The sequence below is a fragment of the Quercus robur genome, chromosome 12 (assembly GCF_932294415.1).
Source record: "Quercus robur chromosome 12, dhQueRobu3.1, whole genome shotgun sequence".
In the NCBI taxonomy this organism is placed as follows: domain Eukaryota; kingdom Viridiplantae; phylum Streptophyta; class Magnoliopsida; order Fagales; family Fagaceae; genus Quercus; species Quercus robur.
Genome location: NC_065545.1, coordinates 26,354,648 through 26,426,736, shown reverse-complemented (window position 1 = coordinate 26,426,736; position 72,089 = coordinate 26,354,648). Strand labels below are relative to the sequence as shown.

The 72,089-nt window shown below is 37.3% G+C and overlaps 3 protein-coding genes and 1 long non-coding RNA gene across 4 annotated transcripts; 2 read left to right on the top strand and 2 right to left on the bottom strand.

Moving 5' to 3' along the window:
- Positions 1-33,803: 33,803 nt before the first annotated feature.
- On the bottom strand, positions 33,804-34,610 carry LOC126708970 (transcription factor UPBEAT1). The gene has a single exon (XM_050409016.1). It carries the CDS (start codon positions 34,502-34,504, stop codon positions 34,082-34,084), a length of 423 nt encoding a protein of 140 aa, XP_050264973.1. The 5' UTR covers positions 34,505-34,610; the 3' UTR covers positions 33,804-34,081.
- A 3,382-nt stretch (positions 34,611-37,992) lies between these two features.
- On the top strand, positions 37,993-41,153 carry LOC126709909 (uncharacterized). Its single transcript, XR_007649515.1, has 2 exons — positions 37,993-38,267; positions 40,751-41,153. It is a non-coding gene; the product is annotated as an uncharacterized LOC126709909 (long non-coding RNA).
- A 10,229-nt stretch (positions 41,154-51,382) lies between these two features.
- On the top strand, positions 51,383-60,911 carry LOC126708318 (uncharacterized). The gene is made up of 3 exons (XM_050408115.1): positions 51,383-51,501; positions 51,603-52,125; positions 60,845-60,911. Exons 2-3 carry the CDS (start codon positions 51,713-51,715, stop codon positions 60,909-60,911), a joined length of 480 nt encoding a protein of 159 aa, XP_050264072.1. The 5' UTR covers positions 51,383-51,501; positions 51,603-51,712.
- Positions 60,912-60,963: 52 nt separating this feature from the next.
- On the bottom strand, positions 60,964-62,182 carry LOC126708317 (uncharacterized mitochondrial protein AtMg00860-like). Its single transcript, XM_050408114.1, has 2 exons — positions 62,071-62,182; positions 60,964-61,373 (listed from the first exon to the last, which is right to left on the bottom strand). Exons 1-2 carry the CDS (start codon positions 62,180-62,182, stop codon positions 60,964-60,966), a joined length of 522 nt encoding a protein of 173 aa, XP_050264071.1.
- Positions 62,183-72,089: the final 9,907 nt, after the last annotated feature.

The following is a 72,089-nucleotide window of genomic DNA, read 5'->3' as shown; positions in this document are numbered from 1 at the left end:
AAGGTAATTTCAGTGATGAATTCAGATTAAAAAATCATAACAACCTACCACGTATGATTAATTTTGAAAATGTTATAAATGTAGCACTTCTCTATAAATTATATATATAATAGTAATAGTTACACACTATGTATACAAAACAAACAGATGGAATTGTGTTTTGAAAGCACAAAAAGCATGATTTCACAATTTCACAATATAATTAAAATTGTGTTTGAAAACATGATTTCACTGCAACGTGTAACTAGCTGATCAATGCAACAATAAAGAACAATAATATATGTAAAATTATTTAAAAGATTGTGTAATTCCATCCACTCGTTTGCTCCATCACTAAGAAAGAATACTTGTACTAATAAATCAGTCATTGAAAGATATCACAAACTTAATAACAAATAAATAACAGCCCCACATGATGTGGTCATGTGCAAGCTCATTTTGGCTTCTGGGAATAAAACTCTCTCACCCATGTGTCAAACAAAACTCAATAATACATGGACTAGTCTAATTAATTAAGATTTAAGACACTAATTTTTTTTTTTATATTTTAAAATAAAAATGAGAGGACAAGATTAAGATTAGAGAGAGGGGGGGCATAATTAAGATATGCCCTAAAAATCGAAACCAAAGATAGGGATTTTATCAATGTTAGCTCCCTTTCATGAAACCAGCTTGGCCCATGAAGTGCGCTCCTGGGTCCCATTCTCACTCTCCATGCGCAACCCTTTGGGGCGGTGACCTTTCTCTTTCGCCACGTGGATCACTTTGATTCCCTTCTCACGTTTTGTGGGTCCTACGATCACTCCATCACCGTACACGTGTTACATCCAATGGCCCATCTTCCTTGATCTTCCCTCTAGCTGACATCACAAACACGTTTCTCTTATGGGAGCCCTACTCATGAAAAACGTGATCCAGTCATTTCTTTTAATCTAATTTTTTTGGGGGGTACGTAATATTGTAGTAATAACCATCCAATTTTGTCATTTTTTGATTATATGCGTACCTTTGGACACCTTTTTTTTTTTGGGTTGCTAACTTGCCTTTGGATACTGTTTGGTTTCAAAAAGAGGGGGGAAGGGAAAAATGAAATTATCTTTCTTTAGAGAAATATACACAACATTTTCAAATCATATTCTAAGTAGTAGGTTTTTATGTTCATCAAAAAAAAAAGTAGTAGGTTTTTATTAGCTGTTATAAGTGGATAAAAAATTAAATTTAAGTGATAGATTTAAATTAAAATTAGTAATAATTTACCACTTAAAATATGTTGTAAAAGTGTTGTATGCATAGCATTTAACCTATTTGGTTAAAGAAGTAAGGGAAAACTAAAACAATATCAAAATGATAAAGATAAATGCTATGTGCATAATATTTTCATAACACTTTCACAATAAATCCTAAATGAAGTTGTTATTGGTAATGGGGCACGGCAAGACTGAAAGATGAGATCTTCCTCCCCATACTGCATGGTTTTGTCTTGTCCAATCCTCACCCCGCCTTGCATGACAGAGAAAATTTTCTTACCTCATCCCCATCCCTTGGGGCCTCATGAAGCCCCATTCCATCATGTAAAACTCCACTTCTTGTTAATTTGCCTCATAACTATTATAATTCTTTTAATAAAATTTGTTTCATTAATAAAAATATACTTGAAATTACAACTAAATTTATCCCATCAAATCAAATTATTTTTTACAAAAACCAAATAATATTATCTAAGTGTTTAACAAGAAAATATCACAACAAAAACAAAAATCTCATAGTATAACACATAATAAAGTAGAGATAGAAAGTCATGTTAGGTAAAATAAAATAAGTTGATATTGATATGTTTGTTTAAATAGTAGGGTTTTAAGGTATTAAACATTTACAAATTATAACCTTTATCAAGGTAGGGTGGGGCAGGGCGGGGCTAAAATCTCACCCCATCCCTGCCCCACTAGCTTTGCTAGGAAGGGAAAATTCGCACCGGGTGAAGCGGGGAGGGGCAGGTCAAGTGGGTAGGGCAAAATTGACATCTCTAATTACGAGTGAGCAATAAAGTAATTTAAATTATTGATTCAAATTAAAATAACAACTTACCAGTTACTATCTGAAATTTGTTGTGAAAATATTATGGACGTAACGCTTCTAATGATAAACTACACAATAACTTTTTTTTGGTTTTTTTTTTTTTTGTTTCACTATTTCATCTGTTTTGTGTGGCAAAGAAATTATGGGCTCCACTAAAAATGATTCTCATTCTTTAACTCTTCTACGAGAATCCATTCAAATCTAAGAAGGTAAAGTGTCATTTTTTAACCACACCCCCCCCCCCCCTTCTTTTTAATGGCACTTTGTTTCCCCAAATTAAACATAGGTGAATAGCTTTTGTAATAAGAGCATATATATTGATCTCTTTATTTTTTTGATTCAAAAAAAAAAAAAAAAAAAAAAAATACCAAACTCCTACATCAAATTCTCTATTCTATACTCTATTTCATTAAAAATATCTATATTTTCAATCTATTTAACTCTTCAATACATCCAAAATCAAAAAAAAAAAAAAAACTCTTCAATACATCAACTTTTTATTATTTCATTTACCAAACACACACAAAATATTAAAATAAGGGTTTGGAGAGTTTTCCTATTTTGGGGAATGTGTAGGGAGCCCAATATTGTGGGGCTTTTATGGACTTCTCCCCTTAAATTGGGTTCTTACCATATTTTAGGGAGTTCAATATAACTTCTCTAATATAATTAAAATATAATATGTGTACTAGATTAATTGGTAATAATTTTTCTTAATATTATATATAAAAAACAATAACATGGGAATTGAAATAGTTTACTCTTTACACTTACCACTAATTGACCAATGGTAGATTTGGGATTATTCTTTTCACTTGAAGTAAGTTACTTGGAACACTCCATTGACAATTGTAATAGGAACCTATACTAACCTATACTAACCTATCCCTAAATAGTAAATACTTCCCTCTTTTCAAATGCACATCATCAAAGTTCAACAATATATTTTAGTTAGCATAAATAAATAAATAAAACAAATAAAAACAAAAGGAAAAAAAATTTATAAGATAATATTGTAACTAGGTAGAGGATGCAACATTTTACGCGGTTTTGGAATATTCTATTATTTGCTGGTGATACACGCTCTCAAGATCTTGTCCTTTATATTAATATTATTTTTACATCCTTGTTAGTGGAAGTTAATTTAATATCAACTAGTATATTCTAAATTAAGAATAATTTATACGATGAAAATCATTTCATGATACTATACAATTGTGAAATGATTAAAAATGTTAATATGTGACTGTTTGACTAGTATTGCTTCTTGGATACGTTTAGGACCCAGGAAGAGACAAAATAAATTAAACAAATTTTAATTCGAAAGGTTTTTGTTTTCTTTTGAAAAGTCACCTTCTACCGTTACAAACCCTAAGTTTCAGACTCAAACCCCAAGATTTGACTACGGTCACGACTCATGAGTCTAACCTACTCAGCCCTACTTTTATACATGAACATGATCAAATTTCTGCATCTTGTTGTTTCTTATTTTAATTTATTTTCTCTTTAATTTTCAAATATTTTGCCAATATATTGAAATAATTTAATGTTATATTAAAGAGCAATGTTTTAATCCCTATCATTTTATATGAAAATCTTGAAAGAAAAAGCATTATAGTATCTCACCATCTCATCTATCCTCTTTTTCACATTTTAATTTTTAAGTAAAAGACTAAATATTAAGTCATTAAAAGTTATAAACAATTTTTTAGTAGATATATAAATTTTCAATCAATGATTTTAGTACGATTTCAGCAAACTAGTATGCTCGTTTAGGATATTTATTTTTTAATTGGTTTTTTGGGCTTAAAGAATAAATTGCACAAAAAATACAGTTTAATTTTTTTTTTTTTAAAGTAATAAGTAAAGTTTCAAAGATTTGTATATATATTAAATAAAGTAAATAAACTCTAAATAAACTAAAGCTAATTATACTTCGCATGTTGTGTCTATTTTCTTAATTAGTATTATAACTAAAAATCTCTCATGAAACTTTCTTTTCTTTTTCTTAATCATGATTTATGAGAGAGAGAGAGAGAATTAATATCTGTAATATATAGTAAAATTGATTGGCTAACACCCTCCATTATTGCCGGGTCATAAGCTAAAAAACTCCCTGTAGCAATAGGGGAGGTCAAGATTTTTAATTCATTACAGATTTCTTACCCCACCTAACCGTTACTTTAATTTAAAGACCACCCACTTGGGGTCTTGAACTTATCCTATTGAATACAGAATAATAAAAATAAACAAATGAGTAAAATCTTTTGTGATTCTCTCCTTCCAAACAAAGACCTTCTAGATGTTTGACATAATTGAGGAGGTATTTGAGTGTTTTACTTTGTTGTAGATGTCACTCGTGAGTGTTTGTAACTTTTGCTTCATCATCTTCCATCTTTTTTGTAAACCCATCAGTCATAATCCCCCATTTTGCACCTTCGAATAAAAAGTTATAGGGTCAGATTGTGAGAGCTGCACATGGGGGAAGTCAAAGTAAAACCATTTTAGTTGGCTGAATTGTGTTAAAATATGATTCTTGTACATATAAATAATATTGTTTCCAAGAGAGACTTATGGGAGGGAGTCAAAATTGAATGAGAGGAAAGATCCAAAATTTTATGTTTGTAATTATCTTCTCTTTGATAATATCTGGATCCAATGGAGAACACCATTCTACTTCCTGTCTTCTTGTGCAGTTGAGAGAGAGAGAGAGAGAGAAAGTTCGCTTAACTACTGATATGCTACCAAATGAATAGTGTTTTATAGGTGGAAAGGCATGAAAAATGTTACACATTGCATATGATTAATTTGTATTTTTCTTTTCACAGTCCATGAATCTCATACAACGGTTAAAATTCACACGCTGTGAGAAAGAAAATTTATTTTATATATATAATGCAATAATTAATTATTAAATTTATATTCTCACTAGAATAATTTATTTATATGATTAAAGTGAACAATAACATGTATCATGCATGATTGTTCCTGTCTCAAATGGCTATAGTTTGTACCATCTATGCAGGAGGAGAATCTACAAATTTTCTGATCAAGTTGCCCTACGTGAATGGCATGCTTTATAATTTATATGCCATGGTACGATGGTAGCAAATTCTGAATTGAGATATTATTTGGCTAGCCAACAAATTTGCAGATGGGAACTATATATATTATATATGCAAGGCACAGGTTTTGCCAATATATATGGGACCTCTTATTGAAGTACTGGTGGTCTGAGCTTCCATAGCCGCATCCATATGTTGAATACTATGATATAGACAACACTGCTCTCCTTTTCTATTCAATAGTATACAAGTCATATTCTTTACGCATCTCATCGTCATCGGACTATTAATTTTCGTTTCTTTCACAACAAGGTATACCGTATACCCACCCAAGGTCCAAGCCAGTACATTACATGACTAACATCAGAATTGTATAAAAGTTGAAATTAAAAAAAAAAAAAAAAAAAGCAGAAAGAACAACCCATTCAATGGTATGTGAAGCCCAACTTATGTTTACATTTTCGTACTTGGTTGGTGCCGACACAATTGTACCTCATGTTTGAAAACTTTAACCGAAATGCTAGCCTCAATTGTCAGTCTGTTTGAACATCTAAATTGATAAATTCTGCTTCACACTCTCACAAGAATAAAAAAATTTGGTCAATTTCATCATCATCATATGCAGACATTGCACGCCATTTCGATCAGTCAATTTCATTCTGTAAACGTGAAAACTATTTAATTCTTAAATTCTCACACATATATAGATTAATCCAATTATTGCTCAACAACCCTTTTTTTATTTTTTTTATTTTTTTCCTTTTCTGGTTTCTACAAAGCCATCAATTGAAGAACTAGAATACAGCAGCACACCATTGAGTCCCATATTTTACTTGTAACACTATTTGATTAGTTGACTTTATACTGTACACTAAAGTTATGATCCACTTTTGGTGCAAATTAAAATGGTATTGGAAATGTTACAAATCTTGAATCTTTAGAGAAAAGATTGGAAAGCTCTGTTATCGAACATGATAGAATGCTGCTGTCTATACCTTTGTCCCCTTTATTTGAATTCACCCGACCATCTTGGTTTTCTCCTTTTTATTATTTATTTATTTATTTTTTACATATATATATATTTTTTGGGATAGACAATTTCCCTGGAATCTTGGGCGGGCCTAACATCTTCAACCCAAACAAGATTTTTTAACTTTGAAATCCAAAAAGTTTTCCAATTGATTGGACCCGAATAGCTATTGTATAGTACATGGCATCAATTAGATTAGAGATGTTGTTTTTGTATGGTGGACAATATTCCTTTCTTTTTTTGTCTTGTTTCTTTATCTTTCATAAAATTTGTTACCATTCCTGAAGAAGAAGAAGAAGAAGAAGAAGAACTTTGCAAATCACTAAATGGATTAAAGATCGAGCTCAACCAAGCCCAGCATGAGTCTGATATTAGGCCTAAATTTTAAGCCCTAGTGGGCTTGGGTTAGTTTTATTGGCTGGTTCAATCCAAAGGTCTATGATTTTTCAAGGTGCTAAATTTTCCTGATCCAATCTACTTAGTCCATTAAAGTACTAAAACTTTGTACTTTAAGGCCTTCTTCTTTCGGTCATAGATCTTCACAATAGGAACATGGATATGGGCTTGAGGGTTAGACAGTCCGAATCTAAAGTTATTAGCCCATCGATCTGTGGTCCACCAAGAAGAAAATAGTTCAGTCTCTTGATTTAGGTTTTAAGTTTCAGGCCCCTGACCCAATACAAAAGGAGCAGTAGCTACCTGGTCAGACGAGAAAATAAATTTCAAAACTATAAACTTAAAAAAGAAATCCACTGTATAAACCGAATAATCCTATTATCAAAAAAAAAAAAAAAAAAAAAACCGAATAATCCTGTAAAGGTCTAAATTTTGAATTTGATGTGAAAAGCTACTGGTTTTAACTTTTAAGTTTCTCTTGCAAGTAGAACGTATTTTCTGAAAAAAGATTAAGATCATTTACGTGTTTACTCAAATTGTAATATAATAAAAATATACAATAGGAGCTAGGATTTTTGTTTCAGAAAACAAATTTGAAAGTAAAATTAATACAAAAATATTAATTGATATTGATAATAATAATAAAAATTATATAATAATGTAATTTTTATAAAAGATCTAATTAGTAAATTATAATTTATATTTTTATACATATATAGTTTAATTTTGTCAGTTGCCCTTGATAATTTTCTTATTTTGAAATTGTTGCATATATAGTTTTGGACAAGGTTTCAAAACCTTTCAAACTCCTCCTATATCTTTTTATTGGATGTGAATTTAAAAAATGACGAAAATACACTTTTGGTCCCTATATTTTGGGCAGATTCCCATTTTTATCCCTATTTTAATTTTGCTACTATTCCAATCCCTAAAAATAGAAAATCAATTCTATTTTGGTTCCTACCGTCAACCCACTAATAGAAAACTCCTATGTGGCAGACGAAGTGTCTTGCTTGCTGACATGGCCCTGACATAGCCATTAAAATATTATTAAAAAAATTATTTGGCATTTAAAAATAAACATTAATGTAATTAAATTATTATTATTATTTTTTTTTTGTAAGAACATTTCTTCATTCCCCGTAATATGAACTTAATGTTCTTCCCCAGCAAACAAACTAGTGTGGGTGCCACCGGTCTTCCTCCTAAAAGGAAAGGGGGAGTATGCCTCGGTCGAGTGGATCGGGGCGGAGAAAAGATGGAGTCGCCACCTAGATTAGGTCTAGGAATCATTCACATAGTGCCTTTACGTAGAAGGACTGATCTTACTACTAGAGTATGGGTTCAGAGTTTAGGTACGATTTTGGGAAGGTATTAGGCACCCAAAGCCGCTTGACCCGTGGGTCGGTTTCCAAAAACTGTGTCTTACGTCTTAATCTCATTAAAGACACATTCAATATTGTATTCTACACACACACACACACACACACACACTAACATACATCTAACAATCAACATGGCATCAATAATTCCAAAACCCTAACATATAACTATCATGCTAATCCACATCAAACCTAGCGTACATATATCATGCATATCATTCAAGGCAACAAACAAATCATGGCAGAAACATGGCAGCAATCAAACAAACATGTTTATCATATTTAAAGCATGACACATAGACTTTGCATATACATATTCAACAAGGAAAGATCAAGGTCACGTAACAAATAAATGCATGATCATGTGAAATGCATGACTTACCTTTACTTAACTTGCTGCACAACGGCACTTATGCATCAATGCATGAACATTTGAATGCGTGTTCATAGCATATCAAAGCAAGAAAATTAGAGAAAACCCTAATCTAACACGTTAAGGACAAATGTGCAATCAAACAAAGAAACAAAAACTCAAAAACATAAAAAGGGGTGAGAACAGAAGCATATGGCATAAAAGAAAAGAAGAAACAGAAGCAGAAAGATACAAATCAGGGTTTCTAGGCTTGAGTACACGTACACATACATAGGCCTGTGTATGCATACTTCGAGCCTGCATACGCATGCAAGAAGCATGTGCACGCAGACATGCCTTAGAACCCTAACCTAGAAACACAAAAACACAAAAATAGAACAGAAACGAAAACTAAAGAAACTAACAACCTAACATGTTTTAAAACAGAAAACTACTAAACCCTAAGCTATCTGAACATGTTATAACACAAACAAAGCAAGAAAAACCAAAAGAAAACAGAGAAATGAAAAGAAAAAGGGTTAGAACTTAATACCTCAAACAAGAAGATTTTATGCGCACGCAGACACGCCCTAGAACCCTAACCCAGAAACACAAAAACACAGAAACAGAGCAGAAACGAAAACTAAAGAAACTAACAACCTACCTAACATGCTTTAAAACAGAAAACTACTAAACCCTAAGCTATCTAAACAAGTTATAACACAAACAAAGCAAGAAAAACCAAAAGAAAACCGAATTAAAACAGAGAAATGAAAAGAAAAGAGTTAGAACTTGATACCTCAAACAAGAAGCTTTTCAAGCTTCATTTTGACCGTTCTCCTCAGTCAATTTATTCAAAATCAAATACAAAAGTGAATTTTATGAAAAACTCCATTTTTGATTCGCTATTTCTAGTGAATTTTAGGTTTTCCGTTAGGATTTTCTGTGTGTTGAAAAGGTACCATGTATGACTTTTTGTATTGAGAAAATGGGGGTTTGGAACAGCTTTCAGATGATGTGAGATTCATTTAAAACCTCAGTCTTTTATGCAAAAAACTTGCTTTTCATAGCTTCTGGAACCCTAGTTGCGTACGCAGGCTCGTGTATGCGTACGCATACATCAAACCTGCGTACACATACGTGGTATTTATTTTCCAAAAATAGCTTTATTTAATTCATAAAAGAGTTATATTTTCCATAAAACCTTCCTCAAGTCAATTTATAATTTGATCAGGTCCTAAACCAACCTCGGGCTTTAGAATTTTACCATTATTGGGGAATGGGGGCTCGAGTTGTAAGGGGTACAAAATGCTATGTCTACAATTAGCAAATTCAAAAATTTTCTTAGGAAACAAACACACAAAAAACCAAAAAATTCAGCTCAAAAACAAAATCATAAATCTCAAAACCACCATTTTCTTAAACCCCAGCAAAATCATCAAATCCCAAAGCCCCAAAGTACCAAATCAATCCAAAAATACAACACAACAAACCCAAAAAAAAAAAAAAAAATCTCAAACCCAAATAAATCCATCTCAAGCAAGTTGAACCCAACAAACCCACCTCAAGCCACTGCCACTAATCATTCACCAATGAACAAATTAGACCACCAATCACAACCACTACCACCGATCAGTCACCAATGGACACATCAAGCCACCGTAACCCACGCGAACAACAAACCTAACCAAAATGGAATTGGTAACCAACTAGCCTACGGTTTCTCCGCCTAACAACCAAAACAAAAAACTTGATCAAACCCATCACCTTTTCACAAAATCCACACACAACCCACATCTCCAACCAACTAAATCTCTCCAAAGAAACATTATCTTCAGCTCTCTTAGTCATTTAATCAAACACCCATTACCTCAATTAAAAAAAAAAAAATTAAGTTAAAAGTTTTTCAGTGAGAGCACGTGACCTGAGAGTCCAACCTGAAATTGAGGGAGGAAAACTTGCAGAGCTTTGCAGTGACCACTAACTTAAGCTTTCTCTTTAAGCGATCCATTTTACTCTGCAACTCAAGCTTGGTACTACCACCACCCCAGAACTGAAATGGCTTAGTGATGTATAACGGACAACACATGTCTTCCTAGAGCAGCAGGGGCGTCGAAAGTCACAATGCAAGATCAAAGAGGGGTGCCAGTAGAGGCCATCGGGGGTGACAGTGTCAGAATTGTATGAAATTTGGCAGGTTGAAGGGAAATGACATTTTGATCCAGATTCAAATTCTTTCGTTAAAGCCTCGAAAATAATGTTTTTGCTATTTATAGTAATATTTGTTTTTCCTTAATAACTTTTAGTTTAAAATTCAGAATAAGATCCTGTCTGTTTTGGGATGACCCTTAAGGTTAATAGTTTATGATTTTGCATTTAACTCAATTTTAATATTTTTGTTAAAATTCGGTATTTTGCCACCTAATCTCGTAATTAGTGCAAATTAGAGTTTCAGACATTTCTTAATTGTCCTAGGGTTTTACTTTCTTAGTATTTATATGTTTTGTAGATGTCAAAGACAAATCAGATAATTATTAATAAAATTGCAGAGTTTCTTTCAAACTTTTCTCAGGTGGATTTTAGTTTATCTCCTTGTAGATTCAGGGAACCCCTCGTGAATTTGAGGTTTACTACCCAAAAACTAACAATTTAGTTTTTGTCCATTAAAGAGAATATTGTGTGTGCTTTCTTCGGGCTTTTGTGACATCATTTAGAGTTGGAGACCCAAAACTGAGAAGAAACTATAGCTGATGACGATGATGACATTCCGGTGGCAGGAGTAGAGATGTTCATGTTGACGATGATGATAGCCATTCTGCATAAATAACAACATGTCAAAGAGAAAGCCAACCCCCATCTACCACTAGACCGACCACCGCTTCACAACCACTACCACCAGTCTTAGCCCATCTCTTTCTTTAAACCCAGACCCCAAAGAGAAAGTTGAAAGAGAGAGAGAAAGATAGAGATTTTGATCACACAGAGAGAGAGATAGAGATTTTGATCAGAGAGAGAGAGAGAGAGAGAGAGAGAGAGAGAGAGAGAGAGAGAGCTTTGTTGAGGACCATTTTAACAAAATGCCCAATGGCAGAAGAAGCCTAACAATAAGGGAAAGGAGAGAAAATGAGATCAATAAGAAGTAAAGACAATGTAAATGGGTTGGGGAAGCCCAAGGAAAGAGGTAATAAACCAAATTGGCCAACATGGTAGGAATGGTAGCTAGCAGGCCCATGTGATCAATAAGAGGTAAAGACAAAGTAAATGGGCCGGGGAAGCCCAAGAAAAGAGGTAATAAACTAAATGGGCCAACATGGCAGGAATGACAGCTAGTAGGCCCATAGGATCAATAAGAGGTAAAGACAAAGTAAATAGGCCGGGGAAACCCAAGGAAAGAGATAATAAACTCCAATGGACCAACATGGCAGGAAGGGCAGCCAGCAAGCCCATAGCCATGGCAGGAAGAGGAATAGTAGAAGTAGAAGTCCAATGGGCTAGATGGGCAAGAGCTTTTACCCAAGCAGTGCCCAGCCCATGGGGGAATGAAGGGAGGCAGTGCAAGCCCAAAAGCCTACACATCCTTTATGCCGTGGAAGATATACACGAACCAGTACACACAGCAGAACAAGACAATGCAAGAATGGCAGGAACAACGTGTGAAAGAAGACAAACCAGAGGATAGTGGAATGCACACAAAGGTCAGGACACTACCTACTTGTACCTAGCCAATACAGGAGAGGTGGGGTCCTTAGTCAAGGGATTCAAAGGGTGTGTGTAGTGACCCAAAAAGGGGGGTCTTGCATTCCATGGAATCTCACATCATCTAGGGAAGCACATAGGAATGTGTTTATAAGGAATGACCTTCCTTTAATGTGTAGATGCCTTTTCCCCCACTACTATGTGCTTTGGGGGAGAACAAAACCGTGAAGGGTATGAGGTCCTAAAGCGGACGATATCTACATAGGTGGGGTGAGGTCATTACAGATGGTATCCGAGTTATGGCCTAGCCAGAAGTGTGGGCCCAACATGCGAGGATGCATGTGCCCGTAAGGGGGGTGGATTGTAGTGACCCAAAATGGGGGTCTTGCATTCCATGGAATCCCACATCGCCTAGGGAAGTACATGGGAATGTGTTTATAAAGACTGACCTCCCTTCAATGTGTAGAGACCTTTTTCCACACTGTTGTGTGCTTTGAGGGAGAACAAAACCGTGAGGGGCATGAGCCTTAAAACGGACAATATCTACACAGGTGAGGTGGGGTCGTTACAAAATATGCTTTGGGGGAGAACAAAACTGTGAGGGGTATGAGGTCCCAAAGCGGACAATATCTACACAAGTGGGGTGGGGTTGTTACAGATAGTATCAGAGCCATGCCCTAGCTGGAAGTGTGGGCCCCACATGCGAGGACGCATGTGCCCGTAAAGGGGCTGGATTGTAGTGACCCAAAAATGGGGGTCTTGCATTCCATGGAATCCCACATCGCCTAGGGAAGCACATGAGAATGTGTTTATAAGGAATGACCTCCCTTCAATGTGTAGAGGCATTTTCCCCCATTGCTATGTGTTTTGGGAAAGAACAAAACTGTGAGGGGTATGGGCCCTAAAGCAGACAATATCTACATAGTTTGGGGGGGGGGGGATCGTTACAGAGCGTGTGCCCGAAAGGGGGGTGGATTGTAGTGACCTAAAAAGGGGGGTCTTGCATTCCATGGAATCCCACATCGCCTAGGGAAGCACATGAGAATGTGTTTATAAGGAATGATCTCCTTTTAATGTGTAGAGGCCTTTTCCCCCACTGTTGTGTGCTTTGGGGGAGAACAAAACCATGAGGGGTATGAGGCCTTAAAGCGGACAATATCTACACAGGTGGGGTGGGGTCATTACAGTGTGGTTTGGTGGTGGGGAGAAAAGAGGTCTATTTTGAGGCTCTTGTTAAGGATTCTTTTGGAGAAATGCCTTATTGGGATGACATTTCACCCAAAAGAGGTAAGCATGGCTAGGGCCATTTTAATGCATGCCATAGGGGTAAGTGTAGTGGGAGCCTCCAATCTTTATCCATTGAAGGTAAGGCAGAAATGAGGGAGGGAAGATACAAAACAAGGAATTTTGTCTGGGAATGGAGAGGAGTGCAACAAGCAAACTCTAAGCAGAGGTAGTGGCTGACCAACCAATGGGTTAGTGGGCAAGCCTAGAGAGATGCCCACAAGAAACCAAAAACGGTTGGTGAAGCCTTAGGGACAAAAGGAAGAAATCCTATAGAATTAAGAGGTATAAAAAGGATGAGAGGTAGCTAGGAAGGAACAATAGAACATGGAGGAAGGGTGAACAAGAAAAGAGTAAGAGAGAAATTGAGAATCAAAGAACTAAAAGAAAACTAAGTGGTAAAAAAAGAGAGAAGGAAGAGAGAAAACATGGCAGAAGTAGGGGCATGTATCAGTAGACCATCTTTTATCTCCCTCATGACATTCCCATTCTCTGAAACTTTGTGAAATCGGAATCCAAAACCATTTAGGCCCTTTCTCTAGCACGGTTAACTTCAACGGCAGAAGTTTGTAATAGGTTATTCGTATTGGGGTTAGGTTCCCTTTTTGGACCAATTCCTGTTGAGCAATCTTTAGCTTCTTTGACACCTTCGTTGTTATTCTTTTCTTTTTGTGTTACGGTGCTTTACGTTAATGGTTTTGACGTGGCATTTAAAAAATGCCAAATAATTTTTTTTGTTTTAATTATTATTATTATTTTTTGGCAGAAAACCTATTGTTTTTTTTTTGTTTTAATTTTTTATTAATTTAAATTTAACGTGGCATTTAAAAAATGCCAAATAATTTTTTTTAATAATATTTTAATGGCCACGTCAGCGCTATGTCAGCAAGCAGGACACTCCGTCTGCCTCGTAGGAGTTTTCAGTTAGCGGGTTGACCGTAGGGACCAAAATAAAATTGATTTTCTATTTTTAGGGATTGAAATGGTAGCAAAATAAAAATAGGGACCAAAATGGGAATCGGCCCAAAATGTAGAGACTAAAAGTGTATTTTCGCTTGAAAAGATATAGGAGGAGTTTGAAAAGTTTTTCTTCAAAATAGTCAAATTTGAATAGAAACCTTTTCCTATAATTTCTTCATTTTCAAGAAACTTGTAGCCCAATTGGCATCTCAACGTAGAAATCTAGTGTTTAAGTCCTCCACCCCATTGTAACTATCAAATTATTATTATTATTTTTTAAATGGGTCTTAAATATATATATATATATATATATACAAAAATGATTCAATGGCAAGATATTAATCTTCCTAAGGATTGGTTGTTAGAACATGAAACCCCTCCTACTAAACCCATTTTTGATGAGCTTGATCTCACCCATATTCAACAATATCTTGATGGTACTGTTAAAATAAGTTTTCAAAACAATCCACCTTTAAGGATCAACGAAGGAAGACATTCCTTTGCTGGATCTGAAAGTATTTCAAAAAGAGATCACGAGATCAATGAATTTTTGAAAAAGAATTTGGAAACATCCTCTGATTTAAAACTAAAAGGTATTTCAAGTGATAAATCCCAATTTAGCTCTGTTTACTATTCAACTAAACCTGAAACTTCCACTCCATTTAGTAAAACTGCTAATGAAGATGAGGAAGATACTGTTTCTCTTAATCCATCTGATTTTGAATCCCCTATTGAAACTCCTCCTGTTTACCAAAATCAATTAAGAGTTTTGACTATTTTAAATGATGATTTTGAAATTGATTGGGATTCTTTGTACAATGAGTTTATGCTTACTTCAAACAAAACCAAGAGAAAATATTTCCAAGATAGTTTTGCTCAGTCTGATAAAGACCGTGTTAAAAGAAAATGGTTGGAAATGATGAATCAATTGAAAAAACATATTTTGTTTTTTGATTTTCTTGAAAACTATTATGTTCCACATAATGAGGTTTCAAAACAACATTTGAATGTGATAAAAAAATCAAATTTAGTTAAGACTGATAAAACTCCCATTGATAGCCTTATTGAACAAAACAATTTCATTAATCAATCTTTGCATACTATTAGTCAACAGCTTGACCGTATTTTGGTTTGGAATAGTTTAATTTTCTTGGCTGAAACAACAAGACCATTTCTTTTAATAATGTCTAGAAACGAATTCAAATGTTTCCAGTGTTCGTCAATGGAGCTAGAGTAAACAAGGACATCGTCAATATAAACAATGGTGAAGTGACTGAAAGAGTTAAAAATGTCATTCATGATATTTTGAAATTCACTTGGAGCATTTTTAAGGCCAAATGGCATAACATTCCACTCATAATGACCAAAAGGAGTGGTAAAAGCAGTTTTATACCTATCATCCTCACTAATCTGAATTTGCCAGAACCCAGATTTCATGTCAAACTTGGAGAACACAACAGCTCCACTTAGCCTATGGACAAGGTCATTCTTATTGGGAATAGGATACCGAATCCTATGTATTTCAAAATTTCAAAGTGATTTGTTAAACCAAAGGTTTCTGTTACGTATTGATTGCAAAAGTGCTAAATATGTTATTGAAAAAGATGTTGAAAATATTGCTTCAAAACATATTTTTGCCCGATGGCAAGCTATTTTAAGTGTTTTTGATTTTGATATTGAATATATTAAAGGATCTCAAAATGCTATCCCTGATTTCCTTACCCGTGAATTTCTGCAGTGTCCCAATGGCAAGTAGAAGGTCGAATGACAAGTCACCTGCCACTTCTAATTCAATTGTTAAAAAAGTACTTTCAACAAAACAAAAAGGGGGAAGGGGACGCACAGATGAAGAGAAGGAGAAGGAAGCACAGATGAATTGTAAATGGAAATAATGTAAAGAACTTGGAAGTAAATAGCTTTAAAGTAAATGACTTGAATGTAAGAACAATATTAAGGCGGTAGAACCAGCCAAGCAGTATATTAAAATAATTTAAAGTAAATAAGAACAATAGTTCAAAATAAATGAAAGCAATTTAGAACCATCCGGTATGGCGGTAATCCGTCCAAGGTGGTGGTAGCAATAAGTAAAGTAATGAACATAGAACTGAAAATACTTGTTATTGAAAGTAGGATAAACACTTACAGTAGTAGTAGTCAATACAAGATCTCAACAGTTATGGGTTAACAAGTACAAAGCTTGAACTAGTCCCAGTTACAAGGTTTGTAGGATTACAAAGTTTGTAGTAAACAAGGATGAGTAGTAGAAGTAGGGTGAGTTCTTTCTCTAAGAAGGCTAGTTCTAAGGGAAAGGAAATCAGAAACCAAACTTGACTTGAGAAGCCCTCAGGGACAACCCCCCTTTAATAGGCAATATTTTTTAAGTAAACAGTACTTGTGAATAGTGAAAGTTAACAGTGAAAAGTGAAAGTTAATCTTGATGTGACTAAAAGTCACGGGAAACATGGAGCATCATCTTTTCAGAACATTGCACGGGAAACATGGAGAATCATTATCATTAGTGGTGGAAATCAACAGTAGATTTTGACCAGACCATTGCATCATTTTTGGCCATTATGCAGGCCAGACAAATAAGGGAATCAAGCTTCCAATCAATCATTTGCTAAGTCATCAGCATCTTCTTCATCATGACCAAACAACTCCTGATTGTAAGGGTAGTAAGGGTTTTTTGAAACAGAGGCTTGAGAGGATCGCTCATCATCTGAATCAGCAGTTTCTTCTTTAATCATTTTAGAGAGCAGGGCATATAAAGCATTAGGGTCTTTGCGGATTGCATTCAAAGGAGAACTCTTCTTCTTATTCTTTGCAGGTGGCTTACCCCCTTTAGCGGATGAGGAAGCATGTGTGTCAATTACCGCTTTTTGCATGGGAGTAGTGATTCGTAATGGGGAAGCACTCGGGGAAGGGAAATCTCTGGCAACATTGGTAATGATGGATTGGGTATGGGCAAACTTATCCCACCATTTAACATAACAACAGCGAGTGAGAACATCACCATCTTTAACATACTGCCATTTTAGAATCCAAGGAACCTTGTATTTTTTAGTGAAATGAAGTAGGGGAGTGAACTTAGCTCCATGATCATCAGTTCTGAATCTTAATGTAAAATTTTGGAAAGAATCCTTCAATGGCACAGGGAATATTTCAATAATTGAACCAAACTGGGTCCACCAACGGAAGAACAGAATCAAACTCTTTGTCAAAATTAATAAACCATGAATGGGACATATTTTCATTTTGGTGGAGCATGAATCTGAACCAGGCAGTAACATAATCATGATATGAATAGGGAATAGAGAAATTTGGTAAACTTCTTGTGGCGGCAGGATTGGAGCCCCACATTTCTTCTGAAATAATATTTTTGATGTAAGCACTGTGATAAATAATTCTATTGTTATTATTAGCCCTATCAGTTATGGCTTTGATAACAATAGAATTCTCATGTCGAAGCATTTCAGAATAATATTGGACAGTCTTTTGGCTATGTTCTGGAATCCAATGGAAATCTGGAGGAAAATAACTGGTGGCAAGCCTAAAAGGGTTAGTGATGGAGGCCCTATTTGGCTCTACGGAGAACAAGTTTTGGATATATTGTTTTCTAACATACTGGGAAGCATTGGAAGCATTAGGGTAAATAGTTCTAACAGGTTGGTGAACAGTGGCTAAAGCATAAGGATCATAATGTGAAGCTAAAACAGAAGAATAATTAGGTTTGGGAATGGTACCTAGGGGAGTAAAACGGTTAACAATATCCAAAGAGGAAACAGGTTCTTTTTTAACAATTGAATTAGAAGTGGCAGGTGACTTGTCATTCGACCTTCTACTTGCCATTGGGACACTGCAGAAATTCACGGGTAAGGAAATCAGGGATAGCATTTTGAGATCCTTTAATATATTCAATATCAAAATCAAAAACACTTAAAATAGCTTGCCATCGGGCAAAAATATGTTTTGAAGCAATATTTTCAACATCTTTTTCAATAACATATTTAGCACTTTTGCAATCAATACGTAACAGAAACCTTTGGTTTAACAAATCACTTTGAAATTTTGAAATACATAGTACTATAGATAAAATTTCCTTTTTAATAGTACTATAATTTAACTGTGCATTATTCCAAATACCAGAATAAAAACGAACAATTTGTTCAGGTGACTCAGAAGAAACTCTTTGTTTTAGAATCCCACCATAACCAACGTCAGAGGCATCGGTTTCAACAATTTTGAAGGCACCAACAGTAGGAATACCAAGACAAGGCAATGTCTTAACATGAGATTTGATTTGTTTAACAAGAGAAGTATGAACATCAGACCAAAGAGGAGGATTACTTTTTAACCGATCAAACAAAGGTTTGCATTGTTTCCTCATATCTTTGTAAAAATCCGCAACATAGTTTAATGATCCAAGAAATCTTTGGAGCTGTGTTTTGTCAATGATAACATCAGGAAACTTGTCAGCAAATTGGATAGCTCTATCTATAGGGCGAATTTGTCCTTCAGAGATATCATAGCCAAGAAAACGAACTTTGGTTTGGAATAGTTTAATTTTCTTGGCTGAAACAACAAGACCATTTCTTTTAATAATGTCTAGAAACGAATTCAAATGTTTCCAGTGTTCGTCAATGGAGCTAGAGTAAACAAGGACATCGTCAATATAAACAATGGTGAAGTGACTGAAAGAGTTAAAAATGTCATTCATGATATTTTGAAATTCACTTGGAGCATTTTTAAGGCCAAATGGCATAACATTCCACTCATAATGACCAAAAGGAGTGGTAAAAGCAGTTTTATACCTATCATCCTCACTAATCTGAATTTGCCAGAACCCAGATTTCATGTCAAACTTGGAGAACACAACAGCTCCACTTAGCCTATGGACAAGGTCATTCTTATTGGGAATAGGATACCGAATCCATTCTAAAACCTTATTCAATGGTTTGTAGTTAATGACTAATCTAGGGGTTCCTCTTTCAATCTCGGCATTTTTTTGGACATAAAAAGCTGAACAAGACCAGGGGGACTTGCTATTCCTAATCAATTTTTTCTACAACAAATCGTTGATTTCTGTTTTGCAAAATTCAACAGTTTCAACATTCATTTGGATAGGACGAGCTTTAGTGGGAATATTTTTCTCATCAAAATCTTTGACATATGGTAAATTAACAATATGTTTCTTCCTATGCCAGAAAGCATTAGGAACATCTGAGCAAACATCATCAATCAACATTTTCTGAAAATTACCAATTTTGGAATGCAACAATTTATCAGAAATTTGTTCAGCAATTTTCTTGTATCTTACCTCTTGCTGGAGAAATTTAAGATGTTTAATTTTAGCGTGAATCATGTTTGAAGCAGTATTAGTATCAATATCAAACTTTGAAGCAAATTTGAACTTTACTTTTTGTCCAAAAGGATCAGTAGTAATTCCATCATGTTCAACAAGAAAGGGATATAAAGCTTTTATAAAAGGCAAACCAAGAATCACTTTATCAGTCATATTCTTAACAAGAACAGATGGAATCTTGAAACAGACATTAGCATGGCATACATGAGCATTATTCAATTCATACTTTCTTTGCATTTGAGAACCATTAGCAGAAACTAATCTTTCAGTAGATTTTTCAAAATATTTTGAAGGAATCAGTCCTTCTTGGATACAGTTCATATCCGCCCCCGAATCTATCATAGCAATAACAGTAAAATGATAATCAGGAGAAACAACAATTTTAACTTTTGTAAACCATTTTGGAGGAACTATTTTATTAACAAGAGCAAGTTGAGAAATAGTGACATCATCAGAAATACTTTTACTGGAAAGAAGAGCTTGTTGACAAGATTCATCTCCATCTTTATGCTCAAGTCCTTGTTTAAGGTTATCTTTGTCACTTTTAATAGCTTTGGAATTATGTTTTAATTCGCTTATCTCTTGTTTAACAATATTAATTTCATGTTGTAAATCATTAACAGTCAGTTCTTTAGATTTCTTATTATTGAATTTTTTTAAAGTTTTATCCTCTTTATTCTTGGTGAGGACATTGGTTTTAATAACATTGCAGCAAGAACCTCTACCACTAATTTTAACATTAGGAGAATTATCAATATTGAATTTGTTTTTTAAATTACTGGGTTTACAATTTTTATTAAAGCATCCAGATTTTCCATAGTTAACACGTCTCTTCTTAACATAGAAATAATTAGGTTTAACAAAGTTATGTCTGTACCTTAATTGGTGTTTTAACAATTTTTTAGTATTACACCTATTGGTACTAAGTTTTTTAATAGTACTGAAAATATCTTCATAGGTTAAATTATTATAATTAATAGAATCATTTTTAGCTATTAATTCTTGTTTTACCTTATGAGCAAAGATAGGAGGCAGACCATCAATAAACTTTTCTTTCCAATAATACTTATGACAGTCTTTCCGGAGCATTACTCTGGAAATAAAAACATCTTGATACCATTTGTATTCAGACATAGTTGAACAACCCAAATCATTTAAATAATCATGAGATGAAATATTGGATGGAGTACCAACAAAGTGTTTGAGAATAGTGTAGATCAAGGTATTGACGCTATTACAAACAATACTTTCATCAAGAATAGGCAAACATTCATCATTCTTATAACAGTATGTTTAATAGATTCTCTGGATTCTTCAGTGAGATATGAATTCCACCATCCACTAAGAGCACCAGAAAAACCAGTAACAAGCAAGTTAATAATATCAGGTTGATCAAGATCATGGTTATTTTGATAAGCAATACTAACCATAGACATGTGAATCATTTTATTAACGATTTCTAGTTCAGTCAAACCATCAATATTCCATTCATAAAGTTCATCAGTAGACACAGTATCAGAATCTGTATTTTCTTCAGGAACACTTTCTTTTTTGGAAACAATTTGAGTAGTTGGAATACTTGTAGAAGTATCGCCAGTTTTAACTTTTAAATCAGAAAGCATTTTTTCAACAATTTCAAGGGTAGTCAAAGGTTTCTCGGTTTTAGCAAGAACAGATTTTTCATCAATTTTTTCTTCAATACGGTCAAGCTGTTGACTAATAGTATGCAAAGATTGATTAATGAAATTGTTTTGTTCAATAAGGCTATCAATGGGAGTTTTATCAGTCTTAACTAAATTTGATTTTTTTATCACATTCAAATGTTGTTTTGAAACCTCATTATGTGGAACATAATAGTTTTCAAGAAAATCAAAAAACAAAATATGTTTTTTCAATTGATTCATCATTTCCAACCATTTTCTTTTAACACGGTCTTTATCAGACTGAGCAAAACTATCTTGGAAATATTTTCTCTTGGTTTTGTTTGAAGTAAGCATAAACTCATTTTACAAAGAATCCCAATCAATTTCAAAATCATCATTTAAAATAGTCAAAACTCTTAATTGATTTTGGTAAACAGGAGGAGTTTCAATAGGGGATTCAAAATCAGATGGATTAAGAGAAACAGTATCTTCCTCATCTTCATTAGCAGTTTTACTAAATGGAGTGGAAGTTTCAGGTTTAGTTGAATAGTAAACAGAGCTAAATTGGGATTTATCACTTGAAATACCTTTTAGTTTTAAATCAGAGGATGTTTCCAAATTCTTTTTCAAAAATTCATTGATCTCGTGATCTCTTTTTGAAATACTTTCAGATCCAGCAAAGGAATGTCTTCCTTCGTTGATCCTTAAAGGTGGATTGTTTTGAAAACTTATTTTAACAGTACCATCAAGATATTGTTGAATATGGGTGAGATCAAGCTCATCAAAAATGGGTTTAGTAGGAGGGGTTTCATGTTCTAACAACCAATCCTTAGGAAGATTAATATCTTGCCATTGAATCATTTTTGGAACTTGGATTTTAGCATCAGGAGTTGAACATTGAATTAACATGGTTTTACCTGAAGGTTCTCTAGGCATTAAAGCACAAGGATTCATTTGAGTACCCATTAGTTTGTAATAAATGCGATAAATCAAAGCAAAAGGCTTACTACCCTCTTCCATGTAATATCCAGATGAAGCAATATTCAAAGTTAAAGCTTTAACAATATTAGGATCATCCAAAGCAAGAGTAAGATCAGGATAACAGTTAAAATAAACAGGACCATCATACAAAGAAGCAGTGATCATTCCAAGAATGCTATCTTTAAAAATCTTAAATCTAGCATCTCTTAAACACATAAGAACAGAAGCATTAATGCCCTTGCGGGTAAGTGGTTTAATAGCAACTTGAACCATACCAATATGCAAATAATAGAATTTTTTAGCAGCAAGGAAGTCATTAATATTCTTTTTAGTGAATAAGCAACATTTTTCATGAACTTTCGAAATAGAGAAAATTTGTTCAACAGTTCTAGCTTTATAAGCAGAATGAAAAGTACTTTCAACAAAACTAGTTTTATAAATAGTTTTAGTATCAACTTTAGGAATAGTCCATTTACGAAAATCAAGAATCATCTCATTATCATCAATAGTGTGATCTTCTTCATTTACAATATCAGGAGGACAACTAGTCCTGGAGCTGATAGAGGAGTTGGATCTCCACAACTTATCCATACTATCCTAGGTTCAACACTCAGTTATCATGTTTTTCTCACAACCGTTGCATTTCGTAACACATACCCCAATCAACCTCATACCTCTCATGCCCTACACGCCCTCTCTTGGCTCAAACGGGCCTTACAGCTAGGTCCTAGGAATTCACTTTACAACTAGGGTGGCGCCAACGACGGTAAGAAGGGAACACAACAACGGAATATCAAGCGTTCGGGTAGACACAGACAAGAAACAAAGAACACAACCACACTTACAACCGGCCAGAAAAGAGTGGCTCTGATACCATAAAGGGGGAAGGGGACGCACAGATGAAGAGAAGGAGAAGGAAGCACAGATGTATTGTAAATGGAAATAATGATTCCATTTTACTGTTCATGACACTTTTCAAAACAATCCACCTGATTTTTGTAAATGGACTATTCCTAAAGTTGATACTAAAACTATTTATAAAACTAGTTTTGTTGAAAGTACTTTTCATTCTGCTTGTAAAGCTAGAACTGTTGAACAAATTTTCTCTATTTCGAAAGTTCATGATAAATGTTGCTTATTCACTAAAAAGAATATTAATGACTTCCTTACTGCTAAAAAATTCTATTATTTGCATATTGGTATGGTTCAAGTTGCTATTAAACCACTTACCCGCAAGGGCATTAATGCTTCTGTTCTTATGTGTTTAAGAGATGCTAGATTTAAGATTTTTAAAGATAGCATTCTTGGAATGATCACTGCTTCTTTGTATGATGGTCCTGTTTATTTTAACTGTTATCCTGATCTTACTCTTGCTTTGGATGATCCTAATATTGTTAAAGCTTTAACTTTGAATATTGCTTCATCTGGATATTACATGGAAGAGGGTAGTAAGCCTTTTGCTTTGATTTATCGCATTTATTACAAACTAATGGGTACTCAAATGAATCCTTGTGCTTTAATGCCTAGAGAACCTTCAGGTAAAACCATGTTAATTCAATGTTCAACTCCTGATGCTAAAATCCAAGTTCCAAAAATGATTCAATGGCAAGATATTAATCTTCCTAAGGATTGGTTGTTAGAACATGAAACCCCTCCTACTAAACCCATTTTTGATGAGCTTGATCTCACCCATATTCAACAATATCTTGATGGTACTGTTAAAATAAGTTTTCAAAACAATCCACCTTTGAGGATCAACGAAGGAAGACATTCCTTTGCTGGATCTGAAAGTATTTCAAAAAGAGATCACAAGATCAATGAATTTTTGAAAAAGAATTTGGAAACATCCTCTGATTTAAAACTAAAAGGTATTTCAAGTGATAAATCCCAATTTAGCTCTGTTTACTATTCAACTAAACCTGAAACTTCCACTCCAGTTAGTAAAACTGCTAATGAAGATGAGGAAGATACTGTTTCTCTTACTCCTTCTGATTTTGAATCTCCTATTGAAACTCCTCCTGTTTACCAAAATCAATTAAGAGTTTTGACTATTTTAAATGATGATTTTGAAATTGATTGGGATTCTCTGTACAATGAGTTTATGCTTGCTTCAAACAAAACCAAGAGAAAATATTTCCAAGATAATTTTGCTCAGTCTGATAAAGACCATGCTAAAGGAAAATGGTTGGAAATGATGAATCAATTGAAAAAACATATTTTGTTTTTTGATTTTCTCGAAAACCATTATGTTCCAAATAATGAGGTTTCAAAACAACATTTATATGTGATAAAGAAATCAAATTTTGTTAAGATTGATAAAACCATTGTTAGGTCTAGTCATCCTCCTCTTGATTCAATTTTGATAACTACTAAGAAAGATGAAGTGACAAAAGAGGAAGTGAAGGCCTCTCCTTTCAAAATTGCTGATGATCAAACTCCTATTGTTAGCCTTATTGAACAAAATAATTTTACTAATCAATCTTTGCATATTATTGGTCAACAGCTTGACCGTATTGAAGAAAAATTTGTTGAAAAATCTGTTTCTACTTCTGAAAAATCTATTACTGTTAAAACTGAGAAACCTTTGATTGATTTACCCAGTCAAAGAGAAAAAGTTATGTTTAAAACCTCTCAATCCAAGACTCTTGAAATTGTTGACAAAATGCTTTCTGATCTAAAGATTAAATCTGAGGGTACTAGTACTTCTACAAGAACTCCAACTGCTCTCACTATTTCCAAAAAAGAAATTATTTCTGATGAAAATACAGATTCTGATACTGTTTCTTCTGTTTCTTTTGTTCCTGCAAAAAGAATCTTTGATAATGATTTCCCTGAAATTAAAAGATTTGTTGGAAACTCCAAACCCATGTCTTTTACAAAAAATTGGTATCCAAAACCCACTCCTCCTGATATGCAGTTTGAAGAAAGATCTTTTCAAACACAGTTTTCTGTCTCTGCTGATAAACTCTATGAATGGAATATTGATGGTTTGTCTGAACAGGAAATCATTAATAAAATGAGCCACATGTCTATGGTTGGTATTGCTTATCAAAACAACCATAATCTTGATCAACCTGAAATTGTTAACTTGCTTCTTACTGGTTTTTCTGGTACTCTTCGTGGGTGGTGGGATTCTTACATCACTGAAGAATCCAAAGAGTCTATTAAACATGCTGTTAAAAAGAATGAAGAAGGTTTGCCTATTTTTGATGAAAGTATTGGTCGTGGTATTCCTGATGGTGTTAATACCTTGATCTATACCATTCTCAAACATTTTGTTGGTACTCCATCCAATATTTCATCCCGTGTTTCTGATTATCTAAATAATTTGAGTTGTCCAACTATGTCTGATTACAGATGGTATCAAGATGTTTTTACTTCTAGAGTGATGCTCCGGAAAGATTGCCATAAGCCTTATTGGAAAGAAAAGTTTATTGACGGTCTGCCTCCTATCTTTGCTCATAAGGTAAAACAAGAATTAATGGGTAAAAATGATTCTATTGATTATGATAATTTAACTTATGGTGATATGTTCAGTACTATTAAAAAACTTGGTATTAATATGTGCAATGATGAAAAATTGTTAAAACACCAATTAAAAAATAAAAGAAAAGCTAAATATGAAATGTGAAATTTCTGTGAACAATATGGTCTGCCTCCTATTGCTCCTTCTAGGCAGAAAAGTAAAAAACATGATAAAAGCCATAAAAAATACAGAAATACTTTTAAACCTAATGATTTCTATGCTAAGAAGAAAAATGTTTTTAAAAAACATGTTAAACATAAACCAAGTAAAGGTAAATGCTTTAACTGTGGTAAACCGGGACACTTTAGTAAAGATTGTAAAGAAAAACCTGGTAAGTTAAAAAACAAGTTCAACATGTTAAACATTGATGATAATGTGCAAGAAGAATTATTTAGAATCCTTGAATCAAACAGTCCGTCTGATTCTTTGGAAGATGATTTTTCTTCTTCATCTGATTCTTGCTATCAATCTGCTGATGATTCTTCTGATTCTCCTAATATTAAAATTGGTTGTAGAGATTCCTGTTGCAATGTTATTAATACTCTCACCAAGGGTGAAGAAGATGAAAAACTGATAATTCAGCTAATAAATCAAATTCAAAACCCTGAACTCCAGAAAGATTATTTGGACAGGTTTAAGAAAAACTTGATAAGAGATGAGATTGGTAAAAAACCAAAATCAACCATAAGTTTTGAAGAAACTTTGGAAATATTTAATAAAAAGAAATCTAAAGATTTAACTGTTAATGATCTCCAAAATGAAATTCATATTGTTAAACAAGAAATAAATGAATTAAAACATGAATTTAAAAGCATGAAAAGTGATAATCATAATCTCAAACAAGAATTGACAATGCTAAAACTTGATAAAGACCTTAATAAATCCAGTAACGAACAAAATGAGCACAGTAATGGAAATGATTCCAGTCAACAGGCTCTTCTTCCTGATAAAGGTACTCCTGATACTTTCACTAATCCCCAACTTGCTTTTGTTAATAAATTATTTCCTCCAAAATGGTTTACAAAAGTTAAAATTGTTGTTTCTCCTGATTATCATTTCACTGTTATTGCTATGATTGATTCTGGTGCAGATATGAACTGTATCCAAGAAGGATTAATTCCCTCAAAATATTTTGAGAAATCTACTGAAAGATTGGTTTCTGCTAATGGTTCTCAAATGAAAATTAAGTATGAATTGAATAATGCTCAGGTGTGCCATGATGATGTTTGTTTCAAGATTCCTTCTGTTCTTGTCAAAAACATGACTGATAAAGTGATTCTTGGTCTGCCATTTATCAACTCTTTGTATCCCTTTCTTGTTGAACATGATGGAATTACTACTGATCCATTTGGACAGAAAGTAAAATTCAAATTTGCTTCAAAGTTTGAAATTGATATTGATAATCTGTCTTATAAGAAAGACTCTCCCATGAATGACCTTGTTCAAGAACTGATAATGAATTTTGATGATTTTAAAGGTGATTTTCATAACACTAAAATGTTAAAACCTATCCATTATCCTAACAATATTAATGATTCTTTGCAGGAATCGGATAATGATACGTGGATAAATACCACTAATAAGTGGGATAATAATAATATTCATATTTATACCACTAGTAAGTGGATTATCATGGAAAGAAAAAACAAGGGAAAAGCTCCTGCGCATGACTATTCCCAAAGCAAAAGGTTCCCAGTGGGACGACCTTTTAAAATGCATGAAGGCGTATCTTCTGGTGTAAAACCCAGTGGATCAACATCCCTTCAAGGAGATGTCCCGGCAGAGGTGACATACTCCAATGGTGATATATTAATTGCTTTACAAGAAGTTTTGTCAAAAAATATGCAATTCCACAATGGTACCTACTCAGAATTACCAGATTCTATTAAATTCATTCTTGATAACCTTCAGTTTGCTTTTACCAAAAACCACATTAATGTTTTTCACAAAACCCTTAGAGCCCTTGAAATCCACCTTGTTAACCTTACTGCTCAAAACGAAATTTATATGAGCCATTATAATAACTTTATTCCAAATAATGACCTTACTTCAAATATTGACTTTGTTCCAGAAAATAACCTTGTTTCAGAAAATGAGGCTCTTGTGAGCCGTCTTAAAACCTACATTAGTCAACTCTTTGGCAAAGAGGAAATCCATTCCATGGATACAAAGACTATAATGGGCACTGATTATGCTAGATTGAGTCTTAAGACCCAGTCTGTGTTAAGAAGTGCTGTTGCCAACTTGCCTTCAGATTTACAATCTCGTATTCTGGATAGCAAGGCTATGTCTCGGTCTTTTGACCTATGGTCCAAATATTTCAGAAAACTTGTTACTGCTACTATTCCTGACCCTAATGAAATAGACGAAGGTGATAATGTTTTTATTCAGCTTGAATGGGAAGACCACTTTGGGAGCAGTCTCAGAGTATATGAAAAGAAACATCCATTTCCTGGTCTTCTTATTAATTTTGATACTGGTTCATATTTCACTGATGAAGATTCAGATGATAGTGATGATGAGGATCCTAATTCTAGCTGGCTTTCCCAAATGTTTGAATATGGCTTTGTTAGGTTTATAAAATTGACAAGTCATAAACAGGCAAGCCAACTTCCACAGATCATTCAGAATGCTATTAAAGGGTTTGAAAACTCTTCCACTAGACCTTTTGTTACCATCAGATGCTGGAGCACTCTACCAAAATGGGAGAAAAATAACTGGATGAATGTTAACCCCTCAAAGCATCTCATCCTCATTAATGGCTATACCCACCAAGGGCCATGGTTCGAGGGAAATTCTCAGTTGTCCCTTAAAGCCACTCTTGCAAAATGCTGGAGAAATTATTTTAATAATCAAATTCGTGAAGTTGCTCATAATCTATGGAAAAATTATCATTTCATAGGAAGCACAAGTAGAATTGCTGTTTTTGGCCCCAAACCCTATGCTGACGCCTTTGTTCACCTACAAACAAAAGATCATCCTAATCTAAACAGTCTCCTCATCCCAGGAAAAACTCCAAAGCTTGAGCCAATTTTATATTGTGGGTTCTGTAATAAGTATGCTATTTACCATGATCATGTATGTGATTCTCCACAAGGTCCTTTTGATCCCTTTGATGGTTATCCCTCCGATGCTCCCTCTACTGATTGATGAGATCACTACTATTTCTAGACTGGTGTTACTTTATTTGTCTGGCTTGCACAACAGCCAAAATATTTTATTGTCATTCACAAATATGTTGCGGAAAATCCGGAACTAACTCGTGATATTCCGGATTTTGCGGAAGATTTTGATTCCCCTATTTGTCTAGCCTGCACAAAGGCCACTATTTGTCTAGCCTGCACAACGACCACATCTATTACAAAATTCAGAATTGAAAGACACAAGCCATGATGATTGTGAAGATATGATGCTTCCTTTTGACCAACCATGCCACCTTTGGAGTCTTTGTAGAAAAGAATGAAGCATCCAAGTACTTGGTGGAAGACATGCATGCTTTCCTTTTGCCTTTTGCCATGATTCTCCTGACATGTTGGACCAAATGAAAGCCAAAAGCTCAGAAGTTTTTATTTCAAAAAGTGGAAAAAACACTGTTCACTGATTACTGTTCACCGATTACTATTCACTAATTACTGTTCACTGATTACTGTTCACGGATTACTGTTCACAGATCACTGTTCACTTTTACTGTTCATGACACTGTTCACTCCGAAATTTTGCCTATTTAAGGGGGGTTGTCCCTTAAATTTTAGGGCTTCTCAAGTCAAGTTTGGTTTCTGATTTCCTTTCCCTTAGAACTAGCCTTCTTAGAGAAAGAACTCACCCTACTTCTACTACTCATCCTTGTTTACTACAAACTTTGTAATCCTACAAACCTTGTAACTAGGACTAGTTCAAGCTTTGTACTTGTTAACCCATAACTGTTGAGATCTTGTATTGACTACTACTACTGTAAGTGTTTATCCTACTTTCAATAACAAGTATTTTCAGTTCTATGTTCATTACTTTACTTATTGCTACCACCACCTTGGACGGATTACCGCCATACCGGATGGTTCTAAATTGCTTTCATTTATTTTGAACTATTGTTCTTATTTACTTTAAATTATTTTGATATACTGCTTGGCTGGTTCTACCGCCTTAATATTGTTCTTACATTCAAGTCATTTACTTTAAAGCTATTTACTTCCAAGTTCTTTACATTATTTCCATTTACAATTCATCTGTGCTTCCTTCTCTTTCTCTTCATCTGTGCGTCCCCTTATATATATATATATATATATATATATTTATGTATGACACCAAGTAATAATTTATCGATTGGTCTCCCATTTGATTATGAAATAGATTTTAAACAATGTTCAATGTCGGAAAAAAGAAAGCCCTTTCTATAATAGTTGTTGCAATTGATAAGACCAATCCCAATCCCAATGTTACTTTGAAACTTCAATCAACTTCATAGCATTTATAATATCTTGATACTTTTGTTATAAAGCTTGCACTCATAATATCTTGATATTTTTGTTATAATGCTTGTGACAACTTATTACTTATGCCAAATAAGATATTAGCTTATACTCTATGTCTATAATATAAACCATCTTATCTTACACAACAGTTTCAATCACATCAGTTATATTAATTATATATAGAAGAAAACATGCCAATAAGATTGTTGAGGGTGTTTTTTTTACACATCTTGTACCTTAGACACGTATCTTGATGTTATTAGACAACGTTTAGTCTAGACTTTTCTAAGAAGGAAGTTGGGCCTGACGCTCCGCAAAATGGGCTCTAAGGTACCATTCTACCGCTGCCAGTTTGTGCACAAATGTTGAGTTTAAAGTTCAAGGGAAGGCATTGCAAAATGAGCTTATTCTCTGTTTCTACTGCAGAAGGAACATTTCCCCAGTTTTTGCCACGGAACAGACTTTTCTTAACTTTATGCTATGCAATAAAGTTTTCTGCACTTTTCTACAATGTGAGTGACCTTTCTCCATCTCTACTGCAAAAGGTACATATTTCTAGCTTCTACTGTGGAACTTTCCTTAACTTTTTGTTGTGCAGTAAAGTTTTATACACTTTTTTGCAACGAGAATGACTACTCTTCATTTTCTTCTGTAGAAAATATTTCTCCACTTCCTACACATAAACAACTCTAAAACCCAAAGAAAATACCCATTAAGCAAACGTTAGTTTATATGGGTTAGCGTAATCTCAAGTATATATATATACACATATATGTATTTGCATATAAATATGTAAAATGTAATCTTGAGAATATGGATTGCAATTTATACACATATAAGTATGATAGAATAATAGTTAAAGCTAAACACACTAATACACGTGTTGGCGAAGAATATGTAAAGTTTCTGCCAGCATAATCATGAATTAAAAGAACAGTGTTTTCAGTAGGATAATGATTAAGAGAGCTTAACTCCAACTTACACAACCTTGTTACCCAATTAGGTTACAAAGTTGAGTGGTTTGGAATGTGACTCAGAGTAGTCGTCCTTTGGAGATTGCAAAGAGTGGGTTTGTTGAAGAGAGAGGGAAAAGATAGTCTATTGATGCATTCTTCTATTTCTGCCGTGTTTTCTCTCTTCTTTTTACCACTTTCTTCCTTTCTTTCTTTCTCTCTGTTCTTTTTACTTTTAGTTTCTTACTGCTATCTTGGCGTGGGTTGTCCCCCCCCCCCCCCCCCCGCGCTTTCATCTATGGCTACCTTCTAGGGCTTCACCAACTGTTTTTGGTTTGTTGTGGGCATTCTTTCAAGACTGTTCACCAACCCATTGCTTGCCCATCCACTACCACTGCTTAGTACGCATTTATTGCACCACTTCTTGTTTCATGAAAAAATTCCTCTTTGTTTGGTTTCACTGTGAGACATCTACCTCTCAGTTCCAAACGGATAAGAATTTGGGTTTTTCTTCACCTCCCTCTATGGCATGCATCAAATGGTCCCAGCCATTTACTACTTCTTTTGGGTAAGATACTATCCCAGTAGGGTATATTTCTAAAAAAAGCCATGGCTAGAAACTAAATATAGACCCTTTTTCCTCCCACCACCAAACCACACCCTCTGAATCCCTTGACTGTAGGCCTACCTCCCTTGTATTTGCTGGGTACAGGTTGGTGGTGCCCCGGCCCTTGTGTACTTGCTTCACTATCCTCTATTTTTGTCTTCTTTCATTCCTATGCTGTTTCCATTGTAGTAGATTGATTTTGTTTCATTCTCCTATGTGTCTTTTCTGCCTGTATTTATCTTTTGTGGAAGAAAGTATAGGCTCTTGGGCTTGCCTTGTTTTCTTTTGTCTTTTCTTTGATTTTGTTTTCTTTCTCCTTCACACATTTTTTGCCGTTGGCTTTGTCTTATTTCTTCCCGCGTTTCCTATTGTGTTCATCATTTCCTTTGGTTTGGCTTTTCTTTCCTTTATGCAGTTCCTGCTATTGACACTTTTTGTTGTTACTTGTTTCTTTTCATCGTGTTTCTTCATATTAGTTTTCACTCTTACCCTTTTATACAAAAGGATTTGGGCCTTTGTGGGCCAAATAATATTTACTAGATCAAAATGGTCTTGGACCCAATTTGCCTCGACCTGCTGAAGAACTGTATTGCTGCAGGTTTGTATTCTATTGTAGATCACTTTCCCTTGCATTTCTTTGCGTAAGTCTAGGTTTTTGTTTCTTCTCTGTTTTCTTTGGGCCTTTCATGTTCTTCGATCTTCTTGGCGGGCCTTTGGACCTTGCTTTTTATTGGGCTTTCTTTTTCATGGACTTTTGGGCTTTGCTTTTTGTTTGGCGTTCCTCCTTATGGACTATTGGGTACGAATTTGCAACTCAGGAAAGACTAACAAATGCACCTTAGTGAAAATTCCAACGTGTATTAATTACCAAGTCTTTTATATATATGTCTTTTGATTCAAGCCACGATTTGCTGATCTTTCATTATTTCGTACGTAGTGTTTCTATAACTTGAACAATATGTTTAATTTTCACGAAGAATATCTTGATGTTTGCATGATACTCCAACAACATTAAATACACTTGTAACCAAGCTAAAAATAAATTTATAATTTGGATGTGAATTTTTGCAACTAATATTAGTTGAAGCTGGAGTGCAAAGTAACGAATATAATAATAAGTAGATGGATAATCATCCTAAAAGTGTTTTTTTTTTTTCAATCTATTCAACTCACATTACATATTGTTTGCTCCATTATCTATTCTTGTCCTCACAATATGCTAATATTTAGACCATGCTTGTGAATATCTTGAGATTCATTGTAGCCATGAAACGCTAATCATTGTTGTTATAGAACGTAAATACAATCTAGTAACAAGATTAAACGAGTTCAAAACTTTTTTAGGCGTGATTTTATTGCTCGCATATAATTTTTTGAAAGCTCTGATTTTTTTATTTAAAAAAAAAAAAAAAAAAAAAAAAAAAAAAAACTTAACATTTTCTTTAGGGCTTTATTATGTAAGCTATAATAATCCTAAACGTATGTAGCTTCTCTTTTTTTCCCCATTTTTGAAATCCTATAATAAAAAAGAGTCTTTATATACTTTATCACCGGTGTCAGTTTGAAAAAGATAACAATTCAAGCAATATAATGTGTAACATCTTCTATAATTTTATATTCCAACCAACTAGTATGTTCTTTGAATCAAGCTTGATTAAATTAACAGCAATACTTTGCCAATTGACCTTGTGAAAAAAAAAAAAAGGTTAATTGGTTGACACAACCCCTTATGTAGATATGTTTTTTGAATTTGATCTCATCATTACCATTGTAATCCAGAATTGTCCACCCTAAAAAAGGAGTTGTAAGAAAATTTGTAAAATATACCTCGATACAAGTCTATTTAGAATTTGATTTGGACACATTATTATGTTCCAACAGTTCAAGTCTCTTCATAATTTCAAATAGCCACACTATTTTGCCGTAATTATATATGGTAACCATACCGTTAATAGCCGATACAATTTTGAAGACAATACAACGGAGCAGAAAGCTATATATCGAATTTGGTAACATAAATGTGAAGAATAAAAATATGAATTTCACTAACTGATCACTTGTTCATCCCAATGTCACTTTTCATGACCAAATATAATGACCAAGCTGTTGTTAATAAACCTAGACAACATCAACACTCAAGCTTCTATGTCTATGAACCACATGAAAAGACAAAGCATAATAGAAAAGAAGTAAAAATAAATAATAAAAAAAATAAAAGAAAAAGAAGAAGAAGATGAAGAAGAAGAGAAGAGGAAGAAGAAGAAAAGAATGATGATTACAGCCTTTACAAATGAATAGATCACTCATCAGAACCTCCCAATACATTAACCATAACCTGCATGGCTCTCACTCTCATTTGTAAAGACAAAATGTAATCAGCTGTCTCTTGAAAGAGCCCATCCAAGCCCATGGACTCACTGTTCGGAATGAGCCTCTTCAAGGTTCTAACCCTTCTCACAATCCCATTCGCCGGCTTTTTTGAACCTAGACGTGCCACCCTCTTCATCAAAATCCCCGTTGCCCTCTTGCTCTTAACATGTCCTCCTCCATTTTTCCTCATAACCCTTTGCTTCTTCATTTGCCAACTTCTCTTGTTGGCTTGGGCTCCCATATGTTTGCTACACAAAGACCCTTTTGCACTGCAACTTTGCTCATGATCATTTCCTTGAAGCAGACCCTTCAGATCAAGGGAAACAAGGAGGGATTGTGGAGAAACTCCCATATTTCAAAAATTTCAATCAAACTTTGAAGACTTTTAAGCACACACCGTACAACTTTAGTTGCCTAGATAGCTAGCTAGATAAAACCCCTATAGCCCAAATGACACAATGAGTGCTTTTATATGGTGAATTGGGACATGGGTTGGTGGCCATTGAGGATAACATAAGTTAATACACAAATTGTTTAAAAAAAGGTGGGGACCACATAGACAATTTCATAGAAGGAGTAGTCCAAGAGAATGGGATACAATACATGAATAATAGAGAGCCAAGTGTAGCAAAGATGTTGCTTGTGTCTTTGGGCATGTTCTCCAACTCAATCCACATGCACCCACATGATTCTTCTTCACCACCCAACCCCCCTAAGCCACCACCTTTCATCACACACCTCCATCTCTCATGAGAACACCCTGGATTATTCCTCCCCCATTTTCTAAATTCAATGCATAGAAATTGGGGTCCCCTTAATTTCCTCCTTCCAGCTCGATAAACATAGCGATGAAAATTTATAGGCCTCTAGGGTTTCTGGTGGTTATAGCCATGTTTCCAAACAGGAGACCTATATATGAAAACTATTATAAATTATAGGGCTTACTTGGCAATATTTGTGTTCAGAATAGTGGACAATTCAGATCTTAATGTTGGGATAAAGTAGATTTTCTTCTGACATTCATGAACCCCATTTTTTTTCATCAAAATTATGATTGTTTTCCTAAACACCGATCTAATAAATCATGTTCTAACATGTCTGGTTCATAGTACGGCGACGAACATAGATAAACTTTAAGACAATCTTAAAGACAAAGATGCATGCATCTTTGTCAGTGATATTCTTTGGAAGAGATCCCAGGTTTAACATTAATGTAGAATCTTTTTTTGTTTTTTCCTTGTTTTCTGGACAACAAAACACTGTGATTTTAGGCACGTTATCTTCCAAATTAATCACTAGCCAGTGATTAAGTACTCCTCATCAAGAAAAATAATAATAATTCAGGATAAGCAATACATTCTCTTATTATCACAAAATTCATTTATGTTTTCAGAAAATGAAAAAAAAATCAAGTACACAAATATTTTCGAGAATTATTGATTTTTTCTAATTATTGCTTGCTACCTATTCTAGTTTTGGACAGAATTACTGGTGGCGGTTCATAACTTGAAGGTATAGTTTCTTTCGTTCCTCTGCTTTTTAACAATAGCATGAGCTCAAGAACATGCAAGCACATGCACTTGTAGTAAGTGCTACGTCTACCAAGTAAATAAAACAAATGGCTATTTCTCTGGCTAACATATATCTAAGTCTATGGATCGTATGGTCTTAAAGCCATATGTCCTTACTGGATCTTTGGAATAGTGGGGCTTTTCACTTTAATTGTTTGTGTTGCATGTAATAGTAATACAGGTAGGAAGGAGTGTGTTGTTGTATTGTTAGGATGTTCTTTTCATGTATCTCCGTTGGTTGGTACGTATTTATTTTTCTTCTATTTACTGGTAACACAAACAAAGTGTATGACGGCTGTGCACATGCGTGGATGAAACTCTAGCTAATTATAATCATGCATTATTGACGAACTTTCTCTTTAATATAGTATTTTACTATCCAATACATTATAAAACATATGCTACATTTCCATTGGTAAGCCCTTAGGTTATGATTTTCTTTCTCTTTTCCTTTTCTTTTTCGTTTTTAATAATTCAATAGTTACAATCTCGATGAATTTAAACTTTAAATGTCTATGTTAAAAATACTAAAAGATGCTAATTGAAGTATCTACACTAATTGATAATAGTTCTTTATCATCATATCAAGACACTAGTCAGTTTTTGGTGTAGGCGAGGATTGAACTCCAAATCTTTTATATACAATTATCAGAGACTTTACCAGTTGAGGTAACTGGAATCCACAGGTGGCTCTATTATCATTAATAATAATATTAATTTCTAGCTAGGATTATAATTTTTAATCCAAGTCTTGTGTACAAAAGGACCATACCATGTGCCAAAGAATGAAGAAGCAGAGAGGAAGCCCTAATGAATAGTTGTGGGCCTAAGTGGCCCATAATGGTTACACACACGATTCACACTACTTTACGTTTTCCTAGAGTCAAGGAGTGAGCCATGTTCTCCATGTGCCTGGAAATACTAATTTTAATTAGGAAACGTTGTTAGGTTTTAAATGGCTAATTTTGTCAATGAGTTTTGTTATAAATGTTATTTTGCAGGGTGCTTTAGGAATCAATGTGGGAGGTGGCCGGTTACTACTAGGGGCAGCCAATCAGCCATCGTGGGCCGTGGCAGATAGAAAGTATGTTTTCATGTGGCGAGAGGGACATGGGAACGTAAAAAAGGAAAGTCCACATGTTCATGTGCTTGATTACGTCGTCACATGCACCTCATAAATTCTCATCCACAATCCACAATACTATCATCATTCCCTCCTTTTTCCTTTTTCTTTTTAGTTAATCCCTTAACATTCTTTTTTATTTTTCTTTTCACATAATCAGATTAAAAAAAAAAAAAAAAATTAAAACAACAATTTTAATTTAATCTTTGTTGGGAATTTACACAGATTTCCAAGTACGAGAGAGGCCAAAAATAGAAAGAGTAAATTCTCAGATATGTGGGAAATGAAAAAGAAAAAGAAAATTAACACATGCAAAGGCAATTATACGACATAAAAAATTACTTAGGTTGACAATTTGCCTACTTTTACAGAGTCGCTAAGAATTAGTTTTCAAGTCCAAATACATCTTTGTATTACTGGGATGCATTGTAAAAGGAGTATTATGAACTTCCTCCATAATCTGCCTCCTTAACTTTTCAATTGCAGTAATTTCGTTATTTTTAGAAAAAATATACAAGGAGTGGCAGAACAATTTTTTTCTCTAAAAAACACGACAAACTCCAATATGAAGTAGCAATATTTGTATTTTACATAGCAGATTCACAATGGACTAAAAAACGCAACGTAGAAAATCAAGCCTCATAAAATATGGCATTAAAAATTGTAATACTTATGTATCAAGTTGAGTTATAATTCAAATTAAACACAAATTAGGTTTCACCTACTTAGCTTCTTTACTTTTGAAGTCTTGTTCTATGTTTACCTCTAGTTTATACTGTGTCTTTCAAACTTTTTAGTCTCATATTATTAATTTACAAAGCAATTTCCTAAAATCAATGATGGTATTGAGACATTTGCAAAACTTCATAAGTTAAATTGACACAAAATAAATGGAATTTTGTCACATAATTTAAGGACAAAAAAAAAAAGAAAAAATCATTAAAGCCCTTTCATTGTGATACAGCTTCTGCTCCATTGTCCCCATCAGCCATAATAAGAGGCCCAACACATTCAACCAAGTGTGGGGAAACATTAGTACGACACAAATCAGTCCGTTTACTCAAAGTATGGCCCAAAAGCCCAAAAGAAATCAAGCCAAACCTGACTAGCTAGGGCTCCGTACAAAAAGCTTAATAAGAAGAATCTCTCTCTCTCTCTCTCTCTCTCTCTGTGTTGTACATAGATACAATACAGAAGCACTTGCACTTTGCGCAAGAAGAGTCATATTTCAGGCTTGTGTGTGAATCTAATATCCACATCCAATGACAAAAGCACCAAAACCCTTCTTTCTCATTGGATGCTGTTAGATTCACGCACAAACTCGTAATCTGTCTTTTCATATTTTTTTCCCTGTACAAAGCTATAACTGTATTCAGTTACAACAAGGCCCAGTAAAAACCACCTGAAGATGCTCTGTTCCGGTACACACTACAATACCTTAAGCCTCCTCCTCTCTCTCTCATTTTTTTTTTTCTTTTCCTTTTAATAAATAATTTATTTCGTTTTACTTTCTTTTGTAGCTAATATTTATTTTAAAGTCTTACTCAAATTTGTTTTGGTTGTTGAAATTTGGCACATGATTTCTTGCTAATTAAATTAATAAATCTAAATAGTAATATATTCTTCCTATTTGCTAAAATAGATGGTGCAATTGCTCCAAGATTGTAAGTTCAAATTTTTTTGCTTAAAATTTGTATATGGTAAATCTGAAAACAATTATCAATGGACAATATGATAGTAATCTAATTATAGAAAGTTTGCTATACATGATCAAAAGAAGCAAATGATTTAATCAAATTATATCCAAAAGGCAAAGATGAAAAAGTACAAGAATAGTAGTTTATTATTGTTTGTGTATGTAAGCAATTTTTTTGTGTCTGTAATATTAACCCTTTAAGATCAGGGTTTTAATATTAAATAAGTGAATATATTAAATAAGTGAATGATCCCACTGTCATTTCCTTCAAGATCAAGCATTAATTTCAATGATTCATATATATTTTTTTTTATCAAAAAAATTTAAAAAGTGCATCTAGGCGTGCTTTTGTGCTTCTTCAAAAAGCACTTAGGGGCTTTGAGCTTTATTAATACTATTCTTACCAATTAAGAACAATAAGTCTACTTGTATACTTTTTTCCCCCCCAAAAAAAAAAAAAATCTGCAATTGTTGAGGTGGCAAGTTCTCAGTATTAGATAGTAAAGTGGTGGTGTTAACAATTTGCTATGTCAACCTTTGTGAAAACAAAATGCTCAGAACAGAATCAGAGAGCAATCAGTTACACATAGCAGAATCATAGCGAACACTATTTATTATTATTATTGGTAAGTTAAACACGCACCCATTGAGTCTTGAACCCAAGACCTCACCCTCCCCTAGAACTTATAAGGGGTGGAAGTGTTAGTTGAAGAGCTCGTTAGCGCAGAATTAGAGCAATACTTTATTTTTGATTAGTAAGTTACAAAAGCACCCAATGTGTTTTGAACCCACGACCTTTCCCTTCCCATAAACCTTATTAGGTGGAGGAGATGTGGGTTGAGCTAGAGCTCATTGTCTTAGAATCAGAGCAATCATATAGTTGATAACTAAACAAGTGAATGAGTTAAATTTCAAATGGCACTTTTCCCATAAGAATGGGACTGAAGGAGAGGCTTTGGGTTTAAGATCCACAACCTAGATGGTGGATAGGTGTGTCAGTGTTTGTAAGTTCTGGGTTATTTCAAAAGAAAAAACTATAAATCATTGCTAATGATCAAGCACAATTAGATGGTACGTGAGACTCACTGAACCTTTAGACAAACAATGTAGTGTGGCTTTAAAGTTGCATTATATATATATATATATAGATATATATATATATATATATATTCGCTTGCAATAAGTGGGGAGGGGATTCAAACTCAAAATCCTCTCTATTTGAAGAATCAGGTAATCCCACTGAATTACAAGATTCATAGTCATAGAATTTCTAATATTGTTAAATACAACTTAGGTTTAGAAAGTCTTTTAGGTGCGTGGCATGCTTGTGACTTAGAATGTGCTCTTTGTCCATTATGGTTTCTTTAAGTCAATGAAATGTAGCTGAAATGGCATCTCCTCTTCTTATGGGAACAAGGTAGAGGGGTGAGGTGGGTTTTTGAATCCATTGAGTATAATACTATAATTGGCAAGGAAAAAAAAAATGATGTGTTCTCTAAAATAGCCTAGATGAATGAGATAATAGAATGGTAAAGTCATAATCAAATGTTTACAGACTTAAAAGTGAGTAAAATAGGAAATACTCTAGTATTAAAGCAAACTAGTGGATCCCAATTATCTCAATTGATGTGATAAGGAATAATCTTCATGGAATGGATGACATGGGTTCAAATCCTATTCCTATGGTATCTGAAAAAATAAAAAGAAAAAAGAAGCAAACTAAACTAAACCACCAAAGTCTTAATTTTATGAATCTAGTATTTTCAGTTTACCCCAGATCTTCGATATAGTCCCTTCACTTTCCTCCTCCAGAAGCTTCTCTTCCTTCAATGTCTGTTCATATTGTTGCTGATTATAATGATGTCTACAATAAGTTCCATTCTCTTCAAATGCCCTCAGCTTGAAGAATAACTGGTTTGTAGCTTTACTGTCACCCATCTGAGCTTTATAGTTTAACAGAATTGGATGAGCATTTGTTCTTAAATATCCTTCCACAAAAACTTTGAAATCTATAGGCGGGTCCCTAAGCATGAAAAGCATGGCCTTGCACATTTGCATTAAAACCTCCTTGTTATAATACCCACTGAGATAAGGTTTGCTATTGAAAACCAAATCTCAGATTGAAACAAGTACCTGTACTATAATGGATTGTTTTGGTTTCCACCTTTGTTCTTTATGTTCGTACCATTGATGCCAATACTTCAACAGGTTGAGGTTAACCTTCCCATTCCGTTTAAGGTTTGAATTCACATCAAGGCCATTAGAATGGTAGAAGAGCTCTGGAGGCTGAGCCGGATAATTGCTTGGAAACTGTATGTCAAAGAAGAACAGACATGGGAATAAGAGGTACCTTTAGGACCTACTATCACGGCTCTCATTAGATCCTGCCTTGACTTGTAAGCTCTAATGTAAATTGAATCAGGAAGATTTGCCTCCAATGTTTTCCATTCTTTGTTGATGAAAATGTTTTCATCTGGGTAGAACTGATCATGGAAGAACTGATGATCAGGAGGGGATTTGGAAATATTGCAAAGTTGTTGAACTTCTAAAACATCATCTCAACCTTGTCTATTTCTTCTGCAATATCTCCATATTGCCTTGTTGATTTAAATTATTGGTCTTTCGTGTGAAATTCTTTGACTGATTTTTTGGGTTTTAACAGACTGGTGCTTATTACTTTCATATAAGTGGCTACTACTTGTATACTTATGTCATTAGAGAATTTGTAGAAAAGGATTTACTTAGGGTGTGTTTAGATACCGTTTATTTTGCTGAAAACTGAAAACACGGTAGCAAAATCATTTTTAAATGTGTGAATAGTGCTATAGGACCCATTTTTAATGAAAATTTTGATGAAAAAAGAGGTTTGTGTAGATAAGCTGTATCCAAACGGGTATTTAGTATTAGAATTTGTGTACTGTTGAGTTTCTTATCCAAAAAGATAATAGATGTAGATAACAATTTAAAGGGTTGTATTAGGAATTGCAATTTTAGTGCAACTCCTATTTCTACTTCAGTTTGATTTAACAAGCTAGAATTAGTAGTCATATAAAATACCTTTTATCTTCGGTCACAGGCTGGCGATGAATGAGAACAAAAAAGCTAAATTCATGGGTCGAAAGCTTGCATTCAGCCCGATTTTAGAGTCAGTTAGCTGTCGTTATAGTTTGGCCCAAGATATTCCTGCTTAAAGGGCGAAAATGGCCAAATATCACTCTTGGCCAAAATTTTTAGCAATTTACCATTGTTTTAGAAATATTTAAGAACGTGTAACTTGAGTTTCAGGAACTCGAGTTCCATAAAAATAGTCATCGTGGCACTCGCTGAGGTGGATTTTTTTTTATTAAAAAAGGCCATGTGGAACTTCAGGTTGGCGATGAATGAGAACAAAACTCGAGTGCTTAAAGCACGAGTTATTTAAAAATTTGAACATAGAATTGTAAATTTTTATTCATAATCGAGTTTGCAAAACTCGATTACTGTGTATCACATGATCTCTCAATAGTAATCTCATACCTCTTGTAAACAATAATTGGTGAGGTTGGTGAATACTTTCCGTATGAGAATGAGTTTGTTTGACAACTTTCTGTCCTCTCAGATTGGTTGATTGAAGCATCAAATACAAATTTCACTATAGCTACAAGTCATTAATAAATGGTTTAAGATGCTTTTGAAGCTTCTTGAGGATGCCTCTTATCTTGGGATGGGACTTCAAATGTGCTGAGATTCAATTGAAACATTCCTTCAAGCAAATGTATTGTGTATGACGTGGATGACATTTTACTTTTATAAATTGTTTAACAAGGAACTCGAGTTCGGCTTTTTTTAATTAGAAAAATCCAACTCAACGAATGCCACAGTGACTATTTTTATGGAACTCGAGTTACTGAAACTCGAGTTTTAAAAAGTGATAAATTGCTAAATTTTTTTTATTTTTACAAATAGTGGTATTTCGCCATTTTGGCCTTCCTTAAAGGCTATATTTTATTCGTCAAAGTTAAGGGGCAAGAGAATCATAATAATAGCTAGGCAAAAATGCAAAACTGATCCTCTAATTTTCACTATTTTTCATTTTAGTCTTTTAACTTTCAGTTTTGTCAATCCAGTCCTCTAACTTTCAATTTTTGTCAATTTAATGCTTCGTTACAACTTAGTTACTGCTGCCGTTAGATAGGCTCTGCGGAAAAGGACAAAATGGTAAATTGAAGATTGGAGGTGGAGTTGATGTGGAAGAATAGTTAGAATTGCCGAAAGAGTCCCAATTATCTTCCGAACTGCTATCAATACAATTCCGGTTAAAACAGTTGTAGCAGTTACGGCCACACCTGACTGCACCAGATTGCTTCTCGTTGTTGTTATTGTTATTATTCTCTTCGATGAAGCTCTGTACCATACTGTCCAAGCACACAGAACTCGGCTCAAACTCAGCGACCACCACTGGCGCCACCACAACTGAGCCATTAAAGCCGTCCTTCTGAAAATGTGGCTCCTCGTCCACGACCTTCTCTGACGCCACCATGGAATTCCTTAGAACGCTTGGGAACTGAGTCGTATTAGTATATAGAAAATTAGATATGGATAAGAGAGAAAGAAGAGAGCCAGTCAGACTCAGAGAGGAGAAGAGAGGGAGCTAAAAGTGTTTTGGTGCCTTTGTTTGTTTGTGGTGTCTGCCGCCAATCTTTTTCTTTTGCCACTGCCAAAAGAACAAAACACAAATTATGGAGTATGTGTGTGTGTGTGTTGAAGTGAAGGAGATGGGTGCGATAAAGGCGGCAATCGGGGATGCAATACTGACATTCATGTGGGTATTTCTCTCATCAACCATGAGTGCAATGACTGCGCTGATAGCCACAGCTCTCGGTTTAGAAACCCTTTTTTGGCCTTCTGTCTCAATCACCACCTCCATCGTCTTTGTTCTCGCATTGAAGTTGGACCTCATCGTCTCTTCTGGCGCCACCGTGGAATTCCTCAAAATGCTCGGGAAATCAAAAAACCTCTTTAGCCGAGACTTCGCCATTGGCTTCACTGAGTCGATCCTCATCATCTCTTCTGGCGTGTTAAAATCGATTGGCTAGATCTTCATTGATAAAGGCATGATGAACGTGATCAAAAATCACGAGAAAATTCTCAACTCCACCTCCAATCCAATTTACCATTTTGTCCTTTTCCACAGAGCCTATCTAACGACAGTAGTAACTAGATTGTAACGGAGCCTTAAATTGACAAAAATGGAAAGTTAGAGGACTGAATTGACAAAAATGAAAGTTAGAGGACTGAATTGAAAAACAGTGAAAATTAGAGGGTCAGTTTTGCATTTTTGCCTAATAGCTATTATGCGTGTGATATGGGTAATCAAATCATAATCACTACTTGTGTGATGTATTTACTTAGCTTTGATTTTTAGGAAATCTACATATTTCTTCAAGTGCGAAAAAATAGCTCTAAATTTTACTATAATTTTGGATATAAGAATGATGGAGAAAATTTTATAATTTGGATGGATAGATCGAATAGTGGAGAAGAAGAATAAATTTGGTCAATCCTGACTCCAAATTTTTAGGGTTAGAAATTTGTTATTGGATGGACTCTATCTTAGAGAAGTCCTATAGGTAAAATTTTCTTTTACCTACTACATTTGCTTCTAATGATTATGTTCTTTATTATGAGATCAAGACACTAGTTGACTTTTGGTGTTCATTCTCAAAAAAAGAAAAAAAAAGTTGACTTTTGGTGTAGGTGGGTAGATCTCTTATTCAAACAAAAAAAAAAAAAAAAAAAAAACCATAAAAGATTTTACCAGTTGAGCTAACTGGAACCCACAATCCTATATGTAATTTGATTTCGTGTATAATTTTTAATGTTTTGTTTTAGATATTCAAGGTTCAAATTTCATCTTCCCAAGTATCAAATTTTCAACAAAAAAAAAAAAGGCTTTGTTTTTATGGTAAATTCATTCTTATATGATCATTGGCCAAATTTTTTACTCTCATAAATTATAATAAAGGTATAAACATAATATAGAAACAATATAATATCTAATTTTCATTCTTTTTTTCTTAGTATACGAGTTAAGTTAACTCGTTAAAATTCTCAATTTTGTATGACAATTTTGTATTGAGCTTTATACAATTTTATATAAAAGGGTGATATTTAATCAAAAGTTTTGATGTTAAAATACTTTGTATGATGTTAGTTTTCTCCTTCCTCAAATAGCGCATACACATATATATAAACATTTTGAAAACTGACTAATTTTCTTTTATTTTATTGTCATCTTTAAAATGAGCTAAAAAAATATTTTATGTTTTTTGACTCACATGAAAAATTATAATTTTTTTTTTTAATTCTATAAACTTACATTCATGAAAATAAACCCCAAATAGGAGACTTTTTTTTTGGCTACTTAGAAGCTTTAAATGGTATTCACAAAAGAAAAAGAGATGCTTTAAATGGGAAAATAGACCGCTAATTTGGAAGATATTAAAAAAAAAAGTGAAAATACAATTGGTTTGAGTAAAAGCAACCATTTGGAAAAAGTCAAAGTTCAATCAATAGCCAGTCGATGATTAGTTTGTGAATATGGACAAAGAGAGAGAATGTTAGGATTGGATTGGTGGATTTATGGTGTAGCTGGATTCGAGGTCAGCTAGGCCTCCAGAATAGAGAGAGAGAAGATAACAGAGAAAAAGAAAGGAAAGGTTGCATTGAAAGAATACACTTTGCTTGATTACCCATTATATAACTCATTGGTCTTTTATACAACCCCATAACAACTGTCAATGACCATCAGTCCCTAACTAACTCTAACTGACTGGCACAGTTACTAACCAACTCTAATGTACCTCACATATGGACACTTAGTCACGTATACAACTAGCACCTATCACAGCCAGACTAGTCACTGCTGCATTTGCTGCATCATAGCTCTACATCACAGCCTGCACTGCACATCATAGCACCCTGCACTGCATCACAGCCTGCACTACATCACAACCTGCATTGCATCACATCACCTTACGCTGCATCACAGCACCCTTTGCCAGCACCAGCACCCTCTTATTACATAACATACAAACTAGCACCCTCTCTTATTATACAACAAACAACTATGCCTAACAATACCCCCCCCCCCTCCCCCCCCCCCCCCCTCCCCCCCCCCAATTAAAACACCTTGCCCACAAGGTGAGGATATTGTTGCTGCATCAAGAATAGACTTTCCCAAGTAGCATCTTCCACTCGTTCACCTTGCCATTGAACCAGAACCTGAGTGACAGACTTGTTCCTCTACTGGCGAGTCCTCTCTTGTAAAACAACAATAGGTTCAGGTCTAAGAATGCCCTCTGAATCCATAGGTGATAAGGATGGCAAAGGCATCACATGTTGACCCAACCTTTACTTTAAACATGAAACATGGAAGGTGGAATGGAGTTTTGATTCAGGGGGTAAATCCAATTTGTAGGAGACACTGCCAACCCTCTGCAATACTTGAAAAGGACTATAGAATCTAGGTGATAACTTCCCCAATCGTTTCTACCTTAATGACATATGTTTGTATGGCTGCATCTTGAGATACACCTAATCACCAACTGCAAACTCCCTCATGGTCCTATGCTTATTAGTAGCAACCTTCATTCTCTTTTGAGTTGCCATCAAATTCTGCTTCAATAAGGAAATGAGCTACTGTCTGGTCCTCAAGTGCACCTCCACACTGTCTACCTTAGTAGTGCCAGGAATGCAGTCCAAGAGTCTTGGTGGAGCAAAACCATATAAGGCCTCAAAAGGTGTCATCTTAAAAGAGACATGAAAATTGGTATTGAACCAAAATTTAGCTAAGGGTAACCACTCCACCCAAGATTGTGGTCTGTCTGCAACAAAAGCCCTTAGGTAATGCTCTAAACTCTTGTTGACTACCTTTGTTTGCCCATCTGTTTGGGGGTGATAAGCTGTTGACATGGCAAGCTGTACACCTTGTAACCTCATCAATTCTTACCAAAAGTGTGATGTAAATACAGGGTCCTTGTTACTCACAATTGTGGTAGGCATACCATGCAATTTAAAGACATATTGCATATACAATTGAGCTACTTTGGCTGTAGAATAAAGGTGTGACAAGGGTACAAAATGAACAAATTTAGTAAATTTGTCTACCACCACTAACACCGCATCCTTCAACTGAGATTTAGGGAGTCCTTTTACAAAATCCATACTCACATCCTTCCAAGGCTTTTTTGGTATTGGTAGAGATTGCAGGAGGCCAGCTGGATTACAAGTTTCATACTTCAATCTTTGACAAATGTCACACTCTCTGACCATCTTCCTCACATCAGCTCTCAACCCAAGCCAATAGAAATCTCTTTTAACCCTATGCAAGGTCTTAAGAAAGCCTGAGTGACCTCCTAATGGGTTGTCATGAATCTGGTGCAGAACATTGTGAGAGTGCCTTTTTTTCGTGACACTCAGGCCCAAGGATCCTAGGCCTAAATGAAAAGGAGGATTTGGTGGACCGGGCTTTGACTCACCGCAGTTAACGAGCTGTTTAAGAATCAAGTGAAATGCAGAGAATACTCCTGACAATACAAACAAAATGACAAACAAGGATATCGTAGAATGCCAAAAATTAACAAGGTAAATTCAGGAGGAAAGAAAAACAGGATTAACTAAGCGATAAAAATTAGTGCTGTGGAGATCCTGGGAAATATGAAGCAAAGTTTCATTAATGCATTGTTTGTTTGATTACAGAAAGCTCACTAGGACGTGCTACAAGGTTCAATCAAGTTCAAAAATTGCAGTCTTGAATGACTATTTTAGCTTTCAAAACTTGCAAAGTTTGATTCTCGTTGAATCCGAGTATGTGCAATAGTGGCTTTTACAGGATACCGGGAAGCAATATTTTGTTTTCCCTTAATATTTTCTCTTCACTCTTGATTTTCTCTGATAGTTCTTTTTCTAGAAAATTTCTTCTTTCTTTCTCACTTTTTTTCGCTGCCCCTTCTTCGCAACCCATCCCCTCCTTTTATAATAGAGTTTTCTGGGCTTCCCGGGGAACCATTGGTTCCCCTGTTTTGTTCTTTTGCGAATAGAGTATGTCTTGTCCCTGTTGTCTCGGTAAGTCCCTTTTCCGTTTCTTCTCATTCTTTTCTTCTCTCAGTTCTGATTCTTTTGAAAGCTTCTAGTTGGCCATCTTCTTTGGGAGTGCTAAGGTATGCCCTTCTCGGCATCCTCACTTCTGGCGCCTTCTATCTTTCCTATTTGGGCGGAATCCTGTTCTGCCTTTTTAAAAATCGTTTGTTATCATTCTTCTTCCCTGTCTTGGTTCCCCGAGGCCTCTTCTGTCTGTGCCATGAGAGGTCGCTTGCGCTCTTTTTTACTTTTGTTTTCTTGTTTTTTTTTTTTTTTTTTTTTTTTTTTTTTTTTTTTTTTTTTTTTTTTTTTTTTTTCTGTCTTCTTTCTATCGAGCTGTCCCAGTCTTCCTTTTTTTCTTTGTGCCTGAAGGGATCCACGCCTATTGATAGTTCCTGAGGATCCTTGCTTCTTATACTTTGCCGTGGTCTTTTTTTTTTTTTTTTTTTTGGATGCTTCTCTTTTCTGGGCTTCGGGATCCTCTGGGCCTTTCTTTTATTCCCTCATGGGTCTCCTGTATAATCCCTTTGGACTTAGCTTGAGTTTTCCTTCTGGGCTTAACTCATTCTTTTTGGGCTTAACTTATTCTTCTTGGGCTTATTTTACTATGATCTTTTTCAGACCTCAACATTTAGCCCCCCGAGCTCGTGGGTTGCCTGAAGCCCACGCGTGAGTGATTTAGGTTTCCTAAGATTTTCGTAGGATCCCCTTTTTCTCTACTTCTATTGGTTCCCTTCCCTTTTTACTTGGGATCCCGGCCCCTTTCTGTTGCTTTTGGTTACCTCCTTTTTGCGTGTTGCGTTCTCTTATAATTATTACTTTTTGCAGCTTCCTCTTTACACGGGACGTGGCAGTTGAGTATTTGAGGTAAAACTCCTCTACCCACTTTTCTCGTTTCCCATTGCTTCTCATTAATAACTGCTGATTAATCCCTTCTTCAAATTAAATTTTTTGCAACTGGCGCGTCTTTCCATAAACTGTTTTCCCCAACTGCTACTTGCGCCTTTATTGTAGCCGTTTCATCTTATCACTTTGCTTCTCTGAGCTTTTTTCATTCTTTGAGTTTCTCTTCTTCTCTGTTACTCTGGTCTTCCTTTTTTCGCACTTTCAATCTCCTTTCTTCTCATTGTACGTGTTGTTCCGATGGCTTCTTCTTCTTCCCGAAAGAGGAGAGAGCGTACTCCCAGTCCTTCTGAGGGTGAAGGTTCTTCTGGTTCTGCTCCGAGTGATTCTCACGAGGTTACCGAACGTCCGACCTTCCCTTTACGAGATCCTTGGTATTCTCCCAGTTTGTTTTTCCCTCATATATCTCATGGTGAGGCTCCTCCATCCCCTCATGTTTGGATGTTTTCTGGCCAAGCGGGTTTCGCTGGTTCCGCCCAGGTTCCTGACCCTAAAGAGATTTTCGATCTCCAGATTAGGCAAGGAATCCGAGAAGCGGTTCCTATTTTCTTTGATTTTGTTCCAGGAAAGATTCAGGGCTGGCCTATATGGGTAGACAAGGAACTGTCTGATGCTGAGTTTGTGGGTCGCTTGGAGCGCGCTGGTATCCTAAAGGCAGTGGCTATTTCCAGAAACCTTGAGGGCTTCAGAGACGCCAAAGGGCTCAGGCATTTGGTACGTCGTTGGTGCCCTTCTCTTCATACTTTTTTCTTTTCTGCTGGTGAATTGACGATCACCTTGGAAGATGTGGTTAATAATTTCCTACTCCCGGTGTTTGGTGAAGAGAGCCCGTTTGATATTAGCCTTTCTGGTGAGGATCTTGTGGTAGAGGATAAATTGTTTGGTCATTTTGGTGGTCGCGCTGCCTCTTCTGGTGGTAAGCAGGCTAGGATGGGGAGATGGGTGATGACCCTTTCTCGTGAGAAGGATAAAGAAGTGAGGTGGGCCGGTTTTCTGGCTTTTTGGCTTAGTAAGTTTTTGTTTAGTGAGTTCTCTGGGTACGGAGTTAAGTCTTCGTTTTTTCCGTTGGCAATCAAGTTGGCTCGAGGCACCCAGTATCCTTTGGCCCCTCCTGGCTTCCTGTTCCTTCTTCAAGTGGCGCAAAATATACTCATTATTCAGCACACCGGGTGCTCCGACAATTTGGTTTTGACCAAGACATCCCTCCAGTTTTTAAGGACGTGGTGCCATCCCTTCCTTCCTTGGATCCTTTCCTGAGGCTGCAGGCCTTTTCTTATTGGTCACGGAGGAGCCCCCAATTTGCAGTGCCTAACTCTCAGAGAGGAGTCTTTGCTTCTAGCGGCTATACCAGTTATTGGAGAAGAGTACAAAAGTCTTTTGTTGATTATGTTGGCTCTGGTACAGTTCGGGAAGCCCCGAATCCTAGCATTGTTTCTGCTCCGACATCCAATAGACGTTTATCCCTTCCTATTGCTGGGATTGTTTCTGCTGCTGCAAGCAGCAAGACTGGGTTCGCAGAGTGGCATGCCTCCAGGGGAGGTTGGGTGGCTTATGGACAGGACTTTCCTGAGACTTGGCTGGGTGATAGTCTCATTATTGGCGCTTCTTCTGGAGTACCCATCAAGAAAGGTGCAATGGAGACAATAAGTGCTGCCACTGCTCCGAGTAAAGGTAAGGACGTCAGGCCGAAGAAAATGAAAGCTGTTGATGTTGGCGAAAGTACAGGGGGTGTGGAGATAGGTTCTGAGGCGAAAAGAAGAAAAACTGGGAAATCTCAAGCACACTTGGCATCTCAGGAAGGCAAGGATGTCAGGGAACCTTTGGTTTCAAGGACCCGGAAGAAGACCAAGGTAGAGTCTTCTTTTTCCCAGGTTCCTGTGACTGCTTCAGTCCATGGTTATTTAGGATCCTCTGGTTTGGTATCCCAGCCTCCTTTAGGACCCTCTGGGCGTACTCGTAGTAAGCAAAAGACTTCCAGAGAATCTGTTGAGAGAGAGAGAAGGGCAAGACTTCTTTCCTTCTTCTCTCTTTTTTTTTGTTGCACTTATTTTTATTTTGCTGACGAGTGATGATTTCCTTTGCAGTCCAAGCGCAAGTCTGATCACAAGAAGGGTAAAAGCCAATCTTCTGGTGATGATGTGGTATGTGTGTCTCCCTTTTTTTTTGTTTTCTCCCTTCTGTTCTGTCATTGTGTTGTTAGCATTTCCCGTTGTTTTTTTTTTTTTTTTTTTTTTACTTGGCGTTGTCTTTTCCTCTTCTTTTTCCTTTAGGTGGAGGTATCCCCTCCTATGACTGGCAAGGCTCTGGGAGAGGAAGCTATCACAGCTCTTTCTGTTGTTTTTCCTGCTGTGGGGAAGGAGTCCCCTACTGGTGGTTCAGCTGAGGAAACCGGGCAACCGATGCAAGATTCCCAGGATTCTCAGGATCCCAAAGTCTCTGGGATCCCTTCATCTCAAAGTCCCCATCTTGAACGTATTCCTAGTCCTATCAGGACTGTGTTTCCTCAATCCTTGTCAGATAAAGGTGCTTTGGGAGATACTCCTTTATCCAAACAAACAGGTAAGCCTTGTTTCCTCAAAATAGCGTTATATCTTTATTTTCTTTTCCAGTTTTTTTTGAGTTCCTCCTTTTCTTTCTCCCTTTTAGGTCAAACCAGTGAGAAATCCGCTCCCAGTGTTGCCTCTTCTTTAGAATCAGACAGCTCAGAAGGTGAGTGCGAGCTGCTCCCATTGTGTTTTCTTTTCTTTTCTTTCCTTCCCTTCGCCCTTCTCTTTCCTTTTCTTTTATGGCGAAGCCCCCTGCATCTATTCTTTCCTTTAGCCATTTTGCCATTGGTCCTTCACCTTTTCTTCAACTTGCCTTATGTTCTTTCCCAGAATCCTCGGGGAAGTCAGGGGATCAGGAAGAAGAGGCTCTGCCCCAAGAAGCCGGAACTGGTTTGTCCTTCTTTTCTTTTTCTTTTTTTCTCTTTTTTTTTTTAAGAATAAATCTGTTCTTCCTTTTCTTTTCTTTTTGAATATTGATACAGGCTTTGCAGGTTCTGAGCCTGTTATCCCTGAAGGAATTGTGAGACCTGTTCAAGTTGCTGACCTTCATCCAGAGCGAAAGGCTGCAAGTCCCCCTGTCTCTGCAAGTGGTGACACAGTGATGGGGGATGCCTCGAAAGTGGCTGCCTCAGATCTTGATTCAGGGCTTTCCTCCTTCCTGGCTCGCTTTGATCTCTTGGAATTTAACAGTCTTCCCGCCAGCCACTTCCATGTTTTTGGGTCTTCTTATGGCAACTTCCTGCGCTTCTCTGTTCCTGTGGAAGGCCTGCCGCTGCTAGAGAGTCTGTTCAAGAGTCACGGGGATTTCACCAGTGGCTTCAGGGGAGGCATCTTTCTAGGCAATATTTTGATGGAGTTGCTGTGTGCCGTGCTGGTTTCCCTGAGAAATTCCTCTGTAGATTCTTTGTCTGAGGAAAAGCTTCTGGAGTGGAGAGGGGTGGTGCAAGACCTTCTGGAGGCCAAGTTCAATTTGTCTTTTCTGCTGGATCACTTGCGTCTGCTGGCTCATATGCTGTTTCAAAGGCAATCATTCAAGAGTATAGACACTGAGATAGCTGCTGCTGAGGAAGCTTTGGCTCATGCTCACAAGGCTTTACAAGACTTGAAGGTCAAGCGGTAGAGGATCCTTTCTTCTTTGACTATGCCTGTTATTTCTCCGGATGCCTCCCTGTTGGCTGGCCTCATTCCTTAGCTTATTTTAGACTTACATAAACAATTTGGGGTTGTATAAGTTTTTTTTTTGAACATTGCTCTACTCTTTGCTTTCTCTTTTTTTTGTGTTTCAAAACTGCTTCTCATTTCTTAGTATGTGAATCTGCCTTTTTTCTTGGATATATTGCCTTTACTTTCTTATGACTCTTTTCTTTCCTGAGTCCTGGACCATGGTTTCCACAGGCTTCACTGTAAGTTCTGGTCCAGGTACCCGGTAATCTATTGTGCAAGCACTGAACTGGGTACACTGGTATCCTTTCCTATGTATTTTTTTGAGATACGATCCCAGTTCATGAACTTTGACAGGTTCCCCTTTTGCCAAGTGCTAGGCTAGGTATCCTAGATACTTCACTTTTATTCTGTGATCCTAGACCTATGCACTTGGAACTGTTTGTGGGATATCTGAAATTATTTGTGAGGTAGATTCTGGGCCATATGTAAAAGGGTATTACATACTCTCCCCCTTTTTTTTTGACTCAGGTATCCCTCCTTAAATCTATCCAAATTTGGTCTTTGCAGTATTTAAAGAAAGATTCAAATGTTGAAGAAACAGGAACTTCATTAAAGCATGGTCATTTTTAAGGTACAAAGAAAAAATCATTTGGTGCAGTATTGACCACAAAGTGTCAATCTATCACATGTTCCTGAACAAAATTATCTTAGACCAGAATTCATGATAAAAGCTGAAAAAATTAAAAAAGGATAATAATAAAAAAAAACTTAGCAGATAGTGAAGCTGGTAAAAGGATCCTGAGGTACCGGGATCCCCTTGTCCTTATGCATAGTATTGCTTCAGCCATTTCCCATTTATGGGTTCTGTCAGGACTGTCCCATCTTCTTTGGCAAGGTAATAATACCCACTCTCATGAGCTGCATTGATGATGTAGGGTCCTTCCCATTTTGGGGTGAACTTGGAAGGCCCTGGCAGGTTCCTCCTCACGTGCTCCGCCATCCTTAGTACTAATTGTCCCTCAGTGAACACTCTTGGGCGTACTGTTTGTGCATATGCTCTGGTCATTCTTTGCTGGTATCTCCGGTTCCTTTTCTTGGCCAGCTCTCTTTCTTCTTCTACCCCTTCCAGATCTGCTAGCCTCTTTTCATTGTTTGCGTCCTCACTTTCTCCTTGATTTTCCTCCAGAATTACCCTTGGTGTAGGAATGACTAACTCCACGGGGCTGATGGCTTCTGTTCCATAGACCAGGGAGAATGGGGAAAATCCTGTGGCTGTTTTTACAGAGCTTCTACATGCCCAAAGCACATCTGCCAGATGGTCACTCCATTTCCCTCCATACTCGTGCTTCATTTTCTTAAGGATCTTCAACATTACCCTATTAGTAGCCTCAGCTTGGTCGTTTCCTTGTGGGTAATATGGGGTAGATCTTCTATGCTTGATGTGGTATACTTCAGTTAATCCCTTCATATCTTTGTTTATGAATGGGGTTCCATTGTCACTGATCAATCTTCTGGGGATCCCGAACCTTGTAATGATGTGGTCTCGAATGAAATTTGCCACAGCTGCTCCAGTAGCTTTTTTCAAGGGGATGGCCTCTACCCATTTTGTAAAGTACTCCGTGGCTGCCAGGATCCATATATAACCGTTGGATGGAGGGTTTATAGGCCCTATGAGATCGAGCCCCCAAGTATGAAAAGGCCATGGCGTCGTCATATCCTGTAGGACATTTGGATGAGTGTGAATTGCATCTCCCAGGACTTGGCAAGCACGACAAGTTTTGACCAGCTCCTCAGAGTCCCTTTTCATCGTTGGCTAGTAATATCCCAACAACAGTAACTGCTTGTACAGCCTTCTTTTCCCTGGGTGACTTCCATAATCTCCAGAGTGTACCTCTCTGACTACTTCTTTAGCTTCCTTTGGTCCCAGGCACCTGAGGGGATCCCCATGGTATCCCTTTTTGAATAAAATATCATTCTGCAGGAAATACCTGCACGCTAACTTTTTGAGCTTGTGGGCCAGTTTCCTGTCGGTTGGCAAGATCCCCTGAGCCAGGTATCCTATGAAAGGAACCCGCCAATCTTCTGCAATAAACACCGCGTAGCTTTCTTCTTTATCAATTGCCACACGACATTCCTGGCATTTCTCCTGTGTGATTGCTGCTTCCTTGTCCATATCTGGCCAGTAATACCCCATGCGTTGCATCCTTCTGTATAGGCTGACCTTTTCTGCAACTCCACATACTTGGGCGTGTAATTCTTCTAGTTTCGACTTTCCTTCCTTCTCGGTGATACATTTGGACAGTATCCCTCCCGGCAGCCTTCTATACAATTCTCCTTCTATCTAAGTGTAATCCATTAGTTCTTTGATGTTCCCTCTAGGACCTACCTCTTTCATCTTTTCTTTGACTTCGTCCCTCCAGTCCCACTGTTTGGACTCTCCGGGGTACATCCCTTGGAGGATCCTTACAATAGAATGTTCCTGCCTTCCTATTTTTATCAGCGTATCCCTCCCATTAAGCGGTATTTGGGATCCCAGGATGGCGAGCGCATCAGCAAACCTGTTTTCACTTCTTTGAGTGTATTCTATGCTGAAGGTGTGAAATTTCATCTCCAGCCTTTGTGCCCAAGTCCTGTAGGCTGCTAAGCTTTGTTCCCGTAATGCAAAGTCACCTTTCACTTGGGAGACTACAAGATTGGAATCTCCCAACACTCTCATATGTTTCACTCCTATGCTGAGTGCTATATTCAACCCAGTTAAGTATGCCTCATATTCAGCTGCATTATTAGAGCATGAGAAACCAAGCTTGAAAGATAGGGGCATGATATCCCCATCTTCACAGCTTAGTACAATTCCTACCCCATTTGAAGTTGCTGTAGCCGACCCATCAAACCTCATGGTCCATTTCTTCCTTGGGATCTCCACCACTGCTACCTCACCAGGGATTTCTTCGCTCAGCGGGCCTTCCTCCTTTCCTGGGAATTGAGCTAGCAAATCTGCTATGGCCTGACTTTTGACAGCTTTGGGAGTTCTTATACCTATATTATATTGTGAGAGCAACACTAGCCATTGTGCTATCCTTCCTGTGAGAAGGGGCTGGTGCAGGAGCGCTTTTATGGGGTGGGACTTGGTTACCAAGAGGATTTGGTGAGCTGAGAAGTACCTCTTCAACCTTTGGGATGCATAAATGATCACTAGGCAGGCTTTCTCTATTCTGGGGTACCTGGTCTCGGTATCCTTGAGTGTTCTGCTTACATAGTATACAGGCTGCTCATTTCCTTGGTCATCTTCTTGTGCCAGCAAAGCTCCTATTGCCTGAGAGTTTGATGCTAAGTATAGCAACAGAGGTCGCCCACGTACTGGTGCCTGGAGGGTGGGCAGATGATTCATGATGCTCTGAATTCTTTGAAAAGCTTCCTGCTGCTCTGTCCCCCAGATAAATTCATTCCCCTTTTTCAACAGTTTGGATAGGCCTGCGGTAGCTGAGGCTAAACCAGGCACAAATCTCCTAATATAGGAGACCCTTCCCAGGAAGTTTTTGAGTTCCCTTACAGTAGTTGGTCTTCTCATCGTGGTGATAGCTGTGGCCTTGGCTGGGTCCACGCTTATGCCTTTGTGATGTACCAGGAACCCAAGGAACTTTCCAGCAGACACTCCAAAGGCGCACTTCATGGGGTTCATACGTAACTTGTACTTCTTGCATCTTTCAAAGACTTGCTCAAGTACTTGGAAATGTCCTGTTCTGGTTTTTGACTTGACCACAATATCATCTACATAATCTTCCATCTCCTCATGCATCATGTCATGGAAAATGGCTGTCATGGTCCGCTGATATGTAGCCCCCGCATTTTTGAGGCCAAAGGGCATTACAGTGTAGTAAAAGTTCCCAATCGGAGTTCTGAATGCCGTCTTCTCTGCATCTTTGGCTGCCATGCGGATTTGGTTGTATCCACTATACCCATCCATAAATGAGAACATTGAATTTCCTGCAGCTGAATCTACAAAGAGGTCGATATTGGGCAAGGGGAATTCATCTTTAGGACATGCCTTGTTCAAGTTACGAAAGTCTACACAGCAACGGATCTGACCATTTTTCTTCTTCACAGGTACAATGTTGGAAAGCCATTTTGGGTGTTGGATGGGTTTGATAAAACCAGCTGTTAGCAATTTCTTGACCTCTTGAACTATTTGAGCTTCTACCTCAGTGTGGAAGACCCTAGCTGGTTGGACTACTGGCCTCATTCCTGGGTCCACATTAAGAGAATGGACTACCAATCCTGGGTCTAGACCAGGCATCTCATCATAGGTCCATGCAAACACATCTCTGTATTTTTGAAGCAAGGTTACCAGTTGTTCTCTTTCTTGAGCCACCAATTGACTGCTAATGAAGACAGGCTTTCGGGATCCTGGTTCTGTCCCCAAATCTATTTCCTTTAATTCTTCCTCAGGCTGAATCTGGGCCTCCTTAACTGGTTCTTCTGGGATTACTTCTTGGGCCATCATGCATCTTGGTGGTCCGGGACCTTCCTGCACAATGCATTCGGGTCCCGCGCATCTTCACAAACGATAGATCAGTCTTCCCCCAGGTTCCAGCACCACCACACATTCTCGGGATCCTAAAGAGCTGGGCTCCCTCTTTTGTCTTTTTCTTTCTAGAAGGTTCCTCAGGTCACGGGTGCCCCTCCCTCCTTCTTCTTCTTCTAGGATAGGTGCCCCTAGGGTCCCTGGGGCGGGGTTCTCATCATCTGGCTCCAACTCATCATAAAACATTGTTTCTGCAAAGTTCACTTCTCCCTAGCTGAAAGGATTATGGTCGGCAGGGATTCTTATGGGCCTTCCATTCAGCCTCCCTTTAATGCATTGATGGAACGTGGATGGAATAAGGCGATGTTTATGAAGCCACGGGCGTCCCAGCAACACGTGATAAGAAATTTCTGCATTAATCACATGAAACCTTGTCAAAGCTACTATCGACCCTACCCTTAAGGCTAGCTGCACGTATCCTTCTGTTGATTCCACCGATCCTCCAAATCCTGTTATTTCCATGGGAGCCCCCAGGATCCTTCTGTCAACCAAGCCAACAGCTTCCAGGGTACTCAAGGCTATGAGATTGAGTGATGCCCCTGTATCCACCAGTGCTCTTCTGACTTGAACGCCGTTTATGGTGGCCATTAGATAAAGGGGTCTATGGTGGTCTGGGTGCTTAATCTCCATGTCTTCATCAGTGAAGGTTATTGCATTGGTTGTCTCCAGGAAAGCTCGACTAGCATGTGACTCAGCTGTAAAGCATTCCATCCCTGAATCTGCTGCTATGCTCATGAGAGACTCTGTGGCCACCCTTCTTGCTTCTGGTCTGATTCCTAATTGATTGAATAGTGACCTGAACTTAGGATTCTTCTGGAGGGTCCTGACTGTACTCGGGTGGAAGGATCCTTCAGATTCTCCTGCTTCTGCCGGGTTCCCATGTATTACTACTGCTACCACCCCTTTTCCTTTGTGGTTAGGCAAGGGGTTCCTCTGCACTTCCGGCTCCTTCTGAGTGAGCTCCAGGGTTCCTTCTCTCAACTTTTTGTGGAAGAGTCTGCGAAGGGTCCAGCAATCCTTGGTGGAGTGCTTGACATAATTATGGATTCTGCAAAATAAAGGGTTCTTCCTTTCTTCTTCAGTTGGTGGCTTGGACACAGTGAATGGCCTAACAACTCCATCTCCGATCTGTTTGTCTAGGACATGACTTAACTCCTCAGCTGTACATGGGATCACTGGTGGTTCCTCGAACACCTTCCCGTCTGATCTCTTCCTTTTCTCTCCTACTGATGCTGTCATAGCTTGGGATGCGGGCAGCCTTTTTGTCCTTATGGTTTGCGCCGTCCTTCTGGTTCTTTGTAACAGGTCAGCAAATTGCGCGATACATAGGTTTTCAAGGTTGAGCCTATAATCAAAAAGCATGTTGGCTATACAGGTTTCCACGAGCTCATTTTCTTCATGGTCCCCATAGCAGTCTAGGGACACATCTTCAAATCTTTTGATGAATTGAACAGGATCTTCTCCAGGTCTCTGCCTCACCATTTGTAGATTCTGGAAAGTGATTTTGTCTTCACCAGGGTAATATTTGGCGCAGAATTTCTCCATCATCTTATCCCAGGTTTTGATGGACCCGGGTCTCAGCGTGGTGTACCAAGTGTATGCCCTATCCACTAAGGATTTGGCGAATTCTCTCAGACATAATTCTCTGTCTCCTGCATAGGGGCCCATAGTGTGGACAAACCTACTCACATGTTCCACAGCACTCCCGTTCCTCCCATCGAAAGGATGGAACTTTGGGGGTTCGTACCCCTTAGGGTATGGTTTGCCAAGAAGTTCTGGAGGGAACGGGGGATCCCGAGAGAATTGCTTGGGGATCCCTGAGTGTTTTTCCCTTTCTTGCTCCAGGAGGGCATTGACATCTACCAGTGTCAAGTACTGAGGGTTGGCTCTTCCTTCCACTGCTGACCCTCCTTCTGGCTGCGTCCCATCTTGGTGCCCAGTAGGGGGAACATTGTCTCTTATTTCCTGTGTCCTGCCCTCTTTGAGAAGACGAACCTCTTGCTCCAGATCCTTTAACATTGCTGTCATCCTGGCCATGAGGTCTGGTTCCTGCCTTGCGTGTCTTTGTTCTGACACAACCTCCTGTTCTACCAAGGGTATCCCACCTCCTTGCCTGGAAGCTACCTCGTTTTCTCCTACAGGCTCAGAGGCCGTAGGTGGCACATTAGTTCCTTTGCTGTTTCTTTGTCTTGGAGGCATTCTCTATGAAGGGGTTGCTTCTTCCTTCTTCTTTGCCCAGTCCCCAGCGGAGTCGCCAAAATGTGAGAGTGCCTTTTTTTTCGTGAAACTCAGGCCCAAGGATCCTAGGCCTAAATGAAAAGGAGGATTTGGTGGACCAGGCCTTGACTCACCGCAGCTAACGAGCTGTTTAAGAATCAAGTGAAATGCAGAGAATACTCCTGACAATACAAACAAAATGACAAACAAGGATATCGTAGAATGCCAAAAATTAACAAGGTAAATTCAGGAGGAAAGAAAAACAGGATTAACTAAGCGATAAAAATTAGTGCTGTGGGGATCCTGGGAAATATGAAGCAAAGTTTCATTAATGCATTGTTTGTTTGATTATAGAAAGCTCACTAGGACGTGCTACAAGGTTCAATCAAGCTCAAAAATTGCAGTCTTGAATGACTATTTCAGCCTTCAAAACTTGCAAAGTTTGATTCTCGTTGAATCCGAGTATGTGCAATAGTGGCTTTTACAGGATACCGGGAAGCAATATTTTGTTTTCCCTTAATATTTTCTCTTCACTCTTGATTTTCTCTGATAGTTCTTTTTCTAGAGAATTTCTTCTTTCTTTCTCACTTTTTTTCGCTGCCCCTTCTTCGCAACCCATCCCCTCCTTTTATAATGGAGTTTTCCAGGCTTCCCGGGGAACCATTGGTTCCCCTGTTTTGTTCTTTTGCGAACAGAGTATGTCTTGTCCCTGTTGTCTCGGTAAGTCCCTTTTCCGTTTCTTCTCATTCTTTCCTTCTCTCAGTTCTGATTCTTTTGAAAGCTTCTGGTTGGCCATCTTCTTTGGGAGTGCTGAGGTATGCCCTTCTCGGCATCCTCACTTCTGGCGCCTTCTATCTTTCCTATTTGGGCGGAATCCTGTTCTGCCTTTTTAAAAATCGTTTGTTATCATTCTTCTTCCCTGTCTTGGTTCCCCGAGGCCTCTTCTGTCTGTGCCATGAGAGGTCACTCGCGCTCTTTTTTACTTTTGTTTTCTTGTTTTCTTTTTTTTCTGTCTTCTTTCTATCGAGCTGTCCCAGTCTTCCTTTTTTTCTTTGTGCCTGAAGGGATCTGCGCCTATTGATAGTTCCTGAGGATCCTTGCTTCTTATACTTTGCCGTGGTCTTCTCTCTTTTTTTTTTTTGGATGCTTCTCTTTTCTGGGCTTCGGGATCCTCTGGGTTTTTCTTTTATTCCCTCATGGGTCTCCTGTATAATCCCTTTGGACTTAGCTTGAGTTTTCCTTCTGGGCTTAACTCATTCTTTTTGGGCTTAACTTATTCTTCTTGGGCTTATTTTACTATGATCTTTTTCAGACCTCAACAAACATTAACCTTCAAAGCTTCACAAGTGCCTAGGTAGATCCTCCCTTTGTACGGTAACAACCCATTCTGTAGAGAATAACCTTTAGGAGTAGCCTGCCTTGAACTAAAGGCTTGTAGAATACCTTGCACCTGCTGATCTGTGGCATAGCTTGTTTTGGGATCACTCAACTAAGTTGGGGAAGGAAAGGAAAGCATACACAAAACACCCCCTTGAAAGTATAACTCATCTTCATAATTAAGATGAGCAGATTCAGCCATATCAGAAGGCCCAGCAGCAGCCAAATCCACCTCAGTTTCAACTTTTTTGGAAAATGCATCAGCAACAAGGTTATCCTTATCCTTTTTATATTGGACCACAAATGCATATCCCAATAATTTGGCAAATCATTTCTGTTGAGTAGGATTACCAATTTTCTGCTCCAGTATGTACTTAAGACTTTGTTGATTAGTTCTAACAATGAAGGGACTACCAACCAAGTAAGCTCTCGACCTTTTGACAGCAATAACCAGAGCTAATAACTCCCTTTCATAGGTAGATAGGCCCAAATTCCTACCTTTGAGAGCTTGGCTATGGAAGGCAATAGGCTTGTCTTGCTACATCAAAACTACTCCCAGCCCTTTGCCTAAATGGCTTATCAAAATTTGGAAGAGCTAACATAGGTGGTTGAACCATGGCAGCCTTCAATTGCTGGAAAGCTTGCTCAGCCTCCTCAAATGCAGCCTTCTTCAATAATGCAGTTAAGGGAGCAGCAATCTGTCCATATCCCTTAACAAATTTTCTATAATAACCTGTGTGCCCCAAAAACCCTCTTAAGGACTTAAGATCAGTAGGGGTAGACCACTGCTGCATGGCAACAGTGTTCTTAGGATCAGTGTGAACCCCAGCACCAGCGATGACATGCCCTAGGTACTCCACTTCATTACAAGTAAATTTGCATTTGGACCTTTTTGCATACAGTTTATTTAAGGCCAAAACCTCTAAAACAGATCTCAGATGAGTTACATGCTCAGACAAAGAAGTGTTATAAACCAAGATATCATAAGAAAAAAAGGGATAATTACACATAACCCACCTGTGGTTTGGGCGAAAATCACTTTGCCTACCCGTAGTTTGAAAAGTATCACTTAACCCACCTGAGGTATGTTTTCGTCACTTCCCGTAACCCACCTCGGTCTCTGCCGTTACAAAAACACCTTTTAACCCCAAAACAGAACATAACGCGAATCAAAACACCCAAAACTCAAACACTTTTCAAGAGAGAGAACTAAGGTGAGATCAGCTTGTTCTTCGTGGTTTGGAGCGTCTGGAGGGAGAGAAAACACTTGTTTTGCATCATTGAAGCTAGGCAAGGTATGTGTGACTGCTGTTTATCGCGACCCACCCACGTATTTGTGTCTGTTCTTGATTTAGGGTTTCAGATTTTGTTCAAGTGTAAACTTATTGTGTGAAAGTCTAAATTTGTACTTCCCAGGAATCGTGTTATGTTGATATGTCTTCATCAAGTGGTAATTTCTCGGGTTCATGTGGACATATGTGCAATGAGCAGACTTGTGTTTTGAGAACAAGTGGGTCAGCCCCCAAGTTCACTTCTTCTAGTTTTTTCTTTGGTAGGATTTATGCATTCCTTTCCGTATCCATAAGTTTCTCCAGGACCTTCATAAGCAGTATATTAACCTTCCTCCTTCTTTCTTTTTCTGTCCAAGGGATCCCTCAAACCATGGGCATTGCTTCCTTCTTCTAGGATGGGAACCCCTCGGGATCCTGGAGATGGGAAATTCTGACTCATCGTATCCCCAGGTTCCTCCAGGATCTCTTCCTAGGCTATCACGTAAGATGGTGGTCCGAGATCCTCTTGTAGGCTACATTCAGGTCCCGCGTGCCTTCATAAGCAATATTCTGCTTTCCCTCCAGGTTTCTTCTTCTTCTGCGATAGGAACCCCCGAGATCCCAAATATGGGAGCTCCCCGAGATCCTAACAATGAGATATTCTTCAGCTGGAGCCGATTCATCATAAAGTATATTTTTCACAAAGTTTACTTTGTGCTGGATGAAATGACTAAGATTGGCAGTGACTTTTGTGGGGTTCCCATTCAATCCCTCTTTCACGTACTAGTGATACATTGAGAGGATTAGGCAATAGTTGTGGTGTCATGGTTGGCCTTTAGAGCTAGTTGTAGGTGTCTTCCAGCGGTCTCTGTATCTCCTCCAAATCTTGTTATTTCCATAGGTGAGCCCAATTATTGAGCTGTAAGAAATGATAGATGTATTGTATAGTTGTTGAGCTTTCAATAATGTTGATTTTGCTACTGACTTGCAATATAGTGTTTCTATTGATTTTCTTCAAAATATATTTAAGGTCCACTGCATAATAGGCTTTAGCCCCCGAGACATGAGGCGGTTGTTGATTCATGCTTGATCCACCTTCTCTTGATGCTATTATGGAACTTCTATCCATTTTCCGGATGCCTCCATTTTTTTTTCACAACCATTTTACTTTGCTGGATTCGTGGAAATACTTCGCCTTTGCTGGAACTAACAATCTTTTAGGCTTTGTTGAAATTGAGGGTGTACTTAGCCTTGCTGGAATTAAGGATCTCCTCAACTTTGTTGGGATCAAGGATCTCCCAAGCTTTACTTTCCTGGAGTTAAGGATCTCTTAGACTTTGCTGGAATTAAGGATGTACTCAGTCTTGCTGGAATAAAGGATCTCCTCAGATTTGTTGGAACCAAGGATTTCTTAGGCTTTGCTGGGATCAAGGATCTCCCAGGCTTTGCTTTCCAGTCAAGGATCTCTTAGACTTTGCTGGAATTAAGAATGTACTCAGTCTTGCTGGAATAAAGGATCTCCTCAGCTTTGTTGGGATCAAGGATCTCCTCAACTTTGTTGGGATCAAGGATCTCCCAGGCTTTGTTAGGATCAAGGATCTCCCAAGCTTTGCTTTCCTGGAGTCAAGGATCTCCTAGACTTTGCTGGAATTAAGGATGTGCTCAGCCTTGCTGGAATAAAGGATCTCCTCAGATTTGTTGGAACCAAGGATTTCTTAGGCTTTGTTGGGATCAAGGATCTCCCAGGCTTTGCTTTCCTGGAGTCAAGGATCTCTTAGACTTTGCTGGAATTAAGAATGTACTCAGCCTTGCTGGAATAAAGGATCTCCTCAGTTTTGTTGGAATCAAGGATCTCCTCAGCTTTGTTGGGATCAAGGATCTCCCAGGCTTTGTTGGGATCAAGGATCTCCCAAGCTTTGCTTTCCTGGAGTCAAGGATCTCCTAGACTTTGCTGGAATTAAGGATGTGCTCAGCCTTGCTGGAATTAAGGATGTGCTCAGCCTTGCTGGAATTAAGGATCTCCTCAGATTTGTTCGAACCAAGGATTTCTTAGGCTTTGCTGGGATCAAGGATCTCCCAGGCTTTTCTTTCCTGGAGTCAAGGATCTCTTAGACTTTGCCGGAATTAAGAATGTACTCAGCCTTGCTAGAATAAAGGATCTCCTCAACTTTGTTGGAACCAAGGATTTCTTAGGCTTTGTTGGGATCAAGGATCTCCAAGGCTTTGCTGGGATCATGGAACTACTCCATTTTGCTAAACCCGTGGGTGGAGCCAAGGAACTTGTCCATTTTGTTAACCTACGCCATATGATATTATTATCAAGTTGCTGCAAAATTATTTAGCCCCACAACGTGAGGAAATTGCTTTGCTATGTAATTTACATTTCATCAAATCTCTTTGATTCACTTATTTCTCTTTCTTCTTTTTCTTTTTAAACAAATGAAACAATATCATGAATTTTTTTTTAAAAGAAAGAATACATTAGCCCCCAAATGTGGGGCCATTTCTCTATTATGTAGCTCATACAATCTTCATTTCATCAATATATTTTATTTATTCACTTCTCCATTTTTCTTTAAAGTAATGAGACAATATTATAATTGTTTAAATATTACTACATGACCCCCTGTTTTTCTTTTAAAAAGCAGGGTAATGATCTATTATGTTCAAATTGTAAAGCAGAGAAAATAATAACGCATAAAACTTATCTTGTGTTGGGAAATTCCCCAAAATTCCATATAGAGTCTCTCGGTAGAACGTTCGTTGGAGGAACCCACACTTTTGGGATCTTGATGTTGAACGCACTAAGAGGAACCTTCCTTCCTCTAGGTGTTTCCTAGCTTTGGAGCCATGCTTGCGAAGGGACTACTTTTTCCCTCTCCTTTTTCCCAATCCCCAGCGGAGTCGCCAAAATGTGAGAGTGCTTTTTTCTTTAGCACACAGGCCCAAGGATCCTGGGCCAAATAGTTGTGTTTTGGTGGACTGGGCTTGGTTCACCGCAGCTAAATGGGGGCTGATTACGAACCAAGTTGTGCGCAAGTCACATAAATCTACTCAAGGCAAAAATGCGATTCCTCCTAAGCAATAAAATACCATTATAAATGTTTTAGTATCATAAAATGACCCTTTACTCTTACAAAATAAGTAAAATAGATGTTCATAATATTCACAATGAGAAAGAGATTGAAATAGAATATTTAAGGCTTATCTTTTATCGTATAAACATTTTAAAGAATTCCTTCACTTGGTACCCCGGGCGTACTGTCGTGGGATCCCGAGACATATTGTCGTGGGATCCCGGGGCGTATTAGGCCTGTAAGAACCCAGAATCTCTGGTTCTCTGCACTATACAATCTTTCTCCATGCTTGTTATGCAATGGAGTTTTGTCCTTTCCTTTTACCTCTATAAGTCCTACACAAGAACAACTATACAATGCACACATCTTCAAATAATTGTTAGTTTCTTAGATTAGGATATATATATATATATATATATATATATTAATACATATACATATATGTAAATGAATTTCATGAGAATGATTCAGCCACGAGGATCCTGGCCCCAATTCTCACAGACTTATGCTTTTGCACAAGACTTGTGGGATTTGGAACTCAAGTCTGAGTGGCTTTGCTTGGGTAGGGACTCAGCTTTACAAGCAAGAATATATATGTATTGAGCAGCAAGAAGCAGTAAAGAAATATGCAAAATAATTGTTAGAAATTCTTAAATCAATATGAGATATTTCATTATTTTTCTTGATTGTGGATTACAAATGTGCTCACTAAGACGTGATATAAGGTTCAAATAAGCTCAAAAATTACAGACTTTGATGGCTATTTAAGCCTCTAAGACTTGCAAAGTTTGAATCTTTTTGAATCCAAGTATGTGCTATAGTGGCTGTTTCTGGGATACCGGGAGACATTCCTCTATTTTTCTTAAATTTTACAGAGTTCTAATGACTCCGTTATGATATTCTTCCTACTGAAAATCCTCCCCTTTTATAATGGAGTTTTTGGTCCTCCCGGGGAACCGTTGGTTCTCCTGTTTTACCCTTTTACAAACAGAGCACGTCTTGTATCCATTATCTTGGTAAGTCCCATTTCCGTTTTTTCTCATTCTTTCCTTCTTTCAGCTCTGATTCTTTTGAAAGTTCCTGGTTGGCCATCTTCTTTGGGATGTGCTGAGGTATGCCCTTCTCGGCATCCCCGTTTCTGGCGTTTTCCACTTTTCCCTTTTCTTTCCCATCCGAGCGGAATCCTGCTCTGCCATTTTGAAAGCCACTTGTTATCATTCTTTCTTCTATGCTTCTCCGTTTTGGTTCCTCGAGGCTTTTTCTGTCTGTGCCATGAGAGGTCGCTGGGTTATACTGGCGTTTGTGTTCTTTTTCTGCTTTTGTTTCTTGTTTCCTTCTTCTGTCTTTTTCTATCGAGCTGTCCTAGTCTTCCTTTGTCTTTGTGCCTGAAGGGGTCTGCGCCTCTTGAAGGTTCCTGAGGATCCTTGCTTCTTATCCCTTGCCGTGATCCTCTTTTTTTTGGATGCTTCTTTGTCTGGGCTTCAGGATCCCCTGGGCTTTTTTATTCCTTCATGGGTTTCCTACATCTGTTACTTTGGGCTTAGCTTGATTTTTCCTTTTGGGATTGACTTATCCTTTTGGGCTTGACTTATTCTTTTGGGCTTCCTTCACTATGATCCTTTTTAGACCTCAACAGTCCTAAGTGTCCTTTCTTTGTTTGGATTGATAACCCAATCTGTCCTTGTGGGAATGAAATTGCACCTTTGGCTCTAGAGAAGATGTCTAGGCTTCAGAGTGCTCTCCAACTTGCCAATGAGAGGGAAATGACAGCTCTGGAAACGACAGAAGAAGCTAGGAAAATGGCAGAAAAGGCTCTTGAAGAGGAAGCCAAAGCCAATGAGAGGGAGAGAAAGGCTCGAGTTGCCTGTGCAAAAACTAAGGAAAAAGCCATGTTTGCTGAAGAGAAGCAGAGAATGTGGAAGTCTGCATGCATTTTGTCATGGATCTTTTTTGTTATTGTTATGTTGTTGTGTTTTGGCTCAATTGAGTTCTCTGGAGTGAAGAGACCTAGATTGTTGCCCTGAAATAGTTAATTGGTTAGTAGAGATAGTTATGACAATGGTGTTAATAAATTTGTATTGTAATAGCACTACCCTACTGATGTAATATTTTGATGTGTCAATGAATGGAGAATTGGTCAATTATTGAGTATTTTGTGCATATCATAACAACCATTCAATGGAAGAAATATTGATCATGCCACTAGTCTGTGGGCATATAATGAAAGAAGTATTGGTCAATTATCAATGATCTGTGCATACCATAACAACCATTCCACAATAAAAACTTCCATACACTATATTGGAAAAATATACTTGGACACAATCTGTAGTAGCAATAAATAAACTTCCATATAATTTGGTTTGGACAAATATTGTTCCATACAGTTACCTGCGCATACCATAACAACCATTCCACAATAACAACTTCCAAAGAATCTATATTGGAAAAATCTACTTGGACACAATCTGTAGTAGCAATAAATAAACTTTCATATAATCTAGTTTGGACAAATATTGTTCCATACAAACTGTAATACCACAACTTCCATATAACAATCTGGAGTGTATTGTACCTTAATTACAAAAAAGCACATTCCAAGGCTAGCTACATATATATATATATACACATCTATACACATACATATAATTGCTCAAAACAAGGTGATTGTTTTTTACACTAATTGATAATTACAAAAAGCCAACAGTGGTCTTCACAAAAAAACAAAAAGGCCCACATGTTCCCACTAGCTTTACTCCCAATGCTGGTATGCGTACCCACTAGCTTCATTCATTTTTTGTCTTTACTCTTTCCTCTTTCCACCCACTGAATTCATTTTTGGTGGCCTTTGTGCAGCAAGCTGTCCTCTAGTCCTCACACCACCAGTGCTCCTATTTGCATGTGAAGGCTACAAAATAAAAAATAGATCTACTTGATAAAAAATATCCCAGTCTACACAACCATCCAGGAAAGAGAAAGAGGTCACTCAACTAAGTTACCTGTGAAGAACTTAGTATCCCAGGTCTCCCTAGGTGTGTGAAACTCTGGCTGTGAGGAAGAGAACCATCCTGTACTCTTGTGAGATGGCCTAGGTTGATTTCCTTACTGTGAGGATGAAGGCTGAGTGGTAGACATCATGTTGTAGGTCTGGGTAGACTGCTGGGATGGTGGCTGGGGTGCAGGCTGAGGTGCAGGCTGAGGTGCAGGCACCCCTCCCTTTGCCTGCAACAAAACCCAGTTTCAATACAGTGTTTATTGTAAGTTTAAAAACAAGTTTTTTTTTTTTTTTTTTTGCCATTTGAATCCTAATTACTTATAGCTTTTTCTCTTTGAAGTCTCTGTCTCCACTGCCATGGTGTCTCCCCAGTGATGCTAGCCTTGCACCCTCTTGAGTTATGCCTTTCTTTTTTGCATTTCCCACATCTTACAAGTCTGTTTAGCCTACTTGCTTTGTAAGGGTTCCTAGGCTCATCAGAAGCCCTCTTTCTTTGCTTGGGTGGTCTACCTGGTGGTTTGTATATGTGAGGTGCCAGGGGAGCAGGTTGTCCAGTCTCAGCCTTTTCTGACTAGCCAGGCATGGGAGGAAGTACCTCCTTGTATATCTCCATGTAAGTTTCTTTGAAGTAGCATGGGTGGGTATGGTCTTTTGGTGTCTCAATGTTTATATAAATGGCTATTATGGCATGTTTGCAGGGAATGCCATTTAAATCCCAAGACCTACAACTACATGTCTTCTTCACCAAATCAACTACATGCCTCTCATACTGACTGCCTACCTCATAAAGGAAACTGCCAGCTGGGGTAGCACTAAATGGCTTACTTTCAACCTTCAATTTCTCCAACCTATCTTGTATGCTTGGACACAACTTTCCAGTATACTTCTGTATCCCTTCCCTTTTTGTGTAAAGCCTAGTCATAAGTCTAACCCTAATCCACTCCAACATTGCCAAGATAGGCTTGTCCCTAGACTTCAATATCATTACATTAAAAGACTCACTCAAATTATTTACCAAACAATCTGTTAAGGCTCTAGTAGTGAAGTGTGACCTTGTCCACTGTGCAGGTGTAATGTTTGCAAGATACTCATATGCCTTTTCATCCAAATCCCTTATGTACTGCATGCATCTCTCAAACTCCCTTACTGTTGTGGCAGCAGCACACCTCTACAATGCATCCTTTAGCTCCAATCCCTTGCGATCAACTTTGAAATTATTGTAGATGTGTTTCACATAGTATCTATGCTCCAAGTAGAAAATAATGTCTCTATTGCAGGTATAAGCCCCTGCAAATAAGCAAACAAACAAACAAAACAAGTTAGTTCAGCAACCAAAGTAAACTATTCAAGTGTAATTGAACAAAACAAAACTTGCATACCTTTTGCCTATCAGAAATGAAGACCAACTGAAACTCCTCTGGCCTCCCTATATCATCAGCAAAAATTTCCAAAAACCATATCCAAGACTCCTTGGTTTCTTGTTCCATAACAGCCATGGCTACTGGAAAAATGTTGTTATTTGCATTCTTGGCAATGGCATATAAGATTTGCCCACCAAATCTGTGCTTTATGTGACAACCATCTAAACCTATAAATGACTTGCATTCACCTAAAAATCCTACCTTCTGAGCATTGAACCTAACATACATCCTTTTAAATTTTGGCTGGGAAGTCTCATCAGCCATTTCTGTGTGCAGTATAACCCTACTCCCCTTGTCTACAGTGGTTATCATTTGTGCATAGTACCTAAGGACACCATATTGCAGTTGCTCATCTCCATTTATCAAATCCTTTGCCTTTCTCTTTGACCTATACACTTGGTTTACACTTAGGTCAACAGATAAATTTTGCATCACATGGTTGTGTACACCACTCACCTCCCAATTTGGATTTTTGCTAAAATCCTCAATGAACCTCTTAGCAACATAAGCTAATGTTGCTTGGCTGTTTTTAAAAGACTTGGGGCAAGTACAGTCATCAGTCAAGGTCTTAATTTAAAATGTTAGCTCTCCACTTATTTGAGATGCATAACATCTCCACCCACACCCATTCTTGCAGTGAACTGATATCTTGGTCCTCTCATTAAGCTTGAATTTGATGTCAATAGGTTTTTTGATTGCATACTCCCTCAAAGCAGCTCTGAACACCTTTGCATTAGGAAACTTCATCTCTTTCTTCAGTACAACATTTCTCATGTCACTCTTAGCATTAAACTCTACTTGCTCAGGTACCTGCTCATCATCAGACCCATCCATGCTTACTAGGACATCCTCAAGGGCTGGCTCAGCCCACTCAGGGTCTACATGGAATGCATTGCTTGATTCTGGGGCTGTGAGGGGTGCATTGCTTGATTCTGGGGCTGTATTGGGAGCAGAACCTTGTGGAGCTGAGTTTTGAGCACATAGTTGTGGAGCTGAGTTTTGAGCAGCAAATATATCATCACCAAAGTCATCCCCCTCTAGGCCTTCATTTAGCCAATCATCATCATCATCATCTCCTTCAACATTCTGTTCTTCATCTCTTGCACCAATCTCAATATCCTCAACATCTTCTTCTTCATCATTCTCATCATCTTCATCATAATCACTATCCAAATCTATTTCATCCCTTACTGCATCACCACCTAAACCACCTACATCACCGCTTACATCACCACCTACACCATCTGCCACTCCCCTTCCATCACCACCTACACTACCATCTGCCACTCCCCCTCCATCAGGATACTCAACTGCTAGTGGCTCCACATCTATGTCAGTATATATTATGATTTTTTCAGTAGGCCATGCCCTATGAAGGGTATTCATGTTTAGGACATCTGCATCTATTTCTATGTCTCTTAAATCATCCTGTAGATCACCTTTAGGAAGTAAATACTTATATCTATTGTGTTCTTTAGGAGCACTAACTAAATGGCATAAATCCCGAATTTCAAAGAAACTCAACTTGTCAGGGTCAATCTCTGTCAATAAATGTACAGACCCACCTATATATTGAATGGTTGGCTCCACCACAAAACATCCCCTAACATGAATTTCAATGTCAAATGTGAAGTCAACCATCTGCAATTAAAATAAGTAGTTTGTTTACACACTGACATGCGGAAAATGACAAGAAGCCAAAAGAGACAATAAGCCAACAAATTGACAACAAGACAACAACACACGGACAAAGGATCACATAAAGCACATACAAAACCAGATTCCCAACAAATTCATAAGAACCACACTACCCACAGTTCACAAACAAGTGTAATCATTGACAAATAAACTTGATTCTTTCAGGTATATGCATTATATAAACAACCATAGCAATACATTAGCTACATCCTAAGCGATTCTACATATAAATAGCAAAATGCACATTTAACATACAAAAAAAATTTTAATGTGCAAATGAACAGCAAAACCTAACTACGTGGGTGGGTCATGATAAAAAATGACATCAAGAACCCAAATGCAGATGAACAGAAGTCACATATACCTTGCCTAGCTTTGATGATGCAAAACAAGTGTTTTCTCCCTCTCCAGATGCTCCAAACCACGAAGAGCAAGCTGATCGCACCTTGGGTCTCTCTCTCAAAAAGTGTTTGAGTTTTGGATGTTTTGATTTGCGTTATGTTCTGTTTTGGGGTTAAAAGGTGTTTTTGTAATAGCAGAGACCGATGTGGGTTACGGAGAGTGATGGAAACATACCTCAGGTGGGTTAAGTGATACTCTTCAAACCACGGGTAGGCAAAGTGATTTTCGCCCAAATCACAGGTGGGTTATGTGTAATTATCCCTAAAAAAAAACTAAAACAAATTTTCTGAGATAAGGTTTAAAAACCTAGTTCATCAAGGATTGGAAGGTTGAGCGGGCATTGGTTAAGCCAAATGGCATTACCAAGAACTCATAATGCCCCTCATGTGTTCTGAAGGTTGTTTTGGTTATATCTTCCTCCTTCATCCTGATTTGATGGTATCCTAATCTTAAATCAAGCTTGGAAAAGACAGTTGCTCCATTCAACTCATCTACCAGCTCATCAATGACTGGAATTGGAAACTTATCCTTCACAGTGATGTTGTCCAATGCCCTATAGTCAATGCACATCCTCAGAGATCCATCTGCCTTCCTTACTAACAAGACAGGTAAAGCAAAATGACTGGTGCTGTTTCTAATTGACCCAACAGACAATAGCTCTCTCACAATCTTCTCAATTTCATTCTTTTAATAGAAAGGGTATCTATAGGGTCTCTGGCATACTGGTTGAGAGCCCTCCATGAGAGTGATTTGATGTTCATGACCCCTCATAGG

What these genes read in the sequence shown, in the direction of transcription:
- LOC126708970 (XM_050409016.1), bottom strand. Translation starts at nt 34,504, where the DNA reads ATGGGAGTTTCTCCACAATCCCTCCTTGTTTCCCTTGATCTGAAGGGT.
- LOC126708318 (XM_050408115.1), top strand. Translation starts at nt 51,713, where the DNA reads ATGGGGGATGCCTCGAAAGTGGCTGCCTCAGATCTTGATTCAGGGCTT. An exon ending in CGTCTGCTGGCTCATATGCT is followed by an intron (nt 52,126 to 60,844) that starts GTTTCAAAGGCA and finishes TTTGTTGATTAG; the next exon opens with TTCTAACAATGAAGGGACTA.
- LOC126708317 (XM_050408114.1), bottom strand. Translation starts at nt 62,182, where the DNA reads ATGAGTCAGAATTTCCCATCTCCAGGATCCCGAGGGGTTCCCATCCTA. An exon ending in AAAAAGAAAGAAGGAGGAAG is followed by an intron (nt 61,374 to 62,070) that starts GTTAATATACTG and finishes GATCTGTTTTAG; the next exon opens with AGGTTTTGGCCTTAAATAAA.